Here is a 60,948-nt window from a genome sequence, read left to right on the forward strand (position 1 = left end):
TAATACAGCTGCAGAATACTGGCCATGGTTGTGGAAATTGAAGGGTATTGAGGTGATGTCCTGATACTGGAATATCCTGAGACTAGTTCTTCCTAGACTGACAATCCCTTGACTGAGAACAATTGAAAAGTGTGCTGTTACATCTGCTAGGTAATCTCAGTTGTCCCAACATCATTCTGTACAGATGATTCATGTGGCACACAGTTTTAGTTTATCTGTGTTATGTTATGTGTAATCCTTGATCATTATACATGGGGGCTTATTCCAAGCCCAATACATTGCTGACAGTAACTTCTCTCATAAAGCTAAATGTTACTCCCTTCTTCACCTTGCACTATGGTATATATTGTTTTTGTCATCATGCACACACATTGCTACTATTGTGATCAATAAGCAACAAGTCTGTTTGCTGTTCATTAATTAGACCTTCCAATGTCCCTGACAAACAGAAACAAAGAGGTTTTCAGGCTGTTTCATTCCAGGCACATTTTTCTTGTATTCTTACAGTAAATTAATGGATTGATAGAGGCTGAAAGTTTCATATGAACAGTTGTTTGCCTGCTGCTTTGAAACCATACCCTCAAAAGAGGAATTATACCTTCAGTTTTTCCTGCTTCTGCCATCAAGGCTAACACAATCTTTGGGTTTTTTGCCACAACATCCTTTCCAATTCTCTGCAGTCACCAGAAGCTAGTGCTACCTTTACTATCATGACTGCCCCACACCATAATTTATGATTTCTATGCTTTGAGAGGGTAATTTTGATCTGTTCGAAGGCAAACATGAATACATTAACAGCCAACAGCTGCAGAAGAGCAGCAAAAGTGTTTATGTGTTCAGAAATAAAACTTTGCAAGCTTGTTGACTGGTTTAGCTCTCCATGTAATCTCTTCTGTAAAAGTTACTTATTTAAAGATTTAGAACTGTATAAAATAATGAGCTTAAAATCAAAATGTTTGCCTGGGGATGTCTGCCTTATCAAATGTTACTTAACAGGGATGCTAATGACTCACTTCACTCTGATGTTCAGCTCCTGAAATAAAGGAAACAGAAAAACACAGTAAGAAGAATATCGCTGTTAATAAAGTTAGCAACTTCACATATAAATTCTAAATCCCCCTGGCTTGCTAAAATGCCAGTGAACAGAGGTCCTCAGGCTAGATGTAACAATACGACTTAACAGACTGTGAGCAAGCAGAATGTTTTACATAATCCACAAATTTTAAAAATGATTGATAGGTTTTGAAAAGAGACACACTGTTCCTGAAGTCTAAACTTTTTCCAGTAATTACCACTGGGAAGGGATGACTAATTGCAGTACTCTCTGTGCTACACAATATACATAGCAGACATTTACACTGAAGAGTTTTGATTTAGGTGTTCTCCATTTGGTAGAAGGAGTTAACCTATTTTTGGAAAGAGACCTATGTGCCTGAAGGCTGTAGGCTGATGAAACTCTTCAACTGTGTGTTGTAGAATCAAAACATTTTCTGATGCTGCTGTAAGTCAAAGTCAAAGCTTTTGAATTTAATGCAATATGCACAATTACTCAAAGGGCAATTACATTATTATTATTAAAATTGCCATCCCTTTAGTTATGCACTGCAAATGGTTTACATGCAAAAGGACAATCATAGGTTCTTATAACACAATAGATATGTAACTTCTAGCAGTTTCTGGACATGGCAATGCTCTTGAGATTTCTGTTGCTCTTTTCATCCTCTTAAGCCAACATATTTTTTTCAAGAATATTGATAATTTGAAAAATATTGTAGAAGTCTATTCCATTCTCCTAAATTAATTTTGTGCTTACCTAAAACAGAAGAAACCAATTCAAATCAGTCAGTGAAGGATAAGTAGTGTGAGGGAGTAACATCCCTGTTTCCCCAATTCCTTTTTCTCTTCTAAATTTGGCTAGCATCCCTTGTGTGCTACAGTTTCCTGGACTTCTGCCATATTTTTGTCCCAGAAAACAGATTTCCAACACTTCAGTTCAAAGTTAGCTGACCTGACTGGTCACAGCAAAAGGAGTGAGCTTGAAACACCCCCATCAAATCAGGGCCAGTATAAAATTAAGGTTCCCTGTTAGAGCTTGCATACAGTATTTGCTTTTGGATAAGGGGAAGGTGTATTGCATTGTACCCATCCTTGAGCATTTAGCATTTTTATCTGTAAACTATTTCACTTCCTGGAGCTTTGCTATGATGAATGCTGCCTGTCTGGACCTGGGAGTGCCTCCACCCACAACTGCATGTTTTACTTTTGGAGTTTGGAGGCCAAAAGTGCCTGGTAGCCCCACTAGGTATATCAAGCAAAATTTCCTGTCAAAAATTTTACAGTTTTGAGCTGAGGTGGCATCTACAGAAATGTTGGTTGGGGAGTATGTCATTAAGAGGAAGAGAATTACATTATTCCCTGTACCTTGGCATTGAATTAAAATTCCTGACTGCACTGGGTGTAGGTGGCAAGGTTTTGTTAGAAGGGGAGCTTCTTTCTGTGGAAGGAGGTCAGGGCCTGCCCTGTGCTGGGCACAGCCAGTTCCAGATGGCTCTGCAGCAGGCCCACCACAGGACACAGCAGAGCCCTTCGACCAAACTGGTGGCACTTCTGTAAAAACATACTTAAGACCAGAAAATACTGATGGGGGAGGCATCAGAGGAGGGAATGAGGGAGCAGCAAAAGGAGGAATGAACAAAAATAATGATAAACAACAAAGAGAACACCACAGTTAGAGGAGAAGGAGGGCAGGGCAGGCACACCATCAAAGGGACTGCAATCTGCTGAGGATCCACTCTGGAGCACAGGAAAAGCATAAAAAGGCAGGAGCTGCAGAAAGAAACAGCTTCATCTGTGACCACCTTCCCCCATGCTGCTCATTGTCTCCCTGACGGCACTGAGTGTAACTGCAGCGGCGACAAGGGGTGAGGAGGGCAGTCCGAAGCTGAGCCTGGTGAAGAGGAAGGATAGGTGTTTTAGATGTTTGTCTTTTGTTTGTTTGTTTTCCATTACCAAAATGATAATTAAGTTCTTCAAATCCAGTCTGGTGTTCACACAGCAGTACTTGGTTAGGGAGTTGCCTGTCTTTGTTCTGACCCTTGAGTTTTCTCGGCCCTGTTCTCTGCCCTTTCTCTTTCATCCTGCTGGGCAGGGGAAAGTGAGTAAAGAGCTGTGTGGGTGCTCGGCTGATAACTGGGCCAACCCACCACTGTCATACAGACCTTTTATCACATGCTGACCCTGGGTCAGGAGTTGGGTTTCAGAAACACAGTTTCTCTGTAGTGGAAACTGTAGGAAAGCTACAAAAGTCAGAGTGAAAAAGTCAATGGTTTTGAATTGTTTAATAACTGAAAACTGTAGTTATTTTTTTTACTTTCTCCTGGTGGCCTTCAGCACTTTCAAAATTAAAACCACCTTCAGCCAATTAAAAACCAAACCAAAATAAAACAAAACATGAATAAATGGTGAAGTAATATGATTTTAAAAGGAGTAGCATGAGAAAGGAAGGGAAAAGAGCCTGAAATGCCATAGTGAATTCTTCGCTTCAACTACAAATGAGAACAGCTTACAGCAGCTATCACTGCTTTGGAAAGCAGTTTTTTATTGATGACAGCAAATGATGCTGTAACATGCCAGGCTATAAAGACTCACAAGTGACCTTCTCCTGTAAAGGCCATTTATCTTCTTGTATTCTTGCAGATGAACCGGTTGTCTTCTGTGGTTTATTGCTCGTTTGATCTCCTACACTAACTAGCTACCTGCAAATACCATCTATGTTTCTCAGTGCTGAGAGTGCTCTGTGATTGTTTGACAGTGGTTTATCCTATTGTTTCACAGAACAGCTCCACTGATAATTATTTAAGCTCCATCCATAAAAAATCCTCTCACTTAGTTTCTCTTGATTTCCTAGGAATGATTTTGGTTTTCAATACTCGTTAAAGCTTCCTATTTAGTTTATGATGGATAAGAAAAGTATGTTAACAATTAATTTAGGATTCAAGTGTATTCTTGAAACAGACACTTACTGAATTCTGCCTGTTACAATCCAGACAGCAGGCAGAATTGGAAGCCACTTTAGGGCAATCTATAAATTATATTGTTTTCACTGGTTTGTTGACATTTTCAACAACAGCTGCAGTTCATTGATGAGTGATGGATGAAGTGTTACGCACTTAATCTGGTCCTGTGCTATCACATAGTGTCTCAATGTGCTGTGAAATGGCTTCTAAGGTCTACCACAGGGGCACCAGTACTTGGACAATGACTTTTGCCTCAGGTTCCCCACAGACCTGGATGGTGCCTGCTTTGTAGAAGTGCTCAAGCTGAAGGAGTAAGGACAAGTCTTCTAAGTATGGGCTGAAATTTTCACCACAACATAATAAAAAATATTAATGGGACTCATGCTTCAAAGTCCTTTCAGCACATTTGAAATTCCCCTGTTTGTGCCCTTACAGAGAAGATGAGGTACAATCTGAAAGACAATGGTTATCTCTGGTCTCCCCTTGTTATATGTCTTCTCTTATATTTCAAAGAGTATTTATGACGTGGTACTAAAAATCTGTGGCCCTCTTTGAAAATGTACAAACCATTCTTAGTGGGTTTGCAGAATGTAACAATGTAAAAGAAACATAATTCCCTTGAGCAGAAATATACTATTTCATAACAGACACCCAATTCAGAGAGCTGGATAAAGTTTCAGCCCCCCAGAATTCAGAAAGGATTGCAGATCTACTTGGGGCTGTCAGTAAAATGTTTCTTTTTTAATATAAAGCATTCCCACAGGCATTAATCTCTTCAGAAAGCTGTTTGGCCCAAGTACATATCTTTTCAAGTCATTCTTACTGGGTCATCAGGGGAAGTGGGAATAAACCTATTTCAAATTATGGTGTCAAAGCTCAGTAGCTATAATGATATTTGTGAGAAGGCAAGAATTTGGAAACTGGGAGCATGTAGAGTCTGTCTCATGGCTTGGTCATGTCTCACAGCACTAAACCCTGTGTCCCCTGACCCTACATGTGCTGTTCCTGGTGCTCACAGTTATAATTACGGCATTTTTCGGGGTTACTTTTTTCAGTTCAGTGTTCGTAATAATGTGACCACTCAGCTGTAAACCATCACAGTGATAATTTTCTTCTATTAAACTGGGGAAATATATATTAAGAGGAGATATAAGCATGCAAGGATTTGGTTTGGTTTCAAGAAAGTCAGCTGGTTCATTAAAAAAAAGTTTCCAAGATGATACTGTAATATTTTTGCAGTTTGGAAGTGCCTGAAGCAGGATTCATAGTGAAGTGGGCAGCTAAAATGTTTGAACAGCTATAGATACCCTAAACATATCCTCATAATAATTTTTATAGAAATTTCCTGCAGTAGGGATATCTGCCTCAGTCTTCAGTGATGATATCTATAGGCAGTTTTGTTGATAGGCTTGGCAAAGATTGAAAAAAGATACATTTTATATGTCTGAGCTATTTTACCTCTCTTTTTATTTTTTTTTAGTGAGAGGGCATTTTCAATAGCTGTGTCTCTGACTATGAGAAAAGAAGTAAGAAGGAATGCTTTTTCTGCCTCAGACTACGGATAATGATTTTTTTTTGTCCTTTAAGTTATTCCCTGTTCATATGTTTACGGACTACAGTGGTTTTGGACAGCCTGCAAATTTCACAAGGATAATTTTGTTATTAAACATAAATTTTCGTCCCTTCATATTACTCTTATAAGTGGCTATTGCACATATCAGATTTGATCCCCTATCAGTAGTTTTCTTGGCACAGTTGCCCTATTATGGCAAGCAACCAGCGTATAACTGTAACTGAAAGTTTAGATTGATCTGGGTCCTTTAGATAATCCTATCCTTTATTCAGAGAAATCTCCTTTTTTTCTCAGGTGCTTTTGTTGTTTTTTCAGTTTCAGAGTAGTTTCGGCAATGTTTACATTGAGTACATTTAAATGTCTCTAAATTGAAAACCTTCAGAGGTGTTTGGCTTCTGGCATACCTGTGTGGACTGGTATGTGAGTGACATGCTCAAATTACCCTTCATATCTGGGTTACTTACTCTCAAGGATTTACTGACATTAAGGAAAAGTGCTGCAGTACATTTCCAAAGGTCTTTAGCAATTGTGGTTGATGTGATCTAAATAGTTCTCTAGGACTTGCCTACTGGTAAGTCAGTGTTGCTAATGTGGAAAATAAATGTTTTTGCAAAATATGATCCATCAGACTATGATATGTTCATATCTGTGGCTTGGCTCTGAGTATGTCTGCTTCTCTCTCCCACTTTAGTAGGTATTGGGTTATGCCATTAGCAGAAACCATGCAAAATTGCTCTAATGCTTCAGAAACACTTTGCAGCTCTCAACTATTCGTGTTCTTGAGATGTAACCCTTCCCAATAACTCGAAAGAGAAAAGTCTGCCAGCTCATGAGTGGTGCTTCATATGTATAGGTGACTCTGTGAGTGAGGCTTCTGATTCTGCAAAGCACCTGCTAATATACAGAAATTAAAACTTTTCAGTGCTTTTTAAGTCATACCGATGAGACAACACCCACGTTAGGTGAGAGTATTCAAATTCACTATTTGTTTCTACCCCAGTTCTTGGCTCTTTAAATAATACAGGAAAAGTAAAGACAGCAGAGGACTTGTGGAGAAAGTTATCCTGTGTTATTGGAAGAACAACTAATTCTTTCTGCTTCTCCTTCTCAATTTTTTCCATCACCGTCTCCTAGAAAACAGCAGCAACATTTCTGATCTTTTGCTTTTTCTTGACTTTGTCATGTTATTTTTGAGATAATTCACACTGACTAAGTTACCCTGCTGTCAAGCCCAAGAAACTGCATTGACTGCACTAAATATGCTCAGGTGGGCATAACCATGGAAGGAAAATTTGGCAGAACAGACATAAAAAGGAACTATCAAACAAGATAGCATATAGCTTGGGTAACAGGGAATAAGGAGAGATGTGAAAATCCACTCCAGCCCAATGCTTTGGCCACTAATTCATTCCCTCCCACTGGAGTGTTAATGTTTTATACAGAAAACCAGAGCCCACTGGCACCTTGATGCTATAATAAAACATGATCTGTGTTCAGCTGGAGCATTGTTCCTCCCTACTGGGGAAGCTGTAGTATTAGTAACCACTACCTCCTGAAATCATAATCATTGTGAACATGCTATTTCCTGCTGTAATAACAGCAAACAGTAGAGTGTGTGAATTTGTTCCACTTCTCTGGGAATCTGCATCCAAAGAGATCCTAAGGATAAATGCCAAGGGGTTTTTTATCAGCTTCTCAGCTTCAAAGAATTGATGGCATTCAACTTCCCTCCTTCGACATTCTTCCCACTCAGTGTCCACTCACTGGTGTCATGTTGCTGGTCACCATATCCAAATTTCTGTTTATCCCCAGGTTCTGGAAGATTTTTAGTATAAACTCTAATCTGTTCCCATGTAAGCAGAGCAATGATTCTTAGTGATGCAGGTAAAGAACATGCTATTATTTATATCAAATCATTGATTTCTGGAGAATGAATCAGATCCTTTTATAGGTCTCTATAAATAAAAAGTTTTGCTTTCCTACAGCTCCAAGAAACTAAAAACATCGAACATTACCATTAACCTGTAGAAAAAAAACAAACCTAGAGAAAACATTCCCTTAATATTAAGACACTTTCTTTTACCTTAAAGTAAGAAGCTGAGACAACTCCCTTTAACATATTAAGATTTTAGAAATCTACTTGCAAAAACTCACAAAATAATTCTAAATTAAATATATTATTTATCCTGTAGTCTTCATTATTCTTTTTGTGACTATAGTGCCTGCAAGGAAAAGGACCAAATATGAGCCCCGTGTTTCTGGAAAAAGAAGATTTAAAATAGTACTTGGCATTTTCCAGTTTATTGCACTGAATGTTAATGCACATTGGGAATTCATAAACACAGAGAAATGATTTAGACTTTCCCTTCCTGTATAATAAGCAGGATGGAGAAGTGAAAAAACTGGTATTATATTGTTTAAAGCCAGGATCAGTGTGAATACTATTTTAACCTCAGCTAGTTTCTTGCTCGTGCTCTAGGCTGTACTTAGGTTCAGGCTCTGAGGAGAGGCTGGGTGAAGCACATTTAGGGCAGCTTTAGTTCAGCTCGTTTGGGCACTGCCATGCATGGCCCTGTGTGCAGACATCACTTGATGTCCATCACGAGTCCATGGCCCCCAGCCCTGGCACATGGTTGCCCAGTACACTCCTGTTGTGGCCACGCCCCTCAGCCCACATGTAGCCAATGCCAATTACTGCCCTCCCAGGGAATAGGCTGGGGACAGCAAAGGTCAACGATGGCTCCCAGTTGGCACTAAAGTCCAGGCATCTCTATTTTGGGAAATGAAGAGGATGAGGCTGTGTAGACGTGAGCTGTGTTGTGACACTTGCCCTTGGGGCCAGCACACAGGCACGGCTTGTTCTAGTTACTGGCATAGCCATAGCCCACATAACCCAGTTTTAGCTACATGAACAAGCCCACGGGGTGTCTGGTGGGCTCTCTTCAAAACCCACACTTGCTGTGTTCCCTGCGTTGGTAGCAGAATTACAGCTGTCGAAACCCAGGTAAATCTGTGCCCTGTGGCCCACCCAGTTAATTCCAGCAGAGCCTGCAGCAGCAGAGTGAGGAACAATGAACTCACTGATGAGGCTGCTGGCCATGTTAGTTCATTGAACTGGCATCTTCATTTTCTATAAAAGGAAGTGTGACTGATATACTCCGTATTTGACAGCGCTAATCCCCAAGTTGACTCACTCTGACAAAGCTACCATGGATCATCTTGGTGGCACTTGTCAGTGAAATGCAAAAATTATTTCAAGAAAAAAAATTTTGGATACACGCACGTGTATATGCATACACAATACACATATATAAAGTTATTCATTATTCCTGAGTTCTTTTTGTTTCTGTTCCAGGGTTAGATAATATTCCTTGTTACTTTTATTCATTTTTTTAAAGAAACATCACCCAAAAACATTGTTGGAGGAGTTTACTTGACATTAGTTTCCTTCTCGTTTAGTTTGACTTAGAATTTTTGGAAAACAATTAGACCAGATTTTTTGACTTACTGAAAACCTGTGGTTTTGCCTAATTAAAAAATTCCTGTAGATATTGAATTGATTTCATGTCATTCTAGTTAACTTAAACAATTTGAAAGATATTCTGGCAGATGGGATGAAAAATTGAAATATAAAGAGAAGCCAACACTCATTCAAAATTAAAAATAAAATCTCTGCTATCCCTCTGGCTGGTTACATGCATTTCAGACAAGTGAGTGAAATTCCTAAGTGTAAGATTTTCTCCACATCTTCCATTTCACTGATTGATTGATTGGCAGGAAAATATCATTCTATCACGGCTTAAATTATGTATCTTTAATCAAGGCACCCCAGCTAATGCAAACGACTTGGCACAAGTCTTGTTATATAGCTCTAAAAGCCTTTATTGTCCATGACAGAACATTATGAAAATACTGATTATGTTTATAGAACATCCTGCAGTGCCATCCAAAAAGATCCATCCCTGGAAGGTTAGAACAGCTTCAGCCAGGGTTCTGAGCCAACCAGCTCTGCTAAATTGCAAGGAGTGTTAGCAGGAGCAAAAAGTTCCAGCAGTGTGACTGCTGCTTCACAAGCTGAGCAGTTCTGCATGACAGAGCCTGGCACGATGTAGACACATCCCTAGGATAAATCTTCAGCCTTGTATAAGTTCATAAAGGCCAGACTTATTCAAGTTAACATCATCTGAAGATTTGAATCATATTTTGTGATTAGGAGATGTGTATGTGTCTGAATTTGAGAATGAAACATAAGCACACAGTGAATTCTCCAGATTCCTGGACTGCAAACTTTGCCAGGTCCATCTTGCTTGGACCTGAAAATGTACACTGAAAATGTATTTTCAGTGGATTTAGCATTTAGAGACAGTACCTATGTTTTTAATTATTGAATCAGCATGACTTTTTACTGTACAAATGGGTGAATGCATTAAAAAACATGAGAGAATTATTATCTCTCTATTCAATATTATTCTTTCATATAATATTTTAAAGTATTTTTAAAACAAAGAATTTAAAGTCAAGTAATCCAGCAACTGTGATGCTACACTCAAGAAGTGCATAGGATTAGATGTTGGAACTATTTTTTTTACTGCTTTCCCTGATTTTAAACTGGCACCTAGCAGCAGTTGAGAAAATGTCCATGGTGTTGGCTGGGGCAAAGCCTAGGAGATAATGAAGAAGCTTTTGAAAACACATTTGAAATTTGAGACATGAGAATTCCAAGCTTTTCATTGATCTGTATCAACAGGACACTGAGAACTGCCAACAGTCTTATGACAAATGGAAATCCAAAAATGCCACTACCAGCTAAACAGTAGGTATATATGTGACAGTAGATTATAGAATTCCCCAGTAATGGAATTAAGTATTTCTCGTGTGTGGTGGCAGGAGTAGAATTGTAACAATGCCCATGAGGAGCAAATAAAATTAGAACAATTTCACCATATTGTTCAACCTACTTTAAACTTGAATTTTTAACACAACCACAAACAAAGAATTTAACCACAAGGAAACTCACCTGCATTGATTCTTGCAGGTGCTTGAAGGGTGTTATTTATATATTGCAAGAGACGAGAGAACGTTAATGTTTAAAAAAATCAACAATATAGTCATATGAAATTCTTCAGGGGTTTAAAACTTCAGGTAAAGTCTCACTCATTTTATGTATGATGCAAAGCTGTACAGAAAAATTCTTTGTCTAAACCAGACTAATTCAACTCTGTAAAACCTCAGCAATAAAATTTCCTGAATTTGCCACCCATACATATTCCTGGTTTCAACAACCATTTTAGTTTTCATTTGAATTCTCTTTTTCTAAGCACTTCCAAAAGATATTATAAAGAGCATTTCTGCAAAGCAAAAGTAAAAAAAAAAAAAAAAATCAGTCTAATGGGATATAGCAAGCCATAAACCTTGGAATTCCACATTCAATTTAATTTCCACTTTATTGAAATACAAATTAATAATTCTTAAATAAATGCTGGGCTTGTAGGTTTCCCCTTGTTTAGATACTTTGAAAGTTCCTTTATGCACTTTAGCTCAGAAAGGCTTTTAAAAACAACTTCATCATTGAAAATAAAAAAGATGTGAAGGATTGGGATTTTTTACCATCTTTTGTCTGTATTTATTTGTCTGTGTCTGTAGCATATTACAGATTATATCTAGTACTTTTTATCCCCAGGGAAAGAACTCCAAATTGTTAATTCACACACATTTCTTTTCAAGTTTTGCATACTTTTCTGACACATGATTATTCTGTGATAGAGAAAAATGTAAGACCCTCCTCTATCACTTTTCTATAATTTAAATAATTATCTGAATAAAGCATTCAAATTATGGCTTTCACCTCTCTCAGTTCAATCATGCTAATTTAGCTACTAGCAGAGAATTTCAAACAAAATTAGTGTCTCATTCTGAGACACGATGTTAATAAAAGATATTAATTACTTATAGAAGGCATATTTTTTTTCTCCAGACCATGAATTTAAAAAGACATTTGCCAGGAGAAAATCTGTGCTGTAGTTTTCCCTCTTCTCACCAGCACAGAATTTCTCTCACACTCATACTAAAAAAAAAAAAGCTTTTTTCTCCTTCTCATTGAAAACCTTTCCATCCATTTCTTCTGTATCCTCACCAGCCATTCTAGCCATCCCCCTTTTTAATGCTATTTACTTTGAAAGTTCATCTTTCTAGCTTTGAAAATATACATGTACATCCCTGGTGTCTTACCAAAGCAAATGCACAATAGAGACTATATTCTCTATTACTTCCCTTTCTACAAGAAGGAAACCCTTTCTTGTTCAGTTCCAGGTACTACACCCTATAAAGTATACAAGCCAGGCAGTTTTGACAAAAATTCTAACAGAAAAAGTGCATGCAACAAAAACATATGAGGAAGAGTGCTGAATGCATGTCAAAGGTTTTGCACAGCATGAACTGTTCACCTTTTAGAAAGAAAGTCTCTCCAGATGTATTTACCTGCTTTTCAGTATGTCCAGGAAACAGAAATATTAAGTCCCTAATCAGGGATAAAGATCATTCCTCTGTTCTATCCTACTGCTTGTAAAGAAACAAAACCTGTAAGCTTTCAACGCATTACCAATATTCTTCTCTAGAATAATGTTTTATAATGGAGACAAAAAAATCTGGTTTGGATTGATATTGAAATAATTGGCAGTGGAAGACACAAGCCTAACATCTTTTACCTCTGCATTCAGTGGAACATAGACAATAGACTGCAGATACTGCAGCAATGCAAGAGGATTTATCATGGACTGGTTCTGTCAGAAAAAACCACAACAACAGAGAAAAGTAATGTACTATTTTAAATAGTTTGGCTAAAAGATTCAAAGAAATAAGAGGCAGATACATAGTATTGTCTGATGCTGGAGAGATTTATATTAGAAAATTCAAATGAAACACAGAAGTACCAGGTGACAAAAACATAAGGATCTCTCATTTTCTCTCCACTGTTGCCCCAACATTAAGGCATGATCTGTGGTCCTCTTGTTTGCTTGGGCACCATTTAATCTCTGCATTTCACTTATTCATACTCCTTCTAAGCAAAACAGGCCCTGGACTATAAAGAAGCTTCCATTTATGTTGCCCTTATTTGTGTCAGTTTTAACCTTTCTTCACAGTCTATTGCTGTACCTCTGTTCAAAAGCAGCAAAGGCTGAAGTTTTTCCTCTATTACCTTTTAAAAGACTTTCATGTAATATTCTGTACTTAGGTTGAGTATGAATTCAAAGTGCAAGTGATAAATGTGTTAATATCCCATCAGATTTGTGTATTAATTCTACACATAACTTGGACTTCCCCTGGAGTGAGAACTAACTGCCCTCTGGCTGTGCCAGGACACTGCAATTGTTGGTGCACATGCAATCCTTGCCATGGAGCTTGGTGCAGGTGCCAGCAGCCTCACTTCTTGTGGGGCGTCCACAGCTTCTCTGGGAAAGCTGGCCCAGTGCCTCATCACCCCCACGGCAAAGAATTTCTTCCTTAAACCTGATTTAAACCTACCATCCTTCAGTTTAAATCCATTACCCACTGGCCTATCATTACATGCTCTTGTAACCCTGTAGTTTGTGCCTATTACTGAGTTCCTTAAACACTGATTATTGTCTTGACTTTTGCCCTTCAGAACAATCTTCAGTTCTCTGTTATACTCAGCCTTCTTCATGTTTTTTCCAGACTAGGAACATTAAGTCCTGAAACTAACACTGGGCCTTCCTGCACTGAATAGTAAAACAAGAGCTAAAAGGAATGGGGAGAAGTCATAGCATTGCACTTTATCCTGACAGCAATACCACTGAGGTAAAAGGAAGCATGCAGAGTCCTTCTCCAGTTCAAGAGATGCTTATTTGCTCTTCATGTTAATTGTAATTTTAATTTAAATTCTCTATGTTAATTGTAATTTTAATTCCTTTTCACTTCCCAAATTCTTGTTGAAGAGTCACTTCTAAAAAAGAAAGGATGGCCTGCATGTTTAATCACTACACAGAAATAGAGGCTCGTGCATGTGTCCGCATACAAGAAAACAGATTCAGACACCGAGAGGAAGGCAGAAGCAAACTTCACTGTTAACAGTTTGGCAGAAAGTTGAGATTTTATTAAGGTCAACTCAAATATTTATTTTAGAGGGAACATAATACAAAGACTAAACTCATATGATGAGTGAAAAATAATTTTCAAGTGGCTGAATTTTTGCTAGGATGTTTTATTTACAGGGCACCTTGGATGCATGAAGAGGAGCACTCAGCATGGAAAATATGAGAGAACTAGCTAGTGAAAGAACATCAGCCATTACTTAACCCAAGCATCACAAAACTGGGAAATGTACAGAGAAGGAATTCAGCAGCTTTAGGTAACCTCCGGGGAGAAGTGGAGCTGACTCCTTACACATACTGGGAAAAGTAGTATTTTTAAGTAAGCAATAACTTCCAGTGATGAGTGAACTATGTGTCAGATGTGTCAGTGTTGAAAATACAAGCCTGTGAGATGAACACAAGATCTCATAGCCCATTAAATGCAATGCTCTTTTAAAACAAATCAAATTCTCTCCTAGACAGAACACTAAACAAAACTGGGATCTCCAAACTTAATGTAACAAGTACATTTCAGTATTAAAAGATCTATTTCTTATCTTCTTTCTGACCACACTTTGTAAATATGCTCAAAGCTAGTGCAGAGGAATGGAAAAAAACTCCAACTTCTTTAGACCAACAACAGTGATGTAATTAAAAACAACTATGAATCGCCCCCAGGAACAGGCTGGGAAAGCTGCTACCTGTATCCTAATTTCTAACTTGCTAGTGTCTCCAGCAGAACTGAGACCAAAATTTAAAGGCTTACTTATTCCTTTTAGATCTCTGGGCTTCCAGATTTTTTTGCCTTGGAAGCCACGCTTTTTATCCATCCGCCAACATATGGTACGGTGTTTTGATTATTTCTTTTTGCTTTTCACTCCCATTCCTGTGTCTGGAGTCTCCATGTATTGCAAAACTCTCAGACGTTTTTCATTTTTAATTTATGTTCAGAATATTGTTCTACATTTCCCACAGAAGCACCTTTCTACTCTACAGAGCAAATTCCAAATGGGAGGCAATACGAGTAACTTTTGGATGTTTTCTTACTGGATCACTCTCAGGTTTATCATGGAAGTTAAACAACCAGAAAATTCAATCTTTCATCCCAGGTATTTAGGAACACCAAATGTAGGTGCTAAGGACCAAATCAGTAGAACCCTCCCCCTGATCACAGTTATAATGTGTTAATATGGATTAACTCCATTGTTATGGATTTGCTCCATGGATTGTACAGATTTTCTCTATTAGCATGAGTGAGACAGTATACTCACAAGAACTTTTTATTTTCATATATTCATTCCCATTTCCATTGTCGGTCAGATGAAATAATAGCTCTGAAATCAGCCTGTCACTTATGCAATTTGAAAGCCTACTTACTATAGAGCTTGCAACCATACTCCTCCTACACACATGCACTCCTAGTCAAATTAACCTTCAAGTCAATGAATATTTAATTTTTACATTATTTTCAGCATCTCATCTCTCCACAGTGTTTACTGGATAACAGCATAGCTGATATGGTGCTAAATTCTTTGAGGCACAAGAGATGAAGTAAAAAGGGCTACAGACCAACTAACTACTCCTGAATACAGAAAGCCCAAGTTCAAAGATAAAAAGACTTTTGAAAAGTCAGGTATTGAAATGAGAAGGCAAGGACAGAGAAACTCAGGAAAGATATAAAACATTCTTTCCCACCTTGACAGCAGCCCTAAAAGTGGGCTAGTAAGGAATTGAAGCACAGGAGGCAACTATGATACATTATAAACAGATCAATAGCCCAAAATGCCACAGGTATCTTCTTTCCAACATTTTCAATAGCTAAACACTGACCTTTATAAAGAGGTACAGAGCTGTGAGAAATAATCTGATTCATTTTGTCTAATGCTAATAGCAAAAAAACCCAAAAGTCAAGCCAAGAGATATTACTTAGGTTTTAAATAAGTTAAAGACTTTATTTAAAAACAGATTAATAAAACAAAGCAAAACAAAACCCAACTCAAACGAAACAAAAGAAAACAATTGACCGAGAAAAAAACCTGTGTCAAAATTCCTGTTCCAGCAATCTCAAAGCATTTTATGGAGATCTATTGGTCTGATAAAAAATTCACTCGTACAGTGAATCCACTTCCTCATATCCAGGTTCAAATTTTGATAAGATCATATTCTAGTCCTTAGACTTAGTTCATGTTCCTATGAACTTCTATGAAATTCAAACTATTTGTGTCAGGCAGAGGAGTGGTTTGACGCTGTGTCATTTCTCAGCTGACTGCCCTACTCATATCGTGGTTGCATGGCTTTAGGGTTCTCCCCTCTTCTTCCATGGCCTCCAAAATGAGTTGGCCCAAAAATTTTAAAAAACCAGATTTTTTCCATTATCAAATTGATATTTCCTAAATGATCCAACTGCAACTGTAAGTTATAGCCTTGAATACCATGAGCAAACTCCTAGATTAAATATAAACTGGTGTTTCCACTGATTTGATGTAAAAATGATTAATGGAGAATAAAACCACCAATGACTATAGCAGGGAACAACAGGATGTTCCTGCACTGCTGGCATTAGCTGTGTCATGTTAATTTCCCTATTGACAGTGTTCATTGTGTTTCTTTAAAAGATTATGAACTGCAGTATGCAAATGAGAAGAAAAAAAGGAGTACCTCTTCATTTCCATCTGATACCAACAGTTGAATTACAAACTCATGAATCCCTAAGAAAAGCATGTCTTGCAAATAACTGGTGTATTTAAAGGATTTCTAAAAGGATTTAGAAAAGAGATTTTATTTAGGCATATTCCAGCTAGGGTTTGTGTTTATTTTTATGTCTGCTTAGGGAGGAGAGTTATTTATACTTTTCTTTTGAATCTATTATTTATGTATTAGCTCTCCGTGACATGAATAGCATCTCAGGGAAGGGCTGATCCTGGGTCTAAAGAAGATATAGAAAAGCTAAACACCCATCTGTGCAGAAATCTGATTGTTGAGATTTATAGTTCATAGCATCTTTCCTTACTAAATGTTTTCAGTGAGACTGTAATTCCATGTGTTACTGACAGGACAGCAAGAGAAACCCATTAAAGTACAGAAATCAACAAAGAGCAACTCTGAAAAACAGCAGCAATTTTACCAAAATTGGTGGTTAGGTAAAGCCAGACTATTCTGTGCCTTCACATGTAACCCAAGACTGAAATTCAGATCAATTATTTCTAGGTTTACAGAAACAAAGCAGAGTGTATGTGTTTAAAAAAAGGACTACAGTTTACTTTCTATTGAATTAATTTATTTTTTCTCCAGAGATGTACACTGCCTACCCACGAGGCAACAGTATGTGTTGGAGAGGGTATTCCCTGATGTTACAGCTTACATAAAAGGAAAAGCCTTCCATTCTCCTTTTAGCTATCCAGGGCAGCCACATTTTGTATGGTATCAACCAAGAATACTGAAAGCATGATAAAAGCAGTGGCTTCTGACTTTCAAGAGAAAATTGTTCCAGTCAGGAAAAACAGCTCCCAGCACCACTCTAAAAGATTGTAGTTAGAGACTCAACATGATCTTAAGACACATTATGTTCCTTTCAGTGGGAAATGAAAAGCTATCATTTTACATTAAGTTCCATAAATAACCTTGCTGATGGTATTTTTTCTGTTTTGTATTTTGTTGGGTTTTTTTTTCAAGTGGCATTTCATTTCTACATGCCAAAGGAGATGGGCTGCTGATTAAAGTTGTTTGATCATACACCAGCAGACTGAAGGCATCCTACTGCCTGCTTAAACTCACTTTCTCAAATGCATGTCTTCATTATTTTGACTTCATCTGTAGCTTTGTGTAATAAAAACCAAAGTCATTTGTCTGGTATGTATTTATATCACTCTGATACCAATCCTCTGTTTTCATAAATGGATTTTCAGTGTGTCATTTCCGTGTATGTTACCCTATTGCACATTCCCAAGTTACCCCAAAATAATTATGATGACATGCTCATCCTAATATAGAGCTGAAACTGCATTCCTAACATGGAGCTGCTTTTCAATGTATTTTCTGTGGAACAACTTTCTTTGAAAACAGTAATACAGCAAAGTATTTGCCCGGCACTTTATTAATGCTATGTACAATGCCTGTCCAAAAGAAAAATTCATGTCAGAATAATTAACAATACATGTCGCGACTCATTAGAATCAGCACATGAAACTACTGCTGCTGGCAACACAAGTGATACACACAAGTCAGCTAGTGGCAAAGACATGTCTCTTCTTCTAATCACAGGAGGGAGGTACATGATATCTCTTCTGATCAAAAAGTACTTTCTCCATTTAAATTTAGTACTCATGTTGATTAAATGGTTTTCCACTTTAGTCTTTTTTAATCAGCTAAAAAGACTTCATACCATGTGCATGAGGCAGTACCTATAACTCATGGTAAACTGCTGCTTAACAGAATGAACGCAGAATTCAGGAGGAAATTTTTTGAAAACCAGAAATCTTTGTAATAATCTACATAATGAAATAGTATCATACATTTGTCACAAATAATAAAAACAGCATGAACATGTAATACTTTTTTACTAAATGGCCAGAGTGTTACTGAAGGCAGAGAAAAACTACCCCTTTCTTGAGGAAGAAAAATAAGACAGAAATAAAAAGGTAAATGTAGCTGTTATGAATGGATGATGTGGGTTTAAATAAGTCCCTGCCTTTTGCCCAGGCCTCTGGCAGCAGGCAGTAGCTGTATTGAGGTGGCCAGCACCCCAAGACCTACTCCGATTCCTAAATTCTTTAATAATGGCTGATTCAGTCGATTATAGAATGAATTATTTATTTAATAGACACAAAACTAACAGACGTAAGTCTTAAAACAGACTATTTATATAATACTAGTATTATACACACAGGGTTAAAGGTACTATTATTTTACAACTAGGGAAGAAACAACGTAACTTAGAATCCAGTGTTTCTTACCATCCAATTCCTGATGGAGCACACATTGAAACCCTTTCCCTCAATTCCCAGGAAAGTAACCACAGAACCTGCATCCAGCCTCCGGGGAGCCGCCTCACACGCTTTCAGGGCGTGTGGGTAGAAGGCTTCTCAGGGTGTGTGTAGGAGACTTCTGCCTCCGTGATAATCTGTAGTATTTTTATAGGGTAGAGCAGGGCTTTGGGTCACCTATGTTTTTCTTTTGTCTCTTCCCACATCTGTTCTCCATATCAAGATGTTGATTCTTGGTTAAGCTGGCAGACCTTTTGGCACCAGAAGATGACACCCGCTGGGCCTTGCCCACCTGGATTATCTCTCCTATCCACACCGGCCACCTGTGGTGGGGAGAGGGGTGATATGCCCTGCCACAGTAGCTTCCTCCAAAAATTTCAGAATATTATGTGCAAGAAAGCATGGTTATAACTAAGTAGATTGTGGTTTGTGTATGTGCACAGTTCTTGGGATTGTGTGAACAGTTAGATCACATCTAACTGGTTATTTAGGCTCACATGCCTGTACAGTTGCAGGAGAGATTTTTGCACACATAGTTTTGTTGCACAAATATTAGCCTGTGTTTCTTGCTGTAAAGGACTGAGGTCATGTCTACAACAGAAAGTTCTTCTGGCAGAACTTGGAGCTGATTACACAGCTTGTACACATTGCACTGGAAGGACAGATACATACTTGCTGAACTGCCTTTGCAAGTGCCAAATGCCCTCCATTTAAAAGTCAATTTTGGAAAAAAACATGATATACATACTTTCTATTGGCCCTAACCACTCTGCCAAGCCCAGTTCCTCAGGGACATCCTGAAGCATACTGTGAGATGTCAACAAGGAGTTCAGGTTCAAATTCTCGTAATTCACATTTTTGTAGCCCACCGTGTTTTTCCCATTCTTTGACATTCACATTTCTGTTGTAGATTGCTGTGATACCTTTTCATGTTTCTGTTCAGTCACTCAACCAGAAATAGGACCCCAGAGACTTAAGTCACATAGCAGAGCCTGCTCACATACGAAACCCCCCACAGGCCCTGCTCCAAAGGTAGCCAGTGGAGCTGTGCTGGACACAGGGTGGAGTAGGTGATGATGGCAGTGCATGAAAAGGGCAAGATGTCCTACACATTTGATGCTCAGCACAGCACAAGAGAGCAGCAGGAAGCTAGTGTTAAAGAATGTGCCATGTTATACAGCACTAAAAATCCAGGAAAATCACCAGTGATCCCAAATTTCCGGAAGGTTGAAATGCCCTCTGGCACAGAGACACTGGTGACAGCAGATGGAGATTGCTCATTTTGCAGCCCTCAGCCCAGATGTTGATTCACTTGGGGCAAGAAAGGCCAGGAAGTGTACAGTGGATATAATCCTCCCACAGTACTGCTACATGGGCTCAATCTGCTCTGGCATAGCACAGTATCCTCACAGCCATATGGAGGCACAGCCTCCCTCTTCTTTCATATCCAAACTTTGGCTCTGTCTGTCCAAGACACTTACCAAAGGCTGAGATTGGGGTGGATAAACCCTGCATGGGAACAGATTGTCAGTCAGGTGTGCCAGGACTGTGGCAACAGGAACCACAGGGAGATTTGAAAGAATTTTGGAAGAGGCAAAAAAGTGTGTTGCATAACCCAGCTCAGCTCACCACACTGTGCCTCTGAGCATATAGGGACAGAAGAACAGTTATGCTGGCTCAGACAAAAGGTCTAACCAGCCTCATACTTTTCTGGCAGTGGTCAGCAACAGATGCTGAGAGAAGAGTAAAAAAGGAGACCAGGCAAGTGGTGGCACTTCTCCAGAACACCCTCCCAGCCTCGGGACTTCCTAAGTCAGAGGCTTTCACATTGTATTTCATTGTCTTTGATTTTCCAGTAATTTGTGCTGCTCCTTTTCAAAACCCTGTAAAATTTTAGCATCCACAAGTTGTGGTAAGAAGTTCTACAAATTTTTGGGAAGTTTCCAAGAAACTAAATTAATGAGTCTGCTTTGAAGAGTTAAATAATTCAATCAGATGCTCATTGTATTTTATACTGAAGGAAACAGCAAGAAATTGCTCACTATTTCTTGTTTCATGACCATGTGGGACCTCATTGTCTAGAATCATAGAATTGTTTAGGTTGTAAAAGACCTCTAAGATCATCAAGGCCAACCATTAACCCAGGACCACCATATTCACTTGTCCCCAAGTGTCCCATCCACAGGCCTATGAGCACTTCCAGATGATGATTCCACCACTTCCCTGCACAGCCTATTTCAGTTCTGACTTCCCTTTTGGTGAAGAAATGTTTCTTAATATCCAATCTAAACCTCCTCTGACACCACTTCAGGCTGTTTCCTCTCATCCTGTCACTTGTTACCTGGGGGAAGAGACCAACCCTCACCTCAAGTACAACCTTCCTTCAGGCAGTTGTAGAGAGTGATAAGGTCTCCCCGAGTCTCCTTTTCTCCAGGCTAAACATCCCCAGCTCCCTCAGCCACTCCTCACAGGACTTGTGCTCCAGACCCTTCACTGGCTCCATTACCCTTCTCTGCACCTCAATCACTTTCTTGTAGTGAGCGGCCCAAAACTGAACACAAGATTCAAGGTACAGCCTCACCAGTGCCAAGAACAGGGGGACAGTCACTGCCCTGGTGCTGCTGGCCACACCATTGCTGATACAGGCCAGGATGCCATTGGCCTTCTTGGCCACCTGGGCACAGCTGGCTCATGTTCAGCTGCTGTTGACCAGCACCCCCAGGTCCTTTTCCACTGGGCAGCTTTGGAGCCACTCTGCCCAGGCCTGTAGCCCTGCATGGAGCTGTTGAGACCCAAGTGCAGGACCCAGCACTTGGCCTTGTTGAAACTCACACAATTGGCCTTGGCCCATCAATCCAGCCTGTCCAGATCTCTCTGTGGAGCCTTCCAACCCTCCATCAAATCAACAGTCCCACCCAGCTTGGTGTCATCTGTGAACTGACTGAGGGTGCACTTGATGCCCTCATCCAGGTTACTGATAAATACATCAAACAGGGCTGGCCCCAGCACTGTGTCCTGAGGGACGCCCCCTGTGACCGGATGTAACTTCATTCACCACCACTCTCTGGGCCCAGCCATCCAGCCAGTTTTTTACCCAGAGAACCATGCACCCGTCCAAGCTGTGAGCAGCCAGATTCTTCAGGAGATTGCTTTGGGAAGCAGTGTCAAAGGCTTTACTAAAATCTGGGTAGACCACACCCACAGCCTTCCCCTCATCCACCGAAAGGGTCACCTTGATACAGCACGAGATCAGGCTGGTCAAGCAGGACCTGCCTTTCATAAACCCATGCTGGCTGGGCCTGATTCCCAGCACTAAGGACTGCTGATTTGAATGCCTTGCACAATTAAAAGAGCTCAAAAAGTCAGTAAAGATCCCTTTAATAGTCAGTCATAATTGCACAGCATGCTGCTTTGTCTAGTTGTTTGCATAATTGGCTTGGCTTTGGATTTTTCATAACTCTCAAATGCCTGTTATAGAGAGTAGAGGGGATGATAAGAACAATCATATCACACTGGTCTTCCATGTTTTAGAAACTTTGCAGTAAATACTCTAAACAATTAGGAAATCAACATTTATATTTGTTTTACATGATAATGCCTACAACAAAATGTGCCTGTTTGAGAATGTTGTTCAGAAAGTCACTTGAGGGAGGACTCCTGCCAATGATAGCTGTATCAACAAACAGAAACAATAACACATATGCTTGTACATAATTAGGCTAATTTGCTTTATTTCTTAAAACACTGTTTCATTCTTATGGATTAATTGACAGGGTAAACTTCCATTACATATAATTATCACTCAACCCTTATTAATCCGAATCCATCTTCTCAGTCTTCACCAAATATGTAAATGTCTACTACCACAACCTCACTGAAGGAGCTGCTAAATTGAGCCTTTGGTAATCTCGAAAAAATGATATTTTCAACTTTCCTTCTATAGCTCCTCCATTCAGTTTTCTGGTGTACTCCATCATCATCCTCGTTCTTTATAAAGCAACTGTCCTCTGCTTGACCTTCTGCTTCTATTTTGCTTTCTGCTTGCTGGTGCAGTGATTCACCACCCGGTCTAATCTCAGATTTACAATTGTGTTGATAGCCCACAGTCAAGGAGATGAGGCAGTGAAAAGGACTGCCAGGCGAAATTAAATAAGCTTGGAATTTATCCATCCTTAGAAAGTGGTGCAAAGTCCCTTAATCTCTATCACCCCAAAGAGTTTTTATGGCAATAGTTCCTCCTTCTATGTGTCCTCCTAGCTCTCTTTGAAAAAAAACTAAAAATAAATACAAGCAAAATAATGAAGTCACTAAACTTACCAGAAGAAGAAGGATATCCCCTGACATCAAGCAGAAATTGACGCTCCAAGAAAAAAAGAGAAACTCAGTAAACCCATTAAGTACCTTTGCAATTAAGAAGTGGTATTACACAAAAGGTGCCCCCACAACATGATATTATGAGAAGCAAAGAAAGGAGAGGTAGATAGAGGGAGATGCATGTACAGGAGATTTAAAAACAGAACCAAAGCAACTGGCAGAAAGAAGAAAAATTATCAAACATTTCTGTAAATATTCTGGGCCTGCTAGAGGTATTAGGGCAAATCAGTCATATTCCCTTGAATTTAATGGCATATTATTGACAACAACTTAGTATGAGCCCATCTGCCCCTTCTGCTGTAATCGGATGGCTAAGAAAAGAATAAGGGGTTGTTTACTGTTAAAATTAAACAAGAGCCATATTTTCTAGGAAAAGTCTTATGGGACAATGCATGTGTCATTTCCCTGTGAGCCCTGTGTCCAACCTTTGTTTGGCCAGCAAGTGGCATATCAGTCCTTGCTTCTGCCAGTGCTTGATGTTGTAATGAGATTTTACCACAGGAAAAAGAAAGGCAAATTAGTGTCCTTTCGATATTTCTGGTATGCACATAAATACAAGCCACTTTTGACAAAATGTTGTACAATCTGCTTTTGGAACAACACTAGGCTTTGCTAACAAGGCTCTGACTTCAAAAGTACCTGCACAGAATTTTCTTTCCTACCACATACTTATGCTTTATTTTTCCATTGTTGTTAAGCTGTGGCAAGAAGGTACAGCATCCAACAAAACTTTGTTTTGTTTCTCCTCCTTCCAAAATTTGTATCTGGAACTTTATTAAGAAGAGGGACTTGGTTTTACTTGTTAGCTTTATAATTTTGACTGACTGGAGTGACTTAATGATCCTCGGCACCTGTGTGTGTCTCCTGTTATGCTCCAGTGCACTTCAGTGATAGAAGTGCACATTAAAACTCAGTCATTCGGAGTTCCTGCGTCTTCTCTGAACACGAAATACTATCTGTATTTATGCTCTCTCCCCTCCCACGGAGAGATAAAGAGGCTTAATCTTCTCCTGGGCTCTGCATGATCTTCTTTTATCTCCTTAGCTGTGTCCCATATAATGAAAGTGACATCACAGGGTGGCTTTTTGCCTCTTCCCACATTACTTTCAAATTAATTAATGTTCTAAGTTTAGAATGTTTAGAAGGATTTTAATTTTTACTTGGCAATTTTACATTGCATACATATTTTTTTATCTTTTTCTTGGGATGTATATTTTTAGATCAGTGACCTTTTGGATGTATGATTCATGCTGATTTAATTTTTTCCAGCTGGTCCATTTTCCCTTAAGTTAGTACAGATGTTCTGAAACAGATACTTTTGCCATTAAACCAGTCATTACACACCTGTGCTCCCGATTTTTTATTGAAAATAAATCGATTTTCTTCTCCTCTATTCTCTATTTTTTCCCCCAAAATGTCCATAGCAACCTTTCAGGACAAAAACCCAATATAAAAAAAAAGCCCAAGCACCTGTACACTAATGCCACCTGTCACAGATCAGGAGCAATTCCAAATCAGATAATGCTATTTAATTTATCATGTAACTTTTAAAAATCAAGCACGTAGTCTATTTATTAATGAAAGTAACTAAGTAGATTTAATATTATGAGCATACATCAGACTGCAATGAGGTCTGCCAAAAATGATTTTGTTTCCTTGGATTGTATTCTATACACATGGCTCTTAGATGCACTCTCAGAAATATTAACAAACACATCCATCAGCAGCTGAGCACTCAGAAGTAAATATCATAGCATATTATTTGTCCATTAAGGTGCAGATCTGAGCTTTCAATAGGTTTATTTCATATGTAGAGCGTGGGAGCAAAGAGCATTTCTGTGCTTCTACAACTGAGCATGTATCCTTTCTGCACTCTTACTTTGTCATGAGAAAAAAAGTCCTGTTACCATCTCCAGCCCTGCTATCTTCCCCTCCCTGAAATTCTCCTCTTCCCCTCCGAAACCTACAAAGGCACATAGACTCACTCAGTCACATTTTGACAATTTGAATCACCCTTAACCTTTGGAGAAGTGATTCCATATTACTTCTATAATCAGAAAGGCACCCCTCTACTCTTGTATTTTCTCCATTAAGAGGAGAATCATAAATAGTACCCTGGAAAAAAAAAAAAAAGAAACAAAACTGTAACAGGGCTCTGAAAATAAGGGCCCTGGGAAAAAACACGGGGTCTCTCAGTTCAAGTACAAAGGCAACATCAAACTTCTCAATCATATTACATGAAAAATGTTAGGAGAAGAGAAAAGCAGCTGAGAAAGTTTTTAAACTTTGACCCTCATTGCCTACTTAGTGTAATCTGCAGCAAGTAGCAAAATCTGTGAAGAAGATTCAAGTGAAATACCAGACATAAAAAGGCATGGTAATGTTGATATAAACAGATCTTGGAAACTGGCACTTAAATGTGCTTTAAACATTTCTGTTTGCAATTCTATTAACAGTATTCTATATACTAGGTTTTTTTTCATTTATGATGTTCTCTCAAGTGAGTGCAATGCTCTTAAAGGTTTTGTGTTTCTCATAAACTGTTCTTGTCTGACATGCTTATATTTGCCCATTACTTATTCTATGTGAACCATAAACCCAACAAGAAGATTAAAGTACAGACACCCGTTGCAGTCATGACATAAACTGTGTATCTTTGTGGAGGACAACGGTATTAAAGATTTTTACTCTAAAGAGCTGCAGATGTTGAGCTTATGGGGCTGAGCCTAAATGCACAAAGAAGTGTTGACAATATTTTCTGGAAAATGTTTTTAAGAATGCCTAAAGAGCTGGTTAAATAAATCAAAAAGTAATCAGGAAATACTCAACAAATGCAAAAAAAGAGATCAGTTGGTCATTATTTGGAAGAATGCTTTTATTTGTTGTCAATTTGTGAAATAGTTCTGAAAATGTTACACACTCATTTTGATTTTACACATATTATCAGGATAATGTTAATTTTGGAACTATTTAGTTACTTGTTAATACTTAAGTTCCACCATTAGCAATACAGAGAAAATACAGATGCATTCTTCTGGGGAGCAGAATCTACCCCCTCTTATTTGACTGACCACTCACATGCTATAAACCGTGAGCATTCAATATGACTCTTTTGCTAACCATCTAAAATCTGATTTTTTCTGAAAAAAAATTGATCAAGTACTTATAAATGGCCACACATGTAGAAAACAGAGTTGGTTTGTACATACTTAGCCACAAAAAAATAACTACAACTGCAAAAAGCTGTCAGGCCAGATTGCCCTGCCATCCTTGTTCATGTCAGTGTTCATTTCTTCCACAGATTTTCTACTTGCATTCATGGGATCATCTTCAAAGTGAACAGATAACAGAAATGGCCCTATTTTTTAGCAGAACAAAAGAGTCAGTGGAGAAAAAGGAGTCATCTTTTGTTGTAGCAATAATGCTTGCTTCTGTCTTCAACTTTGAGCTCAGACTACTCTGCATCACAAATAGGCTTCATGCAATTAATGTCATCGTATTCATGCAAAATCAAAATGGGTAGTATAATGCAATAATCAAGATTAGAAGGGACTTCCAGAAATCATACAGTCCAAACAGCTGCTCAAAAAAGGATCCAGCATCCAAGTTAGGCCAGGCTGGTGTTAGATCAGGTTAAAATAGAAAATAGACCACAGTGATGATTGTCCTTTTGTACTTTAAGGTTATATCAAATACTAAACACTCTTCCAAATAGCTTTTAAAGCACACAAGAGAGTTTACTTGAATGAATCTAAGTTTTTCAGGTAGCTGTTATCACCTTTGTCAAGATCAATTAACCATTGTCCCTTCTCATAGAGGAGAGATTAATATTAGTCCCTAACTTTTAACACTTAAAAACTCCCAAAGTGGGATGGCTGAATGTGTTAAAGAAGGCTTCAGTATGGACAAGGCCAAGCAGCTTAAGAAAAGCATTGACTAATACAAGAGAAGGCTGAAAAGCTTTCTGTAAACACAAGAGCAACGTCTAGGACTCTTAGAACTGAGCTTTCAGGCTCTGCATTCTTGAAAAATCCTAGAGACTTGTAAGCATTTCAGGAGTAAAATGAAACTAAAATCTGGGAGTAGGATGAAAATAAAAACAAATGGAGATCTTTCCTGTGCAAATGCAACATCATAAAAGTAATAGCAGCCTGATACCAGTGTCAGTTGGAGCTGTGTTTTGTGAATAGCTTACAAGAAAGATGGAACTCTAGAAATTAGGGAATTACAGTAAAACACATCAGCTAATAAAGAAGTGGTGACGGGCATTAGTATAACTGACCCAGGACAATTGTTGGTGAAACAGCTAACATGAAAAACTTTCTAATACAACATTTGTAAGATTATTATATAGACACCGCTTTATATTTGCAGTGATATTCTCAGTTTGCATGTATTTTATTAAATTGAGAGGATTGATGCTTTATGAATTGTGAGAAAGACTATTTTGATTTCATCCATCAGAATCTCTGCCATAAAATCTTAGCTGGAGACTGAATTCTGCTGGGCTAGATCACTCCCAATTAATTAATCAGTAGCCCTATAATTAATGATTCTAATTAACAGATTAGGCCACAAAGGGATTCCTGCCTTATCAGCTATTTACGTGGTTGTTTGCTGCACATCGAGGAAAAGGGCTCTGCAGGTTTGCTGCAGATCCCCAGCACAGATGGACAGCAGGAAGCAAGAGAGTTTGAGACGGAGTGCAATACAGCATTTTCCTTCCTGAAGTGCCTCTGAGGTAGGGTGAAGTACAGTGCAGCAGGTGGGCTTTCCTGAAGCAGCTGGAAGGCAGGATTAGTCTTCCCTAGCTGCTCTCAGGCTGGGACAGCAACACCTTGCTGATTGCTATTGCTTAATTGCAAAATGGATGAACAGTGATCTGGATGACTGGTGTTTGTAAGTGACAGCATTTAGCTCTTAGAAGAGAATTTAGAGCAGGATGACAAGCTTCTCCTTCATGTGACGTTTCAAAGGTTTTTTCACCAGAATGAATGAGAGAGTAAAGCTGAGTTATGCATCTTTAACTCTTTAGTATTCAGAGCAGGCAAAATGCATGTTTACAACATGCAAAAAAAAAAAAAACCAAACCAAACCCCAAACAACAAAAACCCCCACAAAAAACCAAACCACCAAATACCAAAAATCAAACCAAAACAAAACTAACCGCACAAATAAAAAGTACAAGAGTTTCCAGTGGCTGAAAATAAAATACCAGCATTTATCACTAGTGTGATTTAGTGATTTGCATCTGAGTAGGGATCAGAAATGCTCAGTAAGGATCTCATAGCCATTAGAGCTTTGTCTCCCTGCATTCCATGTGAGAAGGTTTAGATGCTATAATTCTTGGATTAAAGCAAAATCTGCAAGGACAGATCACAACAGAGGAAAATAAATATGGAATTGTCTATATCTGGAGTAAGTAGAGGAATTTATGTCTGGAAAAAAAACCCATTTCTGTTTCTCACACCTGTATATGTCTCCCATTTCAGTTCTGTTTGTGGTCACATTTAAATAAAAACCCTTTATAGGAAAAAATTCAAAAGGATTTGAAAAAGAAAGGTGTTGATTTTTGTGTCCTGAGTTTTCAGTCCTGTGTGGGATCTTTTCCTTCTGTTTGCAGCTAGTTTGATAGAGAGCTGCTGAAATTCAACTATGCACTTTTAACATTGAAATAGTAAAATGAACTTCCAGAGGTAGCAGAGAATTAATGGGAAATGTGCTCAAATCACAGTGTATTTAATAATAATTTTAAGGGCTAAATTTTCCCTAGTTTTCTGTGGGTAGTCAACAAGAAGTGTTTCTTTTCTCTTAAACTTCCACCGCGACTTGCTCCCTTCCTAGTGCAAGTGGACTTGATGTATCAACATCCAAAAGACTGGCATGGAGGTGCAGGCCAAGAGTAACTCCACATACAGATCATTAGCACAAGAATCCACTGAGGGCTGTTAAATATAAATAGAAAGCTGTTACTCATAACTCAGGAACCTTCTGAGCAACACACAGCTAGAGAGTGAGAAAACTGTCCATGGAAATACCACTATAGGCTTGCCATGTTCTTTTGGTGCTACCAGTGACTGACACGGCATGTTGAAGGAGATGGACCTTTGCTATATCAATAGATAATCATAAAATTTTATTACCTCAACTGCAGTAACTGACACAGACAGTGATAAAAAGTGGGCAAGTGTGAAATACTAAAATTCACAGGAGTACCTGGATCACAGTTTATGTCTATAGTCCCTTGTCACCCACATAAGTCCACTGTAAAGACCAAAATGGAAAATCAGACCAAGATCCAATATTCAGTTTCGCCAGTATAAATAGAATGGAATTAAACAAAACTTTTATTGTTAAAGAGATAGAATAAGTGGTTCCATTTCTCACAGCCTAAATCCAGAAAGACAGTTGTTTTGCCTCTGAGGATGTTTTTAAAGAATGATGTATTCCTTCCTTCCAGTCCCAGTGTGTATTTCTAAAGAAGGCCATTCTGCAAAGAAATACAAGTTATGAATATACTGCACAGCAATTTTAGTGACAGGTGGACAGAAAGCCAATTACCAAAAATTCACCTTTAAGATTTGAGAAGGGTTATTGTGCATGTCTGTGTCTGTGTGTGTCTGTGTTTCATTAATGGAAGAGTTGTAAAGTGTGTTGAGGGACTTGATTTTTAAAACAAAATACAAGTTAAAAACTTGTCATGAATTTCGAAAGGCAGCAGCATCTAATCAAATGTGTCTGATTAATTCTGCAAAGGCGTGACCTCTTTAATCTCTCTATTCAGTTTTCCGGGAGTAAAGCAAAGTTTAATAAGAAAAAAAAGGAAGGACCTTGCTGCTGAAAGACCTAAAACCCTTCATGGAAGAAAAAGGTAACAGTGGAAACATCTGTCTGTAAAGGTAAGTGGTCTGTTCTTAGGTTCACGTGATCTCAGCCATATGCTCTGACATCCCGTGGTGTAGGGGCAGGTACCTAAACTTGCCAAGCGTAAGATAACACACTTTTGGACTTTGCTGATTAGTAAAAACAGTGTTATTATTTAATACAGGTAAAGCTCTGGTGCATCAGCTGCACCTTGTCTTCTGGAAGGACAGCAGTTCTGGTTCATCATTTCAGTTCAGAACAAAAAACACTGAAGCAATTATGACTTGCATAAAATTGGTTTCTCTGTGGACCACAGCCAATTACCAGTAATGTGATAGTCAGCAGAGAGGATGTACTTGTCAGAATATTCCTTTAATTACAGGTTATTTGAGAAATTGATTAAATAACCCTTCCATCTTGTTTTAAGTGCTAACCACCTCCAAAACTTTATTTTTTTAAGAAATTTAAGAAATTTTTTAAAGAAATTTTTCTAAATCTCACATAAAAATTACATAAAAACCATTCAGCACTTAGAAGCTTCCTCTAGTACCTGGGATCTCTGCTTTCTGGGGTAACTTGGGAAACATTCTGTTGTCACGGTTAATGAAGAACGGAATGTTTGCTTAGACCCCGGGTATGTTTTTATAGCAATTGTGTAAACCTATGTGGTCCCTTTCATGTGCAGGACCAAGATTTTACATTTTAGTTGCTTTCTCAATCTGATTACCATCTCTGACCTACAAAGTATTATACTTTGTTCAAAGACTTCATCCCAGATTCTGACAGAATATTTGCCTCGGCATTTGTTAAAAAATTAAGGACAGCAGGGTCCACACAACTTAGACTTGATTACCCTGAGCCTAAGATAGCACTCATATCTGTTAAAATCTGCAATCTTTGAACTGCATGTATATTCCACCAGTTCTCCTTAACAGGCTGTACATTTCATCATCGCCTCCATATAACTTTAGAGACTGTGGACATCACAAGAACCTTTAGCACATCATTATTTCTTTTCTCACTCCATGAAAAGAAAGGAGAAAGAATTTGGATATCTGAAACCTGGTTTCTAAGCACACATCTCTACCCTTCAAAAATATATTCTACCTTGGCAAGTCTTTCTAAGTAAGTGAGAGAGGCTAAATAATAATGGGTGTAGGAAAAAAATTAAATTAAAAGGGACTTATGTACTACATCTGAATTCAACACACTTGGATGATTCCCCATGGAACATGGTATGTTTTTTGTCCCATGTGAAAGGAAGCCAAAGTTAATTATAGAACACAGCACTGGGCAAGCAAATAAATCAAACTTTGCACTGCTGAATTCTCACATCTGCAAATTAACAGTTATGGGTCTGTTAGTGTAGACTCATCTGTTACAACAAAACAATACAAATGTAATAGTTGTTTATCTTAGGATAAGAAGATGTAATCCAAAACAAATGTCCATTTCACAAGAATTCATAGTCACGGGGCTAAATCACCACCCACAGAAGTGTGTATCAGAATGAGAGCATTAGCTCAATACGTAATACTGCAAAAGCCCACTCCCAGTATCTGTGCAAAACCTATAGATATAGGAATCATACAAAAAAATAATATATAACTATACACATGATTATGTATGTGTGTGTGTGTATGAGAGAGAGAAACAGAGGGAAAAATATGCAATTATTCTTCCAAAGAGAAACTTCTCCAGAAGATAAAATTTCCATTAGCAGATTACAAAAGCCTATACCCCCACTGAACACCCACGAATCTGCAGCATAGAAGTGGTTCAGTCACCGCCATATGTGCAAGCCAGGCTGATTGATTATTCACGTTGAAAGATTAGTTTAAACAATCACAATGATCACTAGCTTGTATGGGTCATCCACTTGGAAAAATGGGTGTCAAACTAATTTTTTTTCTGTTGGCCAGCAGTAAGCATTTTCAGACAGAAATGAAAAAAACACTACAACAAAAGAGAAACATCCAAATCTGTGTGGAGAGTGTTGCTGAGGCTAAGTAATGTACTAGACAGTTTAAACATCCAGGACTGTGCTGCAAGTCTCATTTTCCTTTATTTAAAAGGCAGGTATTATTTGATGCCATAATGATTTTTTGCCTTTTCTTTTATACCCCTTTTATATACCCCTTTTATAGCTTTTTGTATTCTCAGTGGTTTTTTGCCTACATTCTTAGACTTATTTTGTCAAGCTAGGAGACTAAACATCTTAGAAGTCTCATAGTTAGGGATCAGAATGCCGCAGACACCAAGGTTCTCTCCAGAACACATTTTGTAAACTAAGATAGAACCATCCAGGGGAAGGTTCCTTGAGGAGGGCGGCTCACTAGAGTCTCTCTATTTGATAGATATGCTAATTAGTAAGACCTATAATGTTATACCAGATCTTTTGGGGGTGTGCACTGCAGTGTGCATTGAGGTGCATTCCACCTGGACGTAGTGCACCTAAGGATCCTTAAAATAAATACCGAGATAAAATCCCTTTTTCCCTTCTAACCGTGTTTGATTCTTGATTTTAAGACCAGGAAAAGGCATCAATTTACTTGCTGCTTCTTCACTTGGGGTTTGTAAGAATCATTAATTAATGGAAACACTTTGAACAAGTGAAATCCTCTATAATGACAGTACTATTACTACGGGAAGAGAAAGGCACCACCTGAAAGTAAAATCAGTACCAGTTTTCTTTTCCCCACTTTGAAGATTGGAAGCTCACACCTAATTTTAAATATATTCTGTTGTTTAGCTTCGTTTCTCTCTCCTTGGTTATTATCTCTCCAGAGTAAGTAGGGTGGCATCATAACTTTGAGGGAGGATTCTCATTACAAGGCATTGCAGGATTACTCCAGCTTTATTCAAACTAAATGTGTTTAGCTCCAGTTCAAAAGAACAAAAAACAACCACTCCATTCCTCCACTTGCAATCATACTCAGGTATTTACTCCATTGATTTAGAGGTTTAAGTATCTTGCTGGATTTTTTTTCCTATGTGTTTCATTTGACTGCAGCACAGAGTAGCTTCCTCTAGACAGCCAGGTTCTCGTTTAGCAGAGGTCAGCTGTAAATACATATGCAGTGTTATCAACAGGATTTGTTCAACGCAGGGAAGTCGCCGCAGCCCAGATTCCATCAGTGTTTTTATCCGTATTAGGTAAGATTAAAGCCGCTACAATAGCATGCAGAGGAGGTGCTGAACTGTGCAGGGGCACCGTTTGACTCCTTCTTGGAGGCTCACTTAGCACCTTTCCGCTCTCACTTAACAACTTCGCTGTGCTAAATCCAGACCTGGCTAAAGCCATTCATTACACAGCACTAAGGCACAGATAAAAGACAGGAGCTCAATACCTGAAGAGTGTTCTCACTGAGATAATGCAGCAGTTAAAAATTAGAAAAACCCTCAGCATTGCCCCTTCACAGATCATTATAGTCCTGCTGATAATACAAGTAGTGCAGAATTAGGCCACCAGTGAACATCTTGAGTGAATATCACACTGTGTGAATATCCACTGAATATCTTGAGTGCGTGGATTAGCATACATGAAAGCCACTGCCTGCTACTGCACTGAATCCAGTTTGCTTAAGCATGTAAAAAGGACACTGTATTGCTGGAGATCTTTCCCTTTTTTTTTTTTCTTCTTCACTGAGCTGGACACTGACTGGATTGCATCAAAAAGATGAAAAAAAATAGGACTTTTATAAGGGCATTCTTTTAGCAGCAGGTCACACAAATTAGAACAAGAAGAATATAGATTGGGTTTGGTAGATTCCCACTGATTTCCAAGGATCCTTTTGTGATTTTAAGGAGAAAATGAGAAACAAAACTAAATAGGTAATCCTAGAGAAAATCCTGCTAGATCTATACTAGGTACTCCTGTGCAGGAAGCCATCAGCATCTGTCAGTGTGAAGTGAGCTGTGATGCTTGGTTGCATGGTGTTTCCCTAGATGATTTGGATATACAGTTGGCATATTTTATGTGAATTATGAAGTATATAGCTGTGTGTTGGAGAAAAACCCCAAACAAACAGAAGAGAGAAAAAGAGGCAACAAGCATGTCTAAGAAAAGCACTGCACAATCCATTTATCAATTTGCTGTAATGTAAATGGGTCTCTCACATCATTAGCAAAAGAGTTTTTATGAAACATTTCAACTTTGAAACACTGCATAAAAAAATCAGTACGTGATCACTCTCTTATCTGCTTTCCATTATTCATCTACACATAAAAAAAATGTTTTGATACAAGACAAAATGCAGTTCCCAGCTGTATTTTGTCATGAAATGGCTTTCATAGCTCACAGCTCTAATATCAGGAAAAGATTCTTATCAGCTGGGTAAATACATTCTGCTTTGTTGATGCTGCCTGTTAATTTTGCATCTAAAGCTTGCCAATGTTATAGAAATGTAAAGCTTCAGAAAACCCATTGATGGGAAGTGCAGTTGCTGCACTGTGGATAATTCATAGGCAATAGATGAAAAGGATCATGCTGGTTCATCTCATGAAGTATTCCTGTCTTCAACACAGATAGTCAGTGACTAAGAAGACAGGTAGGCCCTCAGGTGCTTAGGTAGATATTGCAGTATAAACAGGTGCGCACATACCTGTGGGCTGCTTGTGAGGCTGCAAGTAGTTTTTAAACACTGTGATTTAAACAGTAAATTTTAACTTCAGAAAAGGGTTACCCAGAGAAGTTGCGGATGCCCCATCCCCAGAAGTGTTTAAGGCTGGGTTGGATGGGGCTCTGAGTTACCTGGTCTAGTGGAAGATGTCCTTGCCCACAGACAGGGTATTGGAACAAGATGATCTTTAAGGTCCCTTCCAACCCAAACCATTCCATGATTCTATGATTCAGCATCAGCCACTGTCCATTTAAAGGTTCAAGCATTGAAACTAAGAAAGAAATTAAAATAGGTGATGAAAGTTCATGTTACAAATGGTCTTCCAGAATCAGTTTTAAAATAAAATTTTCAAGTATTAATCATTGACTCCAGTGCTTCAGTATGTTGGGTTTGCATGCACCTCAGACATTTAGAACATATCTTCATGGCATGAGGTATTGGTGGTGATACCTCAGCACTATGGGTGAGTTTAGTTTGGGAAAGGAAACAGCTCAGCTGTTAGCATGATCCTACAGTCCTGAAGTCGAACAGCTCTCCTTTCCACTTCCCCAAAGAGCCTGGGTGGACCTATGTAATTGAAAATGCAATTTCACACTATGTGTGCACAAAATGTACTTAGAGGAGGCACCATTCCTGAAGAGTACACAGTTAAAAATACTCTGATACAAAAAGCTCAGTTATCCCTTTTCATCCCACTGCACTGTCTCCTCCCCACCATGTCCAGCCCAGCTGCTTTCTGCACCAAGACGATGCCTCTTTCTCTCTGACTCTGTCCTGCACTATACAAGGGCCCCTCAAGACAGAGTTTTGACACTCAAACCCTCTCCCACCCTTCACATGTTTCTGGCATGCCTATTAGCTTTTGTTCAGGATTTTCCTCTGACAAAACAGGCTGAAGAGCCCTGGCACAGAGAACCAGTCTCAGGGTAGCTTTAGAAAATCCCCTAAACTGGCGACTAATCAATTTGAAAAGAAATGGGAAATGGAAAGAAAGATCACTTGAAACCCAGATTTGGGTTGATGACATTTGCTGTTAAACTGAAGCCAAGTCATCTTAGCAGCTGCAAAACTTCAAATCAATTGCAGGGGCTATAATGTAAGTCACAAGACGGAAGGAAGGAAACATGGAGAACAAGAAAAGATGAACTGTTAAGCTTCCTTTGCAAATACAGAATTTGATTTAATGTTCCAGATTACTAACTTGGATTATTTGTTTCCAAGTGCTGGGATTAATCAACCCTTTCCATTACCAAGTCTGAATGAAATGTTCTTTCCATAGCCCTTGCAGAGATGACATAAAAGCACAGAGAAATATTAATAATGGCAAAGCCAATATAATCTTTAATCCACAATAAAAATATCCTAATGTATCATGGTCTCCATAGGAACTGCACAAAATCTGGAGCTTGTATTTTGCAGTTTTCTCTGGTGTTACCAGTGTAGAGCTAAACCTGCAGCCCTGGCCATGAGCAGTGGATGTGTTGGATGGCCTAGAAAGGGGAAAAGGGAATGTAAGTGTGCTCCCTTAACACCACTCTCTAAAAGGAGCAGCTGAGTACAGTGCATCTGAAGCTAAAGAAAACCAGGGCTCCAATCTACTAGATAATAGTGACCTACCCATTCACGAGCTAAAGAAAAAACAGAAATTGCCCAACTAGATGCTACACTTGTCTATATATTTGTTCAGGAGTGGGTCTGATGTTATAGCTTTCTCTGCTATATTATCTTAGAATCATACCTTGTCTCTAGTGTAAGCTGAAACAAAATTGCTCTCCAACAGCTCTTTTTCTAAAAAAAGAAAACCACAAAGGGCAGCTGTTAGCAAATGCTTAAACCTTTTATCAAGCACTGAAATACCACAGATGTTCTTATTCTGCTTCTTCTGCACTGCTGCCTCTAATGGGTACAAGCTCTCATCTGATGTCTGAATTTTCTTCACTAGTTAAGGGTATAAGCTAGTGCAAAACAGGCAGGATAGAAATCCTCCACAGTTACACTGCCATAGAATTTTTGCATGCTTTTGTGCCACTAGCACAGTTCCTGAGACTTCTCTCTACATATACAAAGTGGGAATAATTATTCTGTCTCAGCAGTCTAGCAGGGAAAGCTGATAATTCCCTTAAAGAGTAGGAAGTGCTCGGATATAGAAGGTTCTTACAGGTATACTGATAGACAAATCAATACATTCAAAAGATATAAAAAGATACTATCTTATATGGTCAGTTATGAATCTAAAAAGATTAAATGATACATTCAGTGTGCTTCCAAAGGGCCTTTGTTTTGCTACACTAGAGTAAGGTAATCATTCATCTTTACTTGCTGAAGCTTCTTGCACTGTAAAGTTTTATCTTCTTTAGGATAATGGTAGCAAAATCAGACCTGGCAGCTCTATTCTCCTTTAAATGTTCCTGCCATAGGGTTACTAGAATAGCACTAAAAATTAAAAGGAGACAAGGGAGGAATATAGATGTAAAGAGCAGGGGGAGACATTACTATTGTCAGTGAGAATTAGCCAGTCAATCTTTCTAACCACAAAGCAATTTAATTTGACCTTTTACTGCATCCATTTTCTCTGATTAATTTTTATGATGTCAGACTTCTTGTCCCTTGAGGCTGGAAGTTTGCGGGACATTGTTCAAGTCTTTAACCCAAGGCCCTCTGTCTGGCTCTCTGACGATCTTTCAGATGCAAGCAGCTTAGAGCCCTGACACTTCTCAAATGTGCACGTGATAATCTGACAAGCATGGCTCCTCTCTCTCTGAAACTTGCCATAGCATTGAAGTGAGTTACCATTCAGCACTTAACAGCTGTTGGCTTCTCCTGACAGTGTTAATACAACATTAGACATAGAGATATTTAGAGAGTGAGAGATGTTTTTTAAGCAATTGCAGGTCTGTGAGGTTTCTCTGAAAGGTATTTATTTAACTGGAGCTCACAGCTGCAAGACTTAAAAAGAATGTATCCATATACAAGCAACAGCAGTAGCTTGAGTAATTTGCACACAAAATGACTCCACTTGACATTTTCACGTTTGCATTTTCTGACTCCCCTTATAGGAAGTCTAATCTGCTGCCACCAACACAAACAAGCTTTGTCTGTTTGAAAAGTTCATTGCTTGTTACTATAACCAAGCACAACACCGAGACAGCTGTATCTCATTCCTCTGTGTTCCAATGCTTTTCCTTAAAATCACATCAAGTACTATTTACAAAAAAAGGCATCTTAAAAAAAACAAAGCCTAAAATAACTTCAAAAAGTCAAGGATATTTTTTTTTTTCTTTTGGGATATCTACCTCCATCTGCTACTTCTAAGTCTAATGCTCAGGAATAAATTAACCAGTCAAGAACACATGTATTCCTAAACTGCCATGTAAGTGATGTAGTTGTGAATTTATTCATCCTAGTTTCTTCTTTCTTTGGCTCCAGTTTTGCAGTCTGTTCCTTCCATATCTATGTTTTTGTATGTATTAATTTTATCAAATTCAACTTTCCTGGCAATATGCCTGAGAAGAACAATCTACTAAGTGAAGTTTCCACACCTTTTTACCCTCACAGCATCTTCTCTAACTACTTACAAATCAGATCAAGATGTAAAAGTGAGAGTTGAATTTGATGACAACAGGGATTTCCATCTGATGCTCAAAGTTGATTGTATTTCTGGTTCTATTTAAAGACAAGCATAAGAAGAACAGTATATTTTGGCAGCACAGGCATAGCCCTGCAAAACACGGTACATTGTAACAGACTATTGCATAGGAACTGGGAGGAAAATGTGAGAATAATAATTTTTAATGTTTGTACTTAAGCATGTCTGTGATGGTGATCCCTAGATAGAAGAGCTCGCTGTTGTTTAGAATTGAAGCTACTTGTTACTCTGCTAAACCAATACATGTGCAAGGTCCAAGAACTGGATGTCTAACGCCCATTGATGTCAAGAACAGGAATAGTCATTTATGAGCCAAGACCCTGGCAACCAATGCAAACATCACTTCTTACAGGAATATACACCACCTTAAGAGAATTTGCCATGGCATTAAATTCCCTTTTAAGTGTAACTTTTGACTTGGGAAGGAGTACCAAAGCAAGCAGAACAACATTTCCCTCCAGTAAGGGGTTTTATATATTTTGACTTAAGGTGACTTATTATATATGATTTTAGAATTTTTAATATATGTGTTATTTGTTCAGAAGAAATCCCAAATCCTGTCTTAAAAACTCTAGACACATTGATAAAATAAACCACTTATGGAAGTTGTTTATAGGCATATAAGCTAGCCATCCAAAAATCTCATCATACTTGACTGCTTTCTGAATATAACATCATTGCTGCAGATGGTAATCACACTGCATCATGATGCTTGTTTTAAAAAGTGCTTTTTTAAAGGTTCTGGGCATGGCAGAGACTCACACACATTCGGTCAGCAGAATAAAATGTTACCTCTAAGTTTATTTTATCCAAATGAATATAATTGCTGGGATCATTGAGAGCCTTATTCTCAATGCTCCATGTCTGCTCAAGAGAGGAAGAGCAACTTCACCTTCAAACATACATTTCCTTGTACAATTTACACTTGTGATGTATTAGTCAGTTACTAATTAAAAAGCAGGTGTTAATGCTCATTTTCATACCATAAAATCTTCTGAGTTTTGCCCTCAATAAACCTCCATGTTTGGGGTTTTGTTTTTTGGGGGTTTTTTCGTTGGTTGGGGCTTTTTTGTGTTTTATTTGTTTATGGGTTTTTGTTGGTTTTTTCTTTGTTGTGTGGTTTGTGGTTTTTTTAAAGTAAGTCTTTTATACCCAGCACACTAGATTCATATTTAGGCTTAAGTCCCATCCACCTCAGTGGGTCTTGATGGGATTTTTGCCTCAGGTAAGACTAGAAGATGCAGACCTGATGTTCATGTGTTTTGACAAAAACATCTTCACACATTTTGAGTTCTTCAGTGCTGACAATATTGATATTTTTTTCCCTGCATCCAGCCAACTCAGTGCATTGAATATTTAATAATACAGGTGATATGAGGACCCATTGTCTGACTCATGTAAATAACACAGTAATTTAAGCCGAGTCTTCCTTCTCTACTGTGTATGCAAGGCTAAATGAATACAGTGTCTCTCAAAAAATGCCATAAACATTGGCAGTAACATAAAAGAAACCAGGATAAAGCAGACATTTGGAAAAAAGGACCAATTTTTCAATTTTAGAATATTTTGCTGCCACCTTTTGGAATTTAATAAAATGTGCATCTCAGTGGTTCGTAACAGGGATATAATTCAGCCCTCAATAGCAATTGCTAACATTATGACAGAAAGAATATATGCATTTCTTCTTTATTCTTTTCTATATTCTTAACAAGCATGTCCAGTTTCACCTTTCACCTTCACAGAGAGATGGAATAGCACAGATTCAAATTTAAGACCTTCACATGTGAACTGAATACAGGAAAAAAATTGCACATCAAGCATAACTCTCAACAAATGCCATGATTATTCAGCAGATCAAGCATAAATAAATATGGGTAAACAAAGCAAGGAGCTGCTTACAGATTACACCTAAATATCAATTAATCACTGGCAAATAATTGTTAGTTTAAATCCAAGGTTACTTGTTAGAACTCAGGGCCTCTTTCCCCCCAGGTGTGTTGTGGCCTTTGCATAACTGCACTGCTTTTAAAATATAACTCTACATAAATAAACAAGAGGAAGACAAGTCCTAAGGCTCTGGGCTCTGTCCTACATACTCTCTCCCTGTTTCTGTCAGAGAGATTTTCTTCTGCACAACTTACAAAAATGCAATGCATATTGGGGAAGATTAATATATATAAATATAACACCAGTATAGAGAACATGTCAGAAGTTCTTTGTTATCACTAAGACAACTGGGGCTCTAGTCTTATTTTAGAAAAGGAGTGATCAGAAGCATTTAAACTGGAGGAAGAATAGAAATGTCTTTACCGGTAAATGGTCCTGGACAGCTTTTCTTTGATGCAAGAGGTTGGTATTCCCAGAGCACCCTGGGATTCATTGTGGCCCATACAGTGGACAGATGACCTCTAGGACAGCCAGCTCTGCAGGGACGTGTGCTGCTTAGCAAAGTGTCTGGTTGCCAGGGGTCTGGTGCTCACCAGGTGGATTGCACAACCAGCCTTTGGGGAAATAAAAATTGGAGCATTAGGAGGTGCAAGCACCAGGCGATTTACTTCTATGTCACTGTAATTTCTTCATGTCTAAAATGTAATTTAAGTTAACATACAAGTGCTGTGAGATCTTTGTTCCAGAAAGGACTAAAACGAGTATGTTTCTTATGGAAAGTGCTCACATCCCAAGTGGGAAGGTTTTGGACACTTACCTAACTGCAAGAGTGGGGTCGACGAATGTGTTTCAGCCCTGGTAGGAGTGTCATTAATGTATGGATGCGCCGCTTGTGGGAACAGGGTTATTTGCAGGATAGGGGCATCGATAATAAATCCCGGGAGAGTATGGGCATCGATAATAAATCCTGCCAGAGCGGCTTTGGCCCGGCTGAGGAGGCGGCGCTGCAGCGACACGCGGCGATTCCCGACTAAGGAAGGCCATCGCCGGCGCGGCCGTTGCCGGGCGACGGGCGGCGCGGCCGGGCCCGGCCCGGGGCTCTTTCCCGGCCTTCTCCGCCGGGGCGTTTTTCCCGAGGCTCTTTCCCGGGGCTTGGCGGCGGCCGAGGGTGCTGCGAGGCCGCAACGAGACACCTCCACCATGTCGCGGGGAGGCGCCGCCGACGGCGGGCGGCAGGTGAGCGGCGGCGGCCCGGGCAGGGACGGGACGGGACGGGCAGGGGCAGGGTAAAGCCGGCGCTGGGGAGCAGGGCCTGCGAGCAGGTTTCTGCCCCTGGGAATACGGTAATTCGCTGTTACGGGCAACACACCCACAGAAATCCGCGTTGCTTTCAAAATGAAAGCGGGCAAGCAGGCTGCCCTCCGTGAGGACAGCCGGAGCTGCTCTCCTGGGAGCACAGGCTGGGAGCAGCCCGGCTGCCCCGTTCCTGACAGCCGGGCTGAAGGAGCAGCCTGGCCGCCAGCAGGTGCCTCGGGAAGCGCCCAAGGCCCGGACAAACCACTGCTCCTCGTGGTTTGTGGGTCAAGGCCTGGAATCTGGAGATACTGGTGCATTTCTTAATGTACTTGCAATCTGTAAATAAGCCGAGTGCTCTTCAGAATCATGTAAATGTGGTGTGTCCATGATGTCCTGTAGCAGAGTCCGAAATATATGAAGTTCTTCACTGGTTTGGACCTGCCACCTGCTTCAGGCTCCTGTCCTGTGGCAGTGAAGAGCTCGTCCGTGCTCACCTGCTCTCACAGACTCTTGTGCTCTTGCCAGTAGAAACATACAAAAGAGGAGAAGTGTCACATGATGATACACCATAAGTGCCAAAAAATGGAAGAGGGATTTTCAAGATATGTTCCTTATGAAGAAAAAATATAAATAAATACGTGGAGATTTGGCGACTTTTTTGATGCAGATGTGTTAGGGGAATGGAGCTAGAATGGAAGCACTATGCTTCCCAGTAATTGTCAATTAAATGGGCCTACCTCTGTTGCTTAGTTTTGTTTATGTATGCGTGGGAGGGGAGAATTAGTGCTGAACTTGAACAAATGAATCTTCTCTTTTATGTAAAAGTTATTTGTGAAGCCATTTCAGGATGAGCTACAGGAAGCAATTTTGGATTATGCAACAAGCAAGGAAACAGATGAATATTCAGATGACTTTGAAAGTGATGAAGATGGCATGTTAAATGGTAAAACAAAATTAAATATTTTTCCTTGTGTTCTTCCCTTTCTTAACTCATTACTAGATTGTAGAGAAACCTTATGTGTCAATATGACTTAGTGTTCCAAGATTTCATATTTTAACAACTTCTAAATCACTGAGTCCTCCTCTGCCAAATTAGCAGCAGAATTCCCAATGAAATCAGTGGAGGTGCCAAGCTGTTAGACCACACATAGTCTGTACTGGTTCTTACAATTGTGGTGCCCAGTTCTCCTCCTTAGCCATGTTGGTTACTTGACACTGGGACGAGACAGGAGTGCACAGTACTGTAAATGAAAATGGACATGGGCAGAGAGAAAGCCAATGGTTTTTTCGTCCTGGTTTCCCAGTCTGGACAATCAGTGAATAAGGGCTGCAGGACATGCTGCAGAGTGTGCTTGCCCAGCAGTGTATGTAAACCAGGAATAGGTTTGATCTGGCTGTTTTTCTTGGAGCAGGATGCATTTTATGTTTGCTAATGTTTATGTTTGGCCAAATTACAAGATTGGCCTAATGACTTGTCTTCCTGCTGGTATAGCACTAAATGCTAAGGAAAATAGGAGTGTTTAATATGATCATGTATTTTTAAAAGGACTTCCTCTGTGGCCTGTTTTTCATTCACACCTGAAACATCTTTTAACAGTTTGTGGGATGCTTTGATTTCCATTTGTTGACAAGATTTAGGGAAAAAAGCTCTCCAGCAGTAAATGCATTACTTTACTATCATGACATTCCTTTGTCACCTTTCTCAAACATTTGAACTCTGAAATTAGGTCAATTAGCAATAATAGGCTAGAGGAAGATAAATATTTATGTTAAGCATGTGAACCTTAGCATTGTAGAAGATACTTCCTTTGAGTATCTTCTAGTAGAGTTTAAATGGGGCAGAAGTGAAGGGAAGGGAGGATGGATTCTAATACCAAACCTGCCCAGCTTTGTTGTTGTTGACTTGCTTCCACTTCCTGTGGCACTGAGACATTTTTTTTTAGAAGGGCTCTAAATTGCATGGCAGAAGAGAATTAATGAGTGAATTTTTTTTTTTGATTGGGTCCATGAAAACAGATGACAGGAAAGGAAGTAGAATAAGGCCGTAGTTTGGTGGCTTTGCAGAGATCGGAGGCACAGAAAGAGAAATGCTCAGAAACTAAGGAGGATGTTTTATGAAAAATAGTGTTAGGTTGTAGGTGATACTGCTTCTGTGTCCCGTTTTTTTTTCCACTTGTATCAAATGCAACTTGGTAATATGCTCTTTGCAGGTATTAGGAAAGAACTTGCTGAAAGTAATTCAGATTCTACAAGCACTGAGAAATCTGTTGCTGGGAGTCCTCTCTTGAATGATGATGCTTCCCAAAAAGCAGTAGATTCAGAAAATGAAGCTGCTGATGACTTGAATTTATCCTGTCATGAAAAGAGGCTTCAGCAAATAATGGTTTTAGAAGGTGAAAACATACAGAATGACAGAAAAGATGGTGAAGAAGGATGTTTGGAAGGCCAACATGAGGATAATAACAGAAAATATAATGAAGAGCATTTGGCTGCTGAAGATGTATTGCATGATAATAGTGAAAGCGATGACTTGCCTATTAATGAGCTACATAAAAAAGAAAATCAAGAGGAAAACCAACCAAAAGCAAAGCCTCGGATGCACAAAAAAGGAAAGGCTTCAGCATCAGGTGAAAAGAAAGTGTTTGAATGTTGTTGCTGCTTAGCCATGTTACAATATTTTAAAGCATTTTAATTAGGGTTATTTTCTGTGTTAACAATCATCTGCTTCTAAAAATACACAAACTCTGTCTGCCAGGGGGTAAACTGAACCAGTGTGGGCCAAGAGTAGGAGGTTCCTGTTTGCCTTTTCCTTTCAGAAGATGACAACCAGCTGTTTAGGTCCTTAAAGTCCAGCTCTCCATCAGTGCATGTGAATGGAAGGTGTGAGAGGGCTGCTAAGATGCCTCCTCAGTGTGTGCACGGCACAGAAGGCTGTGTTGACATCGTGTCCACAGCATCCATGCACCCTTTAATGGAAGGGCCATTAAACTCCTTTTCTATGACCAGGTGAAGCTGTAATGTAACAGAATGTCAGAAAATCAGCTGTAGCCAAACCATTTGTGAGTGGTAGATGTCTCATTATTTCAAGTGAAACTTCAAATGAGCTTTTACTTCGAAGATACTGACACACTTTGGAGGTATAGTCAAACACATAAACCCCCCAAACTTGTATTTCAGTATCAGAATAGCTAATTCATTTTTAATATGCAAAGCAGAATTTGGAATTCTGTTAATTGACTATATGTGCCAAAAGACTTTGTATTTTTATCTAATTCCTAATATGAGAGGAGTTTGTCCTGTTTGATGTTCAGATAAGTTTATGGCCGGTCATTACCTGTGATGGAATATGATAACTTTGAGATTGGGAGAGCATGATTAAAGGTATCGGCTTCGTTTTTTCTTTCCACTTGATGGCACCAAAGTGCAGACTTTGCACATTCTCTTGAATGTGCAGACAACTCTCTTTCCTGGCTGGTGTGCCTGTGTAGTTTTAGACTAGCGGAAAAGAAGCTGAACTACTCCTTTTCTTCAGTGACAGACTGCAGTATTGGTTATAAATTCAGAATTCTTGTCACCATCTTCATCCCTGTAAATCTAGGTTAAATTTCTTAGATTATGGGCATTAATGTTCCTTTCTTCAGGTAATTTGCAGTTAATTTGTCATCCAAAAATTCTGTTTTTCTGAAGAATTTCATCGGAAATATGTGGAAGACTTATAATTTGGTTTTAATGGGGTATTTTTTGGCTTCTGTCTGAATTGTTTTACAAATTTAGGTCTCTGCATTACTGGCAGTTGAAATCTGATAAAAATGGTTTTTAAGTCTTATTAATAAAGTGTTCCATAAGTAACAATTTCACCACTTAGGCATACATTCAGATTGAGGTGGTGTTTTCTTTAAATTCCCACTGCAGAATTTTTCAGTTATTCCCTCGTGTCACACACCCCTGAAAAACACCACACAATGAAAGCAGTATTTGTTACCCAAAGTGTTCACTTGTAGACTTCATTAGAAGTTTGCTGGATGTCAGAAGAGCTCTTGCTGTGATTGCACTGACTCTTGCTTTTGGTTTCTGTACTACAGCCATGAAAGGCAGATGGAAAATTTTGCCTTTCTCTTGCTGCCACATTCTCTAACATTAGTTAAAGCTGCAGTTACTACTCCAGTCTGACATGCAAATACAAGTGAATACTGTTCTTACTAGTATATAGTTCTTAGAAGGGGACATACAGAAAATACATTATACCATATAAAATTTAGTAACAACTTTCATAGATTGATGGTTTTTCTAGAAATGCATTCTGTACAGAAATAACAGTACTCAGAAACAATGAAGTTCTTGTTAATGTGTCCTCTCAATCTTTTTTCTCCCTTTAGATCAGGATCAGAAGACTGTCAGCACCAGCGACTTGAAACTGGAGGACAGTGGTAGGAAATCCTCTTCTGTGACAGAGCAAATGAGGACCACAGTCTATGAGAAAACAAAGGAATTAGAGCAGCCAACATCTGACAGTTCAGATGGAATGATGAAAATAGTGGAAGGGCAAATAGTAACTGATACAATGCAGGAGGTATCAGTGAATGATCAATCTGAGCATGGGAAGGCAAAGAACATGTCAAAGAGCTCTGTCAAGGTATTGCTCATACACAGTTTACCATTGTTGGAACAATGTCCTAGAGGCACAATGGAAGGTTTTGTAAAGTTGGTACCTTAAGTGTGTAGAACACTGTCTGTAAAGCTGACAATTTAATATCTGGTTTCTAGAGCTGAGGATCTTACAAATTCTGTATAGCTTTAGGAAAGATTTAAGGAATACCTTTTCCACAAATTATTTAAATCAGATAAAGGTACTGAAATGTGTTTTGCAGCCTTAAGAAAGTACCTTTCTCAAAGTGAAAAAGTCAAATCTCTGTTGTGAGGATAGCTGAACAGCAGTGAGCAGTGTGTGTTGGCAGAGGATGGAATCCATGGTGTGACCTGAATAATGGATAAGATGCAAAGCACTCTATGCTTTATCCTAAAAAGAAAATATGTAGATACATGTAATTATTAAAGCTAAGTATTCAAAAGACTTAAAAGCATTTATAGAATAACACAGCTGGGTTGTTTTGACTTCTTATTATTTCTAAACTGTTGACTATGTTTTTACATAATACAAATAAAGGTGCCATTCCAAAATGATACAGGCATTATGAAAGTTTGATTGGTTGATTGGTTTTGGGTCTTTTTTGTTTCGTTTTGCTTTGTTCTCTCCTTACTTTCTTACCCTGTACTATACCCTCTCTTTATCAGGGTGTCTTTCTTGCCTATTTTTGTAACATCATGAGACCATGGAATATCTTGACTTGGAAGGGATCCATAAGGGTCCAATTCTCAGTGTCCTTGTTAGCTTGTAAAAACCTGTTTCATCCTGATCTGTTGCTTGAGAAACTCTGTAACTTTACTTTTCCTCTGTGTTTCTTAGAAACTAAGTGAAACAAAGGAGAGAGTTCTACAAAACCCAAATGCTTCTTTATCTGACAGGTAAGAGAAGGATGCCAGGTGTTGGTCTGAGCTGTTTAAGATGCCCTGACGATGCTGCTCCACTCTCATTTTCTGTCAGCATTGTCTTCACTGCTGACAGCCTCTGAGCATCTGTGGAAAACAGTTTAGTGCATGTGGCATGTTGTTATGACCCTTGCTCAGGTTTATGTCAGATCAGACTCCCAGACCTTTTGCCAGTGTCTGTGATGAGTGTGTTACTGGGGTCTTTACAGGCTCTAAGCTGTTTTTTAGCTGAAAGTGTAAGTACTTCATAAACTTACAAGAGGTAAGTTCCTTCTCCTTTTCTTTTCCCCAGTCCCCAGCTAAGCACATCTAAAAAAAGAATCACAGTAACTTTTGGTATGCACTGAAACAAGAGGAACACTACTTGGTATCAGCTACAATAAATGGAAAGGTCATTAATGTGTTTGTGTCCTGGTATTTTCCTAGGTCTACATCTTTTGTGCATTTAAAGAAAAAGGGGAAAGCTGTTCCATCAACTTCACCTGTTTCATCTCAGTATCTGGGATCATTAAAGGTGTTGGAGGATAAATGCATGCTGAAGAAAAGTCCAGAATTGAACAAAGTAGATGATTTAAGGGCAGCTGTTTTTCAGGTAGATTTTTAAAATGAACAAACCAACAAACAAAAATATGAAGGTCCTGATAGAGGGGTCAACACCTCATATTTTCTTGAAATCAGTATTTTTTACTACATTCCTTTCATTGGCTTACAGGTTTAGTAATCCTTTTATTCTGTTGGTTATGCCTTTTCCTCATATTATGAACAAAAAGCTCAATGAAAGGGACATAATATTTTTATGTGGTTCATAATTAGTTGTGTCAGACTATTTTCAGGCACACATTTTCCATTATTTCTACTTTATCCTTAATGTAGGTAAGTGTGTACTTTAGGTTGGGTTTGTTTCCTGATATGTTCTATTCAAATGGCATTCAGGAAAAGTGATAACAAATCCTATACTCTTTCCAGAAGAATAATCTATGTAAATTCCTTGTGGAATCTCACAACAATTATTTTCTGGGTTTCAGCAGATTTTTGCTAATCTCTTTGAGAACAGCGCTCGTTAACAGACACTGTTGATATTGGTATGTGTTCTTAATACTTTTTATGGCCCTAGAATAAATTTTAGACTCTCAAATCAATATTTATATTGTCTCTATAGTTTTTAAAAGTAAAATAGTCTTCATTTAGGATTTTTTTCTTTGAGCTGTGTACCAAATACACAGCTAATTCTTGAAAATTTAAGTCTGATTCTGCAGATGGCTCATAACCTTTTATGGCTGCCTCACTTCTCCCAGTAGGATTTTATTCTCTTTAATTACAGGTATTTGCAAGAGAGACAACAAATGTAAATAATATTCCTATATACCACATGATAAGAATCTTTATTCCATTCTTCTATTTCATTTTGATTAATGCTTGAAATTTTTTGGTGTTTCTAGGAAGATGCTTTTTAAAAGATCTTGAAGCTTTTTTTAGATTTTGTAGCTGTGATTTTAGAGCCATAGATTTTTTTGATCACAATGTTCGTGTGATAACAGCTAAGTCTTCCACATGGGATGCTTATTTAACTAGCACATGGACAAACTAAGAGTAATTTTCATGGTCATTATATTGGTGCTGCTCTTTACTTACACCTTAAAAGGACTTTAAAAATATTTTAATGATTCTTACAGAACTGGTTGGAAAAGAAAAAGCTCCTTCTACTGGAATTAAAGAGAACTGAAAAGGAGAAAGCTGAAATTCTAAGGAACAATACTGAAAAGGTTTGTTTACATTGTTGTTTAAAAAGAAGTTGACAAAATGTGGTTCTTTGAAGTGTGCTTCCTGCCTAAGTGCATCACTCTGCTGTTGTAAGGTATCTGGTTTCCTCCCAATAGCACGAGGTGGTGTGAGACAGGAAACGGCATGTCCTGCTTGTTGTGGTTGTGGTCAACAGTGTCTGTCCAGTGCTTCCCTACACGTTTGCATAAGGTGTTAGAAATGTGCTTCCTAGATTAATTTTCAAGTTTGTTTACAAAGACTTTGGGATGCTCAGCTCTTAAGGTGCTAAGCTTTGTTTTGTGCATGAGAACATGAGGCATTTACTCCCTGCCTCAAGATTTGCTTACCTACAGAGGATTGTATTTTGAATAGTATCATTCACATCCTTTGATTTGGCTTTTAGGTATTTAATATGTTTCACTTCTAAGCACTTAACATGTATTTCATATCCTTCTACACGTATTTTGCAGGAGTGGTTCATCTCATTCAATTAAATTAAAAATGGGCATAGAAAAAAACACTGTATATATTTAATTGTAATACTTGCAATGTTGTCAGCAAATCAATGTCTATTTCTTTATTACTCCATTTAGCAATGTTTAAAGCATACTATTTCACTTCGAATTTTATACTGAAATTAATTTATTTCCAATCTAGAAAGAAGCACTTAAAAGAGAAGAATCAATTGCATGTTTTGAAGCCTGGAAAAAAAAGAAGGAGAAAGAAGCAAAGAAGTTAAGTGAAAAAAAGAAGCTTGGTGAACTTGAGGAAAAGACACCAGCAGAACAGAATAAGGAAAAAACAGAAGCAGCACAAGCGGTGATGTGAAATATGTACCTAAATGTGTATTCGAATGTGATTCAGGAGATGGTAAAAAACAATTTTGATTAATCCAGAAAGAGATGGATTTTGAAGAGTTTTTGAAGGAAGCTCTTACTAGGTTCTTTTCTGTCAGAAATATGTAATGTTTACATTTGCAGACAAACAGGCTTCTCTAATTGGAGCCTATTAACCATACATAAAATTAACTTCATCTAAATACGCTAACAATCAACTATTATCTACTGGAATAATAACATTCTTTTTAGGTATAGTGATAAGTACTTCTGAGCAATGCTACAAACAAATATTCCAAAATTAGAATGTGTAGAAATTATAAAAAATAATAATGTAGAATAGACTAGTGGAGTATTGACAGAAAGGTGAGGTGTTGGATTTCTCATGGATGTATGGTTGTCTTTAGGCATTCAAAAAATGGAAAGAAAGAAAAGTGGAATTTTTAAGAGAGCAAAGCAGGAAGGAAAAACAGTCTGAAAGAATGAGGAAGAAGATAGAAGAGGACCTAGTTGCAGAGAAGAGGAGAGTCAGTGTATCAGCAATTGAAAAATGGTACTACTCCACTGTGTTTGCTATATCATAGCTTCCAAAGTGTTGCTTATAAGTGTAATTGCTCTTCTGTGAATGCTTGATGTGCTTGTAATTGGAAGACAATGGAATGCTTGGGATCAGACTCTTCATTCCCAATGGAGAACAAGTATAAGAGTGAAAACAAGCTGTGCAGCTCCCTTCAGTTTATTTATTTAGTTGCTTTCCTCACCAAAAGGACACTAACTAAGCCCAGGCAGAGATACTGCAGCTGAGAAAATTCATTGAGTAGTATTGTGTCTTATGTGGTTATTCTCACGCTTCATTACTAAGCCATAGGAAGGAGGATAAATCTTTAAAGTTTTGTGGAATACAATGTATGAATGCAGATGTAGGAAGAAGGAAATGAGATGTATCTGCTGGAGAAATTCTATATTATTTTTACAAGCCAAGAGTTTTCACAGACAATGTGCAACTCACAGTTACCTACAGAAGTTCAGAAGTTTTTTTTTTTTTATGATAATAAGTAAGGGAGAAAGAAGTACAGAGAAGGTGATGCCATAATGGATAAATAGATTCATTTATACCTTGGTGATATATATAAAAATGGACATAGAAGTTTTTAAATACATATTCTCAATCTTTTATTAAAAGTGTAAAATATATTTTTTCACTCAATTTACTTAATTGGTCGCAGATGCAGTATTTAGTCCGTTACATGATGACCCCTTGTTCTTCCCTCTCACTATGCAGGAATAAAAAGAAGGAAGAATATATAAATAAGAAGAAAGTAGAAAAATTCCTGGAGAGAAGAAAGCGACAAATGCAGCAGGAAAAGAAGGAAGAAAAAAGTGAAAAGGCTATGGAGGAGTATGAAAGATGGCTGGTATGTTTGGTTGTTTGGTTTTTTTTTTGCATTTTGTCAAAACCAAAAAGTTTAATGTTGTGTGTAATGAGCGTGAGCACTTGAGTATTGTAATTCTCGTGAGGTGTTGTGCTGTTATGAGAGAGGCCAGATGGTGGCAACATTACATCACTTGTCCCCCAGAATCTGGGAGCAAAACGTTGCTAAAGCACAGTGCACTTGATAACTGGCATACATGGAAAATATATTCTCTCTACCTACATGCCATAGATTTTTCAATTTCAGTTAGTCTTCATTTTTTGCCACTCCATATCAGGAGCAACCATCTCTGAAGGGCCAATTAGCCAGAGCACAAAACCTGCAAAGCCAAACAGCGTTGCCAGCTGCAACAGTCAGTGCGTGTACGTTCAAGGAAGTATTGAAAAGGGAGACTTGGATACCTTACAACTGATAAAAGCACTTGTAATGAGGTTCAAGATGATTTCCATTTGCGAGAAAGGGTGGAACTCTGATGCTCCCAGTTATATTTTTCTCACAGCAGTGTCGCAGTTGTAAGCAGTAAATTAATTCAGTACTCTAGTTCCAACAGTAGGGCAGAGTTTTTTCCTTGCTGCAGAAAGACAAACTAGAAGAGAGATCACTAGTATTCTTAGCACATATTGTTTTCTTACAGGTATGTGACTTGCCAGTTAAAGAACCTGTTTTAATTCCCCACCTTGTGGCACAGTCTTTCTTCATACTGATTGTCAAGGTTTTTTTGGTTAGAAACCTGCTGTCTCTCTTCCTTGTGATTCCTACACGTCTTGTACATATGGTCTCTTTTGCCATTTATAAGAATGGGATCTTGCAACTCAGCTGGATTAAGGTCCTTACAGGAATTCCTTTTTTCTGTCAATAGCTTCTTTTTTTTTTTTTTTTTGTGGGAGGGAGAGGCAGATAGATGAGAATTGAGTCAGGCAGCTGTACAGGTGTGGGACAGGTTTAGAAAGGACAATCATCCTTTACTTGGCTAACTCAGAAATATGCAGTTGCACAAAACAGCAAGAGTCTGCATGTTTTCCCTTCTCTCTGTTTCCAAACTTTTTTAGTCTTAGGTTTAGATCTTTGAAGATGTTTGACCTGGTCCCCTGTTGGAATACCTCTCATTTCTGTAACCATTGGTAAGAGCTGTTTTCTCTGGTCCCCATTGTCAAGTGATTTTCAGCTCAGTTTAGCAAATGATTAATATCTGATCTTAGGTTATTTCTTGCTCGGTCAATATTCCTGATTGCCATGGTAGGGAGTATTATGCTTTGAGCAGTAACTAATGCACTGCCCTGGTATGCTCTGCTTACTGCAGCTATCCTAATCAGCTTAGTTGTACCTAAGCATGAATGTTACTTCTCACTGTACATTTGTCTTCCTTGCTGTCCTGGACTCTGTATAAAGGTAAAAAAGTACCCCTATGCTTTGGGAGTGAAAGATGCTGCCTAGCACAGGCTCCCCTGTTCAAATTGTGTGTAAATTCCTGGGGTCATCACTTCACTGGGATTATTAATATAAATTTTAGTAGTTGGAGGAATGACCAGATCTAACTGGATATACATGTGCCTACATGAGAGATAAGCAAGTGTAGGATGGGATAGGTACTGAACTGGTTGGCAAAGGTACCTCTAAAATGATCTCATTTTCAGTGTCTGTGTGCAAGTGTTGACTGCCGTGTCTCATGCCCAGTCTTCACATTTTTACTTTCAGAATTTGTGCTGTCTTTTTGCGGCTTACACACCTTTATTTGAAAAAGCATATTGGGAAATGGCTCTGTCATCATTTTTGGCCAGAATATTGTCTCACTCTGTACAGTTAGAGAAAAAATACAAACCAGTAGTGAACTTCAGGGAACACTGAAAAGTTGTCATTGTATTACCAAGGGAACTAAGATGACATCTGCCTGCAGGTAGATAGGCATCAGATCTGAGGGCAGAATTTGGAAGCCTTTTAAGGGTATTCTTTCAACTAACAGGATTTTGTTTTGAAGGGAAATAAAATAGGAGTAATATAGTGGAAAGTATTCTAGTATGTTTTCATTAACATTCAGCAGAAATAAATGTGTAAATTCATCCTCAGCTTTCCTGAACCAGGTGTTGACCATAATGCATGGATAAAACACATAAAAATCTCCTTGTAGTTCTTCTAAAACAGAAGAAACATTCTGCTCTTGTGTTAATGGAAATTCTGTTGCTTCTGCTTTTAGAGGTCATTGTGTGAATGTTTGATAACATAAGTGCATAGAGAAGATTAATTTTTAAGCCTGAAAATAAATGCCCTGGAAAAGGCTATTGACACTTGTACAGTACTAACATAAAAAGGATAATCTTCAGATGAGATGCTTTAGTGTTGCCTGGAAATTCAAGCTTCTGATTATTTTGTTTCTTTCCTATCATTTACTTCTTGCTGCTCACCAAGAACTCTTGAAGCCAATCTAGCTTGATAAATGATCATTTTTTACTTACTGCATAATACCAGTGTCTGACACTTGTCAGTAACATCCTATTCTGAGCGGAATGGGGAGAAGAATCACGTAGAAAGTTTATAATGACAGCTCAGTTTAGTTTCCATTATTTCTGAGATCTTAATCTTGGTACCTGTTTACTGTGGATAGAAGTGAGTATCCCAGATAAGTTATGTTGTCCATTTTCTGAGGTAAACATCAACCTACCGTGAGCCGATGAGAAGTAAGGCTGCTCTCAAACAGTTCTCAAAGACCAGCAAAGTAATGTTAAAAGCCCTACAAGAAGTTTGACATTTTACCTTGAATTTCAGCATGTGCAATATCTATTTTTGGTAATCTAAAGCTGTTTAAAAACATCAAGAAAGGATGTACTGGATAAGTCTCATTGATTTGTTGCTTTTCTGGGTTAGAAATAGCTGATGTTGGTTATTAATTTCATGTAGGTTAATATGATCTCTCTGAAAATACTTTCTATATTGAAATTTTTATGTCCTGTCCTTGCAATATTTTAAAAATAAGGCTGCTATTGTTACTCCTCTTAAATGTTGTAAGTCTTCTTCAATATATAAAATTCAATTTCTGTGTGGCAGTCATACTGCTAACGTATACTGCAGTCATACTGCTCTTCTCAGAATTTTATAAGTAAAAAATGTAATAATCTTACTAAGCTATTGAGTAGGAAACTTCCACAGAAATCAAGCCATGCAGCTGAGCTGGTCTAGTGTAAGACAAGCTACAATTATTGATTTAGTCTTTGACTGTTTCTGTTACTCTTCTTCAATTAGTGCAAATAACATTTTCCTTATTATTCCATGGAATATTTATATCAGTTATGTCTCATGAGAATTTGAACTGTATTTAGGACTAGAACATAAAAAGCTTGTGTGTGTTGAGACAGGGAGGAGGCCAGTAGGTCTTCACTTCCACTTCAATCTTTTAAAAAACAGTTAAATTAACTCAAGACTCTTTCTTTTCACTGGGATTTATTAATGAAAGTTGGATCTTCAAAGCCAAACATTCAAAACTGAAGCACAGTTAAAAAATCCTAAGCAACTTTTGTTCCCTTCCTGGTATGCTTTATTTTTGGTTTAGTTTTTTCACACATAAATCTGTTGTGCAACATGTATTCACTAGAGAGTGCTTGATAAATGTAAAATATGCACATTTCTTTGTAGCATACAATTCTCTGATACTTGCTAATGCTGCTGCAATAAGTCTTACTTTTAATGAGTTTTCACTTACCTGTCCTGATGGTGTACAATATAATTCTGTGATTATAGATACAGGAGCATGTATCATATATGTATTCCATTAGAGCGTATTCTTCCCAAGCTCATCTGTACTGCTTGACATATCTTGATGTCTTTTTTGAAAAATATCAGTGATAATGCGGACTCCTTTCCTCTTAGGGTTACTAAACAGTTCCCTTCAAGAATTTTAGAATATCTTGAATTTGTTCTAAAGACCCAAAGCCACTAGTTGTGTTCATCTGAGGAAGATCTCTATGGAAGGAGAAAGAAGGCAAAAGTGAAGGATGAGGGGAGTCAGAATGTCACAGTGCTGCAAGCCTAGTTTGCTTCAATTGCTCCATGTGATCCAGAAAGATACAGTTTGTACAAAGAGATGATATTTTTTATTAGACTGTGATGAACTTTTGTATTGCTTATTTTAGCAAAGGGCATTCCTTCTCCATGCAAACCTTGCTTTACTTTTAATCAGCCTTACTAGTAACAACATGAAATTATTGTGTGTTTGTTTAGCTAGACCAGATGTTCCTAACTGAATTGGTTCTTCAGATTTTTGTTGACAACAAGCTAAAGGGCACAGATTACAATCATATTGATAGGGTTGATATTTCAGTGTGTTGCTTTGGTTTTTAAGGTTTTTGGACACATTAGTAGTTTGACTGCTGTGTATGCGTAAAACAGGAGGAAACTTCCACTCAAACTCCCTTTTTTACAGTAATGCTTCCACACCCATTTCCCAGTCTATTCCCTCAGCCACAGTTACCTCACTATTCCTCTGCTCACATATGAGTAGCAGGCAGACACTCCCAGCATCTTGGGAATTTGTGGATATACAGAGGGATAGGATCATGGGTTATATGAAAGTAACAGTAAATTATACTCTGGTCTATAATGTCAACCTTGGTTCCACCAAGAGAAAAACTACTTTTAAGTCAGTAAGAAATGTGCACGAGTATGCACCACAAACCTGCAAGTATGATTACAAAGAAAATTTGCACCCATAGAGAGCTCACCAGTGTACTAAATTGCTAGTGCAGATGCACCTTTAGATGCTGGTCCTCCTGAGGGTGAAATGGCAGGCATCCTTGCAAAGAAGAATGCTTATTTCCTGTAGAATAGAACTGATTAAAAAGTAAAAAATAATTATAAATAATTACAACTTAACTTTTGAATGACAGGTCTCTTGAAAATCATTAGTTAATGAGACACAAAAAGAGTGTTGCAAGTATCTTCTTATCCCTCATCATCCTAGTTGGCCCATTGCTGTTTGAAAGAATAGAAAATAGAATTAGAATCTTGCAGTGCTTATAAGTTAGATAGATATTTGTTTAAAATTAAATTATTTATTACCAGTTTGTTCTAGTACATAGGAAGTGTGATTTAATAAGTATAGAAAGTTACAATGATGCATCAATCTTCTCATTATATAAACAAGAACAACATATTTTGCATTGTGATTTAGGTATCCTCTAAAGGACGTTCTTAAGAAGTAATTAATATGAGACTAATTACATACAAGACCAATACAGTGCCTAATCCACTAGGCCTTGTGTTGGGCTTTTTGTTTAGACAGTACACAAACCCTGCCATCCTTGAGACAGTCACCAAAATTGTAAATGACACCCAATGTGCAGCCTCTTGTGTTGCACTGTGCAATGTCTGTGACTGAACTTCTAAAAGGGATGCACCGAGCTCCAAAAGGCAAATTTCTATTGCATGTTTACTTTTCACTTTACACAAGAAAGGCATAATAATAATTGTGACTTTCCTGTTAGTGGAGTTGTTGTTTGGGGGGCAGGGGGAGTGTTGTGGTTTTGGTTTGGGCTCTTTTTGACACATCTTTTTTATTCTCAGGAAAACAAAATTAGGAGAGAACACCTTGAGAAGATCCAAAAGAAGTTTCAGGCTGTCCATGGGAATGAAGTGAGTCCTCCCTGGAGGCCACCTGGCAAAGTCACATATTCTAGTAATTACTGAGCAGATTATTGCCTTCCAGAAGAACAAAGTTCTGTCAATAACCAGTCACTCTTTTGTTACTAGTTGATTTTCACGGAATCCTTTATAGGTGTTACATTCTTTATAGGTGTTACATTCTTTCTTTTTAATTTATTTTATCTCTGCAATTTAAATAAACCTGTTGCTCATTTTCATTGCTTTAGAGAATGTAATAATTGTTCTAATTCTGTATTTAACTTAGTTTTGCTAAATTCCATGTTATTTCATACCTTTTTGGTGAAAATGTATGTCCAGGATACATAAGGCTAGACTCTGGCATTTTTTTCATCCGATACGTAGAAGAATGGTTATTTTTTATTAGACCACACTATTGAGGAGTTAAGTCTTGAAGAAATTATTTGAGGAGGCAGTGGGATGGGGATGATGGGCAAGGAGATGTTGGCTCTCTTGTGGTGGTTGAAGACAAAAGGCTAAGAAGTATGGAAGGAGAATGTCATTTTCATACATTAAGATACAAGATACAGCGAAAATAAGATTATGTTACATTATGAAATATAAATATAGCTCTTAAATTAAAACTGCATCTAGCAGAAGCAAGATTTCATGGGGCAAAAAATGGTCAACCAGGTGGTGGTACAGAAGAATTAAACTGGAATCCATATAGTGTAAAATGATCTAGGACCAAGTAAGAATGTAGCTGTTAATTCCACTTTAGGTCTTCATATACATTCCATAGATTTCCTGCCATTATAGGAATACAGGAAGCAGCAGTTTTAAAGGCATGTGCACAGAAAATCTTACATCAGAACTGCAAGGACAGAACAGTGGCATGCTTATAACGCAGCCTTAGAAACAGAAAATTATTTTTTCAGAACGTAATTTAAAGACTTCTGTGGTTGCTTTTTATGATCAAGTAAATCCTCCCCAAACACATTTTCATCACTACTAATGATGTAGCTGCTGTAGTAAATTACTAAAATGCCTTCTTTTATTTTCCTTTTGTTTTTTTGGCTATTTGCCTCACTATTTTGGAAGCAATGGCAAGACTATGTGTTTTTAGAGATCTTCAAATCCCTTGTTTGCTTGCTGTCTAAACTAAGCTGTTACTTGTGGTTTTGTTTTCTTATTTGAATTTGCATAATCAGTTCAGATGTGCTCCTCAAATATTTTTTCTTTTCAACAAAAGAAAGCAACACCAGCATCACCAACAAAGAAGTAAAAAAAACCCCATAGTCTTTAATTTATTGATATATTTTCTCAAATGAAAATCTTGCTCCTGTTTAGACTGGCAGCCTCCTTCAGAAGTAAAAGAAGCATTTGAGAAGTGGACTTGTCTTTTTCACTAGACTTCTGTCCTCTTCATAAATCTCTGAGATAGTCCTTAATTCTGATTTCATGGAACACTGGGGCATCTCCTCAGAAGAGAAAACCACAAGTCAGGCAAACAGATGAATTTCTTTAGTTTCCTGATGTTTCTTGCTTGTGTTTTTGCATTTTAGTGAGAGCCACTGAGGATTTAGAGCAGTTTGTTTGGGCCATAATGGTTTCTATTACCAGAGTGCTGTTGAGATGAAATTTGTTGCTGGTATGTATGTGCAAGGAAAATCAGAATGGTATCTGTTCTGTCTCAATGTTCAATACGGTTCTGTTCTTTATTGTTAGTCTGAACTCTACTCTGTGAATTCCCAATTCAGACCTTTTGCAAAGTTTATGACAGGCATAAGCAGGTGCTAGAAAGCAAAAAGCTAAGATACATTTGTTAGAACAGTACGTAATTACTGTCATTATCTTAGTTCATATCAATAAACAAAAGTAGAGGGAGGCTTGCAAAATGTACAGTATTTATGTTGCATATGGTCTACTGACAGTGTCAAGAAGTATTTGCTAACCTTGAGAATAATGGTGAAGGTTCACCAGCAGTTGTGCTGGATTTGTGTACAGCCAAATCATCTGAATGGTCAGATTTGATCCATTGGGAGGAGTCCTTGCAGATCTAAAACAGCTTCTAGGTGATGAAGTAATTTTATTGCAGGATCAGGTTTGAGTATATTGCCTGGTATTTTACCTTGCATGGCTCAACTTCCAGTTGCCTTTCATGCATCTTGCTCGTGGTAGCCCTGGTACACACTGGGGTTTTTTAGCAGGTCTCTGCCGGTTCTGCGTCTTCCTTTTAGTTCTCTTTCTTCCTCAAAAGATGATTGTACTGGACCTGGATTTTATTCTTTTATTTGTTTCTAGCCTTCTGTCACTGGGCTGCTCCTCCATAAATACGTGGATAGAACTGTGTTTTCCACTGAAGAGTCTGAAGAGAAGCCAGGGACTTTAATGGCACCCATCCTTTGATTATATACAGTCTGCAGGTAATGCACCCTTGATCTCTTCCAGTGGACCCTAATGACAGTAGTGACCTTTTTGCCACATCTGTGAGACTCGTGTTTATACTGAGTCACCTCTGGAGTGCTGAACTTCTGGGTAGGGCAGTATTCCTACAGGTTTTTGCTAAGCTCATCTTCTGTCATTTGGGAGGAGGAGGAGATTGGTCAAGAAGGAGAGGGGGCAGGAGGGGGACTGGAGCTTTCAGAAGCACCCTGAGGCCTGCAGTCTGCTCTTGCAGAGTCCCTGGAGTCTGGTTGTGTTCCTAGGACCTTTGTGGTTCTTTCAGGCAGACTACAGCAGTACCCACACAGTGCAGTGTTGCAGTGCATTGCATTACCATAGAAGTTCCCAGTTAAGGGATTCTGCACATTAGCTTTTTGCAAAGATCCAGTAAATCCAGATTTTTATCTGGAATAAACCAGTCTGTAGCACAGATACTGCAGATAAGTGAATACAGGGCTTTCATAAGCTCCAGGTCTGGCTCTGGCTGTTCCCTTGTGGTAGGTCAGGCATTTTTCCCAGCAGTAGTGGCATCACAGTGACAGTATTGGCATCCAAAGAGAAAGAATCTACTGCTAACAGAAACTTTAAAGAAGCTGAAAAGATGCCCAGCCAGAGCAGCTTCAGTGGCCCACGTAAGAGGTAAAATAACAGATGGCAGCAGGAGAGATGGGAACTGCATTACCGGCAGAATGCAACAGAATTGCCAATTCAAAAGTGGCACACTCTGATTTTATGAGAAAAAGACTGAATTTCTTCATGCCTTTAGATTGGGGTAGTGGTGTTCATTGTTAGTGCTCTGGGCTTTTAGCACTTGGAGCCTTGAATTTGGGTTTAGTCTGTGAAGAAACTCCAACTACAGTATCATGGGAGGATGAAATTTGTGTCAGGCACCAGAGTTTACTGTGCAACAGACCTGGAGAGTCTGAGACAAGCCAGCCTGTGAGGCGATCATCTGGACCTTTATTTTTGCAGTGTCCAGCTAGAGGAAGCAAGGAAGGTCCCTCTGCTGACAGGCTGTACTTGAGGGCTGCAAATGAAAAGTGTGGTAGAATTAGTGGCAGAGATAGAAAAGAGTTTGTCAGGTGCCTGTTCCTGAACTGAATGCTGCGTCCTTTAAGCCTTTATATAACTGCAGAAGGTTTTGACAGAAGGCAGAAGTGAGAGGGTGTTGGGGACATCTTTCAGAAGAATGAGCAGTAATTCACATAAATGCACAACTTTTCAATTAGGAAAACATGCTGAAGTCTGTAGAGAAGGGAAAACAGTTGACATGTACAACTTTCCTAATAAAATTTGGGGGGTTTTATCTAATGTTACACTATAGAAACTTGAACATGTTACAGCATGACACAAGTATCATAGAAGAATTAGAGCTGAGAAATATAAACATATGTACAGTAATATATAAGAATGTACATGTATCTGTATAGATCCTATCTGTATGTTTATTCATGACAGAGGGAAAATATTTTGTATTTAATAAAGTATATTATATTCTGTATTTAATAAAGTATACTAGCTTCAATGTTTTCATCAGATCTAAGGATACAAATCTTTATTTAAAACTTTAATACACTAAAATTAACTGGTCAGTGTCTCTAAGCAAAAGCTATTCTTTCATCATTGTTAACATAAGTAGGTAGGAAACTGTATCCCACTGAAGTCGAGTTTCTACAGCACTCCAGCTCTCTGCTCCAGCTCCCTGACACTCCTGCTTGCTGACACACCAGTGCAAACATTCATTTAAGGAACATAGTTTCTAAACCATAACCTAGAAGAAGGTTAGGATCTCTAATTTTTTTCCAAAGTATTAAGTTGCTGCATTTGTGCACTAAAGGCTCAGGCTGATGATAAATGATTTTCTGTTTCAAGTCTCTCATTCTGGGTAAGAAAAATGTATGCTGTTTACCATGGTATCTCTTTTTTCTTTTATATCCACAAAATATGAGATCATCTTTCCTGGTCTGTGTATCATGGACTGCTGTGTTTCACT

The 60,948-nt window shown here is 38.4% G+C and overlaps 1 protein-coding gene and 1 long non-coding RNA gene across 2 annotated transcripts; one reads left to right on the plus strand and one right to left on the minus strand.

The window, feature by feature from the left end:
• Positions 1-34,688: 34,688 nt before the first annotated feature.
• On the minus strand, positions 34,689-40,958 carry LOC120409925. The gene is made up of 3 exons (XR_005601800.1): positions 40,869-40,958; positions 40,475-40,665; positions 34,689-34,789 (listed from the first exon to the last, which is right to left on the minus strand). It is a non-coding gene; the product is annotated as an uncharacterized LOC120409925 (long non-coding RNA).
• On the plus strand, positions 40,657-60,493 carry MAP9 (microtubule associated protein 9). The gene is made up of 11 exons (XM_039551254.1): positions 40,657-41,287; positions 42,173-42,290; positions 43,558-43,974; positions 45,724-45,980; positions 46,812-46,870; positions 47,321-47,486; positions 48,568-48,657; positions 49,313-49,474; positions 49,899-50,044; positions 50,774-50,906; positions 56,475-60,493. Exons 1-11 carry the CDS (start codon positions 40,925-40,927, stop codon positions 56,595-56,597), a joined length of 2,034 nt encoding a protein of 677 aa, XP_039407188.1. The 5' UTR covers positions 40,657-40,924; the 3' UTR covers positions 56,598-60,493.
• The last annotated feature ends 455 nt before the right edge of the window (positions 60,494-60,948 follow it).

The sequence above is a fragment of the Corvus cornix genome, chromosome 4, assembly GCF_000738735.6.
Source record: "Corvus cornix cornix isolate S_Up_H32 chromosome 4, ASM73873v5, whole genome shotgun sequence".
NCBI classification, from domain to species: Eukaryota; Metazoa; Chordata; class Aves; order Passeriformes; family Corvidae; genus Corvus; species Corvus cornix.

Bases quoted from the DNA above. Each gene is read 5' to 3' on its own strand.
- MAP9 (XM_039551254.1), top strand. From the start codon at position 40,925: ATGTATGGATGCGCCGCTTGTGGGAACAGGGTTATTTGCAGGATAGGG. The intron at 41,288-42,172 runs GTGAGCGGCGGC...TTTATGTAAAAG, and splicing joins CCGCCGACGGCGGGCGGCAG to TTATTTGTGAAGCCATTTCA. The intron at 43,975-45,723 runs GTGAAAAGAAAG...TTCTCCCTTTAG, and splicing joins AGGAAAGGCTTCAGCATCAG to ATCAGGATCAGAAGACTGTC.